Source organism: Rattus norvegicus, chromosome 4 (assembly GCF_036323735.1).
Source record: "Rattus norvegicus strain BN/NHsdMcwi chromosome 4, GRCr8, whole genome shotgun sequence".
Classification (NCBI taxonomy): Eukaryota; Metazoa; Chordata; class Mammalia; order Rodentia; family Muridae; genus Rattus; species Rattus norvegicus.
The window spans coordinates 100,198,028-100,270,116 of record NC_086022.1 but is presented as its reverse complement, the minus strand read 5'-3'; the positions used below and the strand labels follow the sequence as shown (position 1 = coordinate 100,270,116).

Genomic DNA, 72,089 nt, shown 5'->3' with positions numbered 1-72,089 from the left:
AAATCTCCAGACACACCCTAAAAGCAAGAAGGGACTGGGAAGATGTCTTGCAGTTTCTAAGAGTCCTAAGATGTTAGCCCATGCTACTCTATTCAGCAAAACCTTTAATAACCATAGATGGAGAAAATAAGATATTCATGGCAATACCAAACAAAAGTATTCCAGGAACCCAGCCCTACAGAAGAGAAGGAAATCTCCAAATTAAACAGGTTAACTACATGCTTGAAAACCAAGACACAAATAATACCCCATCAGCAAAATCAAAAGAAGAGAAAAAGACACAGACACACACACAGACACAGACACAGACACAGACACACACACACACAGAGACACAGACACAGACACAGACACAGACACACACACACACAGAGACACAGACACAGACACACACACACATACACACACACACACACACACACACACACACACTACCAATATGAACAGGTGTCTGGTATATGAAGCTGAAGATATTTCCAAGGTGCATTTAAGCTGATTAGTTTCATATGCATTAAGTATGTATAACATTTCATGTAGAAATTATGTCCACTGAAATGACATTTTTACACTTACTTATTTGCCTTTTATTTATATACATGTGTTGGTATATTCATTCCATGGCACAAACATTCAGGGCAGAGAACAACTCTTAGGTGTCAGTTCTTACCTACCGTGTTTGTAAAGAAAAATGTTAAGTTACTTTGCTTAATGTCAGGCATTTTTATTTGTTATTTCATCAGTACACTCTGTGAAGTGATTTTAGGAACATATTTTAACAGGAGAAAAATATCTCTGGGATGTGATAAGTGCTTCAAGTATTAAGAGTGTTTGCTGTAGCAAACACCTGAACTGAGAATAGGACCCCCGTTGAAGGAATCAGAGAAAGAACTGGAAGAGCTTGAAGGGGCTCGAGACCCCTTATGAACCACAATGCCAAGCAACCAGAGCTTCCAGGGACTAAGCCACTACCTAAAGACTATACATGGACTGACCTTGGACTCTGACCTCATAGGTAGCAATGAATATCCTAGTAAGATCACCAGTGTAAGGGGAAGCCCTTGGTCCTGCTAAGACTGAACCCCCAGTGAACGTGATTGTAGTGGGGTGGGCGGCAATGGTGGGAGGATGGGGAGGGGAACACCCATAAAGAAAGGGAGGGGGAGGGATTAGGGGGATGTTTGCCCAGAAACCGGGAAAGGGAATAACATTGGAAATGTAAATAAGAAATACTCAAGTTAATAATAATAATAATAATAATAATAATAATAATAATAATAATAATAATAATAAAAAGAGTGTTTGCTGTTCGTCCAGAAGATCCATTCTCTATATTTATAATTCCAGCACCAGGGGACGTTATGCATACTTTCATTTTCATTTTAAGCTTAGATATAGAGACAGCAACATATAAGTTAAACAGAAAGTAATAAAAATTTCTTTCCTACATAGAAATCCAATAACTATGTTCAAACACAAACAAAAGGCAATATGTTATGCCTCTGAAATAGAATATGCATCACAAGGTAACCTGTTAATTATAATCTGATGAAAGCCCTTATCCTTGCTCATGTTTTATAAACTTGATACTGGTTAGAAACATATGGGAAGAAGGAATTCTAAGATGAAATGATTCTACATGATTGACACAGGCTTTCATGTCTGTGGATTAATGTTTTGAGGGGTGATAAATGGAGGAAAAATGAGGCTATGTGAACAGTGAACACTTTGATCTCAAAATACAATTAATTATGGAAAAGGGAGTAACGAACAGTTTAAACATCGCAGGGTTCCTGTTTACACATTTATGTTTAATAACTTGATTTCTAATTTCTAATGTAAATCATGGGTATATTTAGAACTCAGAGCCTTGAATCCATCAATGTGTACTCCTTGGCTATTTTAGTCTCTGGGAGCTCTGAGTGGTCAGGTTAATTGATATTGTTGTTATTCCTATTGGGGTTGCTATCCCCTTCACCTCCTTCAATACTTTCCCCTAACTCTTCCGTTGGGGTCCATGGGTTCAGTCCAGTGATTGACTGTGAGCATCTGCATCCATATTGGTCAGTTGCTGGCAGAGCCTCTCAGGGGACAGCTGTATGAGTCTCCTGTCAATAAGCGTTTCCCTGGCATGAGCAATAGTTTCAGCATTTTGTGTCTGCAGGTGAGATGGATTCCTAAGAACGGCCTACTTTGAATTGTCTTTCCTTCAGTCTCTGCTCTGTTTTTAGTCCCTACATTTCCTTTACACAGGAACAATTCTGGGTTTTAATTTCTGAGATGGGGGGGGGTGGCCCATTCATTAATTTAGGGCTGTGCCTATCTCCTGGAAATGGTCTCCACAGGTTTTTTCTCCTTTGTTGGGTATTTTGGTTAATGTTATCCCCATTGAATCCTGGAGACTCTTGCTTCCCTAGCATCAGGGACTTTCTAGTGGTTACCCCCAGTTCTTCTACATGCCAACTGCCTCTGGAACCCGCACCATTTATTGAATATGCTGTCTTTTAACCCCCTGGATGATTTTGGCTTCTTTGTCAAAAGTCAGGTTACCAGACATGTGGGGGTTTATTTCTGGGTCTTCAATTCTATTCCATTAATCTACCTGTCTGTATCTGGACCAATACCATTAGGTTTTTAGCACTATTGCTCTGTAATACAGCTTTAGGTCTGGGATGGTGATTCCCCTAGAAATTTTCTTATTGTTGAGAATAGTTTTTGCTATCCTTGGTTTTTTATTATTCCAAATCAATTTGGGAATTGCTCTTTCTAACTCTATGAAAAATAGAGTTAAAACTTTGATGGGGATTGTATTGAATATGCAGATTGCTTTTGGTAAGATGGCCATTTTTACTCTGTTTATCCTGCTAATAATATGGGAGAAATTTCCATCTTCTGAAGTTGTCTTAGATTTCATTCTTCAGAAACTTGAACTTCTTTTCATACATATCTTTTACTTGCTTGGATAGAGTTATATGAAAATATTCTATGTTTTTGTTCTATTGCGAAGGGTGTTGCTTTCCCCAGTTTCTTTCTCAGTACATTTATCCTTTGAGTAGAGGAAAGCTAGTGTTTTTTGAAATAATTTTATAATCAACCACTTTGCTGAAGTGGTATTCTGAAGTAGGAATTCTCTGTTAGAATTTTTGGGGTCACTATCATATGATATAATAGTGTACATAAGTTCTATTATAACCAGGCTTGCGGATGAGACAACACCACCTCTCCCCAACCCAATGCCTGACGTGACTGGGATCCTCACAGGGCCCTGCAAAGATGCAACCTATCTGTCCTGCTGGAGACATGTCATCCTCCTGGTCATCAACTGTGTCTGGAGCAGTGCCAGGGCTCCTGACCCCTTACCACATGCAGAGAAATCTTGACTCCCAAGATCTGTCATAATGAGGCTTACAGCTGAGAAAACTGTCACCCCAATACCTGGTCTGACTGGGACACCCATTGGACCCAGGAGAGGCAGAACCTATCTGCCCTGCCAGAGACACTTCATCCTTCAGATCACAACTGTATCTTGGGAGTAGATCAGGTGCTCCAGTAACCACACTCTTGACCACACCTATAGACTGACTCCCAGGAGGTCCATTATAACCAGGCTCACAGATCAGGAACTCCAGACACCCTCCCACACCCATATACAGCCTGACTCAAGGAAGTCCATTTTAACCAGGTGCACAGGTGTCAGAGACAGTGAAGCCAGTTAACACCAGAGATAACCAGATGGCAAGAGGCAAGTGCAAGAACATAAGCTACAGAAACCAATGCCACTTGGCAACATCAGAATCCAATTCTCCCAACATAGCAAGCCCTGAATACCCTAAAACACCTAAAAAGCAAGATTCTGACCTAAAAATCTATCTAATGAAGACTATAGAGTATCTTAAGGATGACATAAATTACTCCCTTAAAGAAATACAGGAGAACACAGTCAAGCAGGTGAAGGAATTGACAAAAGCATCAAGGATCTAAAGATGGAAATAAAATCAATAAAATGATGACAAAATGAGGCAACCCTGGGCATGGATTACCTAGGAAGGACATTAGTCGTTGCATATGCAAGTATCACCACCAGAATATAAGACATAGAAGAGAGAATATCAGTCACAGAAGAAACCATGGAAGATATTGACACTAAACTTAAAGAAAACATAAAGTGAAAAAATTTCCCAACCCAAAACATCCAGGAAATTCAGGACACAAGGGAAAGACGAACCTAAAAAAGGAAAGGAATAGAAGAGAGTGAAGATTCCCAATTCAAAAGGTCCGAAAATATCTTCAAAAAATCATAAAATACTGCATTAGTCCCCCATACCTGGTATAACTGACACCCCCACAGGACCCAGTAGTGGCAGGACCTATCTGCCCAGCTGGAGACATATCATCTTTCTGGCCTACATATCTGCCTGGAGAGGAGCCAGGGCTATGCTTGAAATATTGCTAGTAGTATTGCAATGACTACTTGGTGTGGTAAAAGGCCTCAGGTTCTTTTTGTCTATCAATACCAGAACCTCCCTGGGACATTTCATAGGATAACCTGTTCTTGTCCCATGTCATGGAGATCATGTAGTTTTGAATTTGAAGGACTAGCTCTTCATGCACTCCAGAAGTTTATCAATTGGGTAGATTTTGGGGTGGGCCAATTTAAATCTCTGAATCTTGGCCTGAGAGTTATCTGAGTTGGTCGCAGTGCCCACTCTCCTACTCTCATGCTCATCAGGCTGTTTCATTGGCAACTGCCACAATCACGGACCAGGCAAGGTGTATGACCAGCTCTCTTGAGTGTTGCAGCTACTGAGGGATATGGATAATTATCACACGCTCATGACCAAGGGGCCAGATCTCCTGCCTGCCATAGGTGCAATGGGTTGAAAGAGAGTGTCTTTCCCTCCTCTTTTCCACCATATAGTAGACAAGAGGCATGTGAGCATATGATACAAAAATGATTCTCATGGTAATAGAGGCCAGCACATCTAGTTGCAGATTTTGTCAAACTATTCCCAGTAGCGCATATACTGCCCCAGCTGACATTTAATTTTCACAGATCTAAACATCACCCTTTCATTCTGGAAGACAAGACCTGCATTTCACACGTGGGTAGAAAATGCTTGGACTACAGATACTTGAAAGCTCATCTTCTGGCTCCATCCTTATTCTCAATCTCCCTTATGCCCTTACCAGAAATCCAGAGTGCTAGCAGCTCCTGGAACTGAACAGGAATTGCACATCATTGTGAGAAGATGAACTTATGAAACTGGAAATCAAGATAAGGTTGTTGCTGAACATTTTATCTCAGACTACTGTCCCCTTTTCCCTTTCATTGTAGGAAAAACTTGAGGTTTGTTGTCCACCTAGCTACAATGGAAGAAGGGAAGCTTAGCCAATCAGGTTCAAGTGAATGCAATGCAGGATCTCAGTAAGGGGTGTGCAGAGAGCACACTATGGAACAACTTCAGAAAACTGATTTGGTTCACTGGTGGGAGGGGTATTTGTGGCTCTGTGGAGGTGATGTGGCCCTGAGTCATTGACAATGGCAGAAGTGTTTGAAGATGCTTCATCTACTTATGCCTAGGATGCTGGTTCCAGGATAAAAAACAAACAAACAAACAAAAAAACAAACAAATAAAAAAAATTGAGGTTATACTTGTAGTGAAGCCTTATAACTGTCAGGGTTATAAATTCTTGTTAGGGTGATTGTGAGTGTGTGTGTGTGGGGGGGGTTGGCTCTCTGTTTCCAGTGAGAAAAGATGGCCAACTAGTGCTGGCCTCATGTTGAGATATTAAAGTTGAAGCTCCCTTGATACTTTCTTGATTTCCCTGGGCCATATCCAGTCCTTCAAATTCCCTATACATATAAATGATCAATATCATCATAGTCATCAACCTCTATGTTAGGAATGGTTTGGTATTGGACCACAAACTGATTGACCATGATTTTTGCTATCCTAATTATCTGCCATTTTAGAAATTGGATGAGGCAAGAAGCTAGGAGTAGGAAGGTCCCAAGGGCCAATGCAACACCAAAGAAGTGGAAGACACAGGATATCAGGGGATTTTAGTACCATGGGTTAGGGCCTCATTGGGCATAATATGACTGGAGATCTTGCTGGAGATCTTTGAGCATTTGTATGTTTTATTCTACTAGTCCAGATTCATTGGCATAGAACCAGCACCCGATCCTCAACATAATCCACATCTCTTCCTGTTCAGTCAGTAAGTCCAGAGTTCTCTAGATTTGTAAAATAGCTCTCTCTAAGCAGAAGAACTGTTACTGGGATAGACACAGACTGTCTGCTGTGTAAGCCATTTTGTGTTAAATCTTATCCGGAAAGTTTCCAGCCAGATGGTGTGCTGGGATAAGGGCTGCTCCAATGGATACCATGGCACCCAGTAAGACCTTGAGACCCAGTACAATGAGCAGAGGGACGAAGTACTCCCTTTACTTTTGGTCCTGTACTAGATGTAAAGTGAGTTCTTTGGTCATGTAGAGAGAAACCGAGGCAACAATCATTACAGGCATTCAGAAAATTTGAAAGGGTCAGGGATAAACACAAAAACTGATTATGTTATTTTACCAGAGAAAAAATAGGAGAGTTAACACAGATTGGCTTGGTAATATTTGATGTTATGAGAACACATGCAGGAGAATCTGAAAGAGGACCCTATAAGTCCAAGATGGAGGGATACAACAAAACAAGGAATTTTTTTTTTACTCTCTGTTTTAATAAGAGTCTGAGGAGTTTAAGAATGGATGGAACTGGAAAATATCATCCTGAGTGAGGTAAGCCAATCACAGAAAAACACATATGGTATGCACTAATGATAAGTGGCTATTAGCCCAAATGCTAGAATTACCCTAGATGCACGGAACACATGAAACTCAAGAAGGATGACCAAAATGCGAATGCTTCACTCCTTCTTTTAAAGGGGAACAAGAATACCTTTGGCAGGGAATAGTGTGGCAAAGATTAAAACAGAGGCAGAAGGAACACCCATTCAGAGCCTGCCCCACATGTGGCTCATACGTATACAGCCACCCAATTAGATAAGATGGATGAAGCAAAGAAGCACAGGCTGACAGGAACCAGATGTAGAACTCTCCTGAGAGACACAGCCAGAATACATCAAATACATAGGCGTATGCCGTCATTAAACCACTGAACTGAAAACAGGACCCCTGTTGAAGGAATCTTAGAAAGTACTGACCCCATATGAACAACAATGCCAACCAACCAGAGCTTCTAGGGCCTAAGTCACTACCTGAAGACTATACATGGACTGACACTGGGCTTCAACATCATAGGTAGCAATGAATAGCCTAGTAAGAGCACCAGTGGAAGGGGAAGCCCTTGGTCCTGCCAAGACTGAACCCCCAGTGAACGTTATTGTTGGGAGGAGGGTGGTAATGGGGGGAGGATGGGGAGGGGAACACCCATAGAGAAGGGGAGTAGGAGTGATTAGGGGGATGTTGACCTGGAAACCGGGAAAGGTAATAACAATCGAAATGTAAATAAGAAATACCCAATTTAATAAAGATGAAAAAAATAAGTGACTTGTTAATGAGAAGAGATATCATTAGTGTCTAGGAGATGGAAGTGAAGAAAAAGCAGTCCTTAGGATGTGGAGAGCCGCCCTCACATTCTCCATTGTAAGATGGCGCCGATATCTGGCAGGATGTACCTAGTAAAAAGGGCAATACACAAGCGCCTGGCAAATTCCTCACTCAAGGGGACATGTATGCTGTGGTACGTCATCTGGCACGTTTGGCAGCGACCAGCCAGAGAGTGACACATCCTAGGTGAGGATAATTTCGTATATAAGGGAGGGTTTTTCCTCACTCGGGGTCTCTGTATTGTAAGTTTATGCTCTCACTCTCAAGATGCATTAAAGCTTTTCTGCAGAAGGATCCTTTGTGTCCCGCATCGTTCTTGCTGGCAAGACGTAGCACAGGGCAATTCGTGCCGGAAACCCGCGAAAAAGACCTCGCCATCGTCAGCACCTTCGGAGACCCCTTGGTTCTGCTCCTTGATCATTAATCTGTCAGTGAGATTAGGTCATTTTCTTCTTCATTGGAGTGATGTCAGACATTTCTGACTGAGAACCATCTAGGACCCGGTTGGTCATGTGGGAAAACAGACACACACACACACACACACACACACACACACACACACACACCAAAAAAGTAAAAATTCACATCTTGAGGAGGTTCTGGTCCCTTCCAAATACCATCTAAGTGATAGCATTATTGTACCAATATGAAAGAAGTTACCATTAGTGAGTGAAATGGAGAGACATAGAGAATGTTTGGAGCTTTTATAAATACTCAATATATTTAGAGTAGTGAGAACCAACATCAATTGTATATTGAGGGAGAGATATGTGTTTGTTCTTTACTTTTTAAGTTAGGCTTTAAGTTAGTTTGTTGTTTTCCTTCTATGATTGCTTGATTCTGACAGCTGTAAAGAATCTCTACCTGGTGGGTGATTTCCCACTGTGAGCAGAAGGTTTTGAACTTCGAACTAGTAGATGTAGAGCTTTTTATCAGTTTTTATCTTTGAGGAATGCCCATTATGGGAAAGATAGAGATCATATGGTGAATTGACTTATTTGAGTTTTCTCCCATTGGGGCAGTAAAAGATTAGAAATTAGAATGTGTCAACAGTAATGAAAACAATTTTATTGACCAAATTGGGGAATGTGGTTAAATAGACTTGCCAGAAGGCATTAGGTTTGAGCCCCTGGTATTAGGAATCCATGGTTTGAAATGCAGGGGTTGTCATAAAAGATTTAAAAAGGAACAGTGTTTTAGTGTCTTCTTACATTATCGGTGAGTGCATCAGCCAGAATACTAGGTATGACCCCATTGGGCTATGCAACCATTCTAGTACTTCCTCAGGCTGATATAGGACTCTCACAAATATAAGGGAAAAAGTGATGTCAAGGCACTGCACAGAAATTGCTGGGTGATATCTAGCAACTACAATGTCTTTCAGGTCCATATTGACAGAATTTAGACCTTGAATTGCCTCAGAGGAGAGTATTAGTGGGGAGGAATGTCTTTTATATCTTTTTAAGAGATCAAAGACAGGCTGGAGAGTTCTTGTGGGAATATGGATGGAAACCAGTTAAGATTATTGAAAAATCTCTGGAGGGAGGTGAGAATTAAGTATTGAGTGAAGGAGAAGGTAGCTTTAGAGGGTGTATTGAGCTTAGGGAGATATCTGTCACCAAGAATTCAATAGAAGGAATAAGCTGTATTATGTGAAGAGCTACTTTAAATCCTAGGGAATAGTGAAAGCATGAATTGATCCTTAAGTTGTTAGGGAGAGGTACAAGCATCTCCCCATGCAAAGATATCATCCATACAGTGATAAATGTGAAGACCTTTGTCTAAGTAGGCATAGTACTGTGCAAACAGTGTCCTGGCAGCTGATGGGACTCTTTGCCATGTTTTGGCAGTGAATTTTTCAGTCTCAAGGATGCAGAGGGATAAAAAAGAAAAAAAAACAGTTTTTCATATCTAATGCCAAGAGAGGGACATTGGCAGGAATAGCTGAGATGTGGTTCAGTTGCTATGGAAACAATCCCAAACTTGCATGGCTTTATTAAGCACCCTTAAATCTTGTAGCAGTTACCATCTCCCCAAGTTCTTTATTATGGCAAATGCAGAGCTGGTCCACAAACTTCAGGAACAGTAAATATGAAAGAGAAGAAGCTGTTATTAACTACTTGTATGAGGGATTACATTTTTCCCTTCATAGAGGTCATTGATCAACCCAGAAGGGCTTGTCAGAAATGCAATGAAAGCAGGAAGTATTAAATCTAACAGTGGTCTTTAATATTGGCGGTGATTTGAAGAAGGTTTTTTAAAGACTTTTCAGGTATAAGTTTGTTGATGGGTATCATCATCTATCCTGAATCAATTCCTTTCTGGCTGGCTACCAAGAACTACTTCTAGGGCTTCTAAAATATCTCTCAGAAAATTAGTGGCAATGCTGGGTATGAGAGCACATATCAGGCCAGAAGGCCCATTATGATCTTCCCAACTGTAGGCTTGCTTAGTTATAAAGGCATGAGAACAATTCCCTGCACACAATAATGGAGGCTAGGAGATTAGTGGCCAATTTTTCAGGACCTACTATTCTCTCAAAATTACCTTGTCTACCCAAGTATCAATAAGAAATTTGAATGGATACCACCTAATTTTCTGATGATTCTGGGAGTGATCCTTCTAAAATGTTTGAGATATATATTTAGGGTGGATTTATGTCTTACTCTGGAACTGAAGCTCATCCCTTCGACAGTTTAAAGACTCTAGTTGTTTTCCTTCTTTATTATAACTGGAGAGACAATTCTTTTTCTACTGTAAACTTTTGCAGCATTGGTTGTAGACTGCCTTAGGGGCATTGGGGTCTCTCACGGGTAGGGCTTTTTATTGCGTTCACTTTTCCAGTGCCCATTTTGTATATTCTCTCTACCCCCTTTTAAAATTTCTGCTACAAAGTGTGAAGTCATGGGAGCAGTGTTATGTAAAGCTTTCCCAATATCTCAAATGGTCCCAGTCCACGTGTGATTTGTGTTCATCTTTGATGTTTCAGCAAGCGAATCTGCATTTAGAAGTCATGTCCCCAAAAATGATGGTTTTTTTGTTTTTTTTTTTTTGTTTGTTTGTTTTTGTTTGTTTTTTTGGGGGGTTTAAATGGAGGACTCTGACTTCAGGATCAGTTCTTTTCTCTAGGCTAATCTTAGTTCTGAGAATGTAATCACAGTCTTTCTTCTGTCTTTGGTGGAGGAAGAGCAAGGAAGAAGTACTGGTCTGTAAGTCAAGAATAGAGGGGAATTTGCTCCCAGTCTTGGAGCTCACAGAGGATCACTTTGTCATAATATTTCTCAAGCAATACTGACTGTTGAGACTCAGTAGGGAAAGCTCCTTGGCCAAAAATTTTCATCTTACCCTCATGCAAAGTTTGGCTACTTTTGATTTCACCAGACCAGCTGAAGACATCCACCACTGTATAGCACCTCCCATTGTAAAAATTTCATTCTGGCACAGAAGAGTACCAGATATCCTGTCAATCCTGGAGTGTGGCAATTGACTTTGGAAAAAAGAGTTAGTCCCTATTCCTTGCCAGACTTGAGTGAATTTTTTTAAGTATGTTTTCTGATCAAAATAAGCCAATTATGTGGCTTAGCCTGTAATGGTATGAACAATGACTGGAAATGTCTGAAATTCTGGACTCATAGCCTAGTCAGAGGGCATGGGGAGATGGTCATAAGGTTGATGAGGCGGGGGGAGAGAAAGAGAGAGAGAGAGAGAGAGAGAGAGAGAGAGGCCGAGATAGCCTAAAGCTTAAAGCTTAAACAACATTTTCTGTCTGTGTAATAGGATCATAGAGATTACAAAGTTGATGCATTCAGAATGTTTTTAGCAGAAGGAATAGAAGCAGAGGAAGCTGTGAGCTTATGCAGTGGTCGCTCTGCTTTTGTACCAGAGTCATTGGAATTGGAATTGTAGGGTTGTTTTGTATTAGGGAAGGAAGATCAGATGGGGGTTTATTTGGCCCTTCTTCGAAGTAGTCCTATGATAGTATGGAGGGATATAAACTGGATTGAACCCAGCAAGAACATGCTGTGAAAGCTGTTCTTTACATCTGTAAGGATAACTTTATTATGTCTTTAATTTTCTGTTAAAGGGTTGTGAGATCTAGAACAGGAGAGTGTTTAGGGCATCATCTTCAGATTTGTCTGACTAGGGGGCTTTGCAGCTATGATCGGCAGAAAATGAGAAGAGGGAGTTTTCCTTTCTTATGTGTCTACACATCTGGGTTCAGAGAGATGGAGACTTTGTACCCATGCCAAAAAGTTACCTTAGCCAGAAGTTATCAATTGATGCTTTGCCGTGTCCGATCACTCTGTTGTGGAACTGATTTATTGCTTATATTAAGTGGGTCCCCAAATGACATGGGATTTCATGTGTCTGAATATAATAAGCTGAATGTCCTTGCCCTGAATTGTCTCTAATTGGTAAATAAAGTTGCCAGTGACCAATGGCTGGACAGGAAGATAAAGGAGGAACTTGAGGTTCCCAGGAAAGGAAAGGGGAAGAGAGAGGAAGGGGAAGGACCGCTATGCCAGGGAAACAGAAAGATCAGGCTTAAGAGCTAGAGAAGTGAGAGTTTACAGCCATGTAAGAGCCAGGAAGAGTAACCCCAAAAACCCTATTTGGGCTACAGTAAGGAAGATGGAATTTAGATTTTAGTAATAATTCAGGAGTTCCAGAGGGGAGCATTAGCAACATGGAAGTTTGCGAAGAGTCCAGTCACTGCTGTTTAAGGCATATTATAATAGAAGTCTCTCTCTCTCTCTCTCTCTCTCTCTCTCTCTCTCTCTCTCTCTCTCTCTCTCTTTCTCTCTCTCTCTCTCCCTCCCTCTCTCTCTCTCTCTCTCTCTCTCTCTCTGAGTGTGTGTGTGTGTATGTGTGTGTGTGTTATGTATGTGTGTTTTTTGTGTGTGTTTCATTTTAAGATCCAGAATATTTTAGTAGGTGCCATGCAATGCCTGCTGCCAATGGTGCGGCGATTTGAGTAACAATAGTTAATTAATTAATACAACATCATTCCACAAGACTTAAGCTGGAAGTAAGAGAAAGAGAGAGAGAGAGAACAATAACACCAATCTTTTAGCTTGGGGTGGCTTAGGCCTTTGATCTAAGACCACAAAAGGCCAGGAGCACTTATCACACTCTAACACCAGAAGACCTGCTACATCCACATTGGGGAACATTTGCTGCCTTCTGTCCACTTCCCTCTCATAGTAGCCAGGTTTGTTATGCAGTGAGCTGGACTAGATAGAGGCAAGTTTTGTCAAGTGCAGATGAGTACAATGCAGGATCTAGGTCAGTGGTGACAATAAAGGAAACTGACACACCATCAATAGCTTCATAGAATTCATTGAGTTTATTATGGGGGGAAGAGATATTTATGCCCTGGTGGAGGTGACCAGGGTCCTGCATTCACACAAGGGTAGGTCCTTACTATGGAGCAATATGCCAACATTTTTATGAATGCAGGATTATAGGTGGATTTGTATGTTATAAATGATGCAAAGAATAGCTTTAATGTTAGGGGCCAAACTGTACAAAAAGGTGTTGGTAGATGGCTGCAAAATAATAAAATGCTGAAAAACAATTGATATGTAATTGCATTATCAAGACCCTGACACTGTTAGTAAATATCATGATACTCGTTGATTGAAGGGAATAGGGATGAAGACACATATGATTAAGTACTTCACTGGAAGATTAACACTCATGCTCTTTCCTGCTTTCTAGTTAATGATTCATAATAAGAGCTAACACATAGTAATCCTGATCTGAGGAGTCAGAATAAGAGAGAGGTATTTGGGAAGATTGGGTTCCTATCTGGTAACTTGGTAAACATTTAAAAATGTTAAATGCAGGAATTAGAGATTGTCATTTTCAAAATGAAATAATTGACTCTCCAATAAACATAAAACTAAACAAGAACACTTAGAATTTATTTCTTAAATATTTATCACAGAAATATAAAAACAAAATAAATATAAAACTAACAACAGAACTAAACGGCTCTGTGATAACTCTTTGGTAATATTTTCACAGATTTTTCGGGAACACTCTTTTTCATGTGCATTAATGATACAAAGAATCTACATGCTGATAATAGCCCAAAAAAGTGATTTTAATACTATAGTTTAATATAAGACAGAAACCCTTTGTATTACATATATAATCAACTAAAAATAGTGTGATAAATCTCTAAAATCTATGCTACTATTTCACCAGAAAACATGCTTTGATCAGTATTATAACAGTAGAGAAACATGGACAGTTTGTATAGCAATTCCTGGTACTATAAAATCTTTTTGGATAGAGTTATGAGCCATGATGTTCCCATTTGAATTCTCCATATGGTTTGAATAAGGGTCTTAAACAATAATAAATTGCCATCTAGTTGTGGTGTGTAACCAAAAAGATAAAATAGTCTGTATCATATAAGGGTCACGAGGATCTCCTGGATAATTACTCAAAGCATGGTAACACTTACACATAGTATTGGGATTTTCATTCATTAAATGCATTAGATAATTTTCTCAGTGTTGAGAGTTTAGAACTGTTACAACCCCATTTTTCTGAAGACCTTGAGAATCTCTGCAGCTAATGAGTAAGGTTAGACACAGAGCCATTATTAAATCCAAAATGGGAAGACGAAGAGTGATAACTTAGGACACACTGGCAAGTTGGTGGTCAGAGAAGCAGGATTCTCAGAAATAACACCCTGGCCAGGCAGGCATTATGTTCATCACTAAAAGTAAATGAGACAATGCTCTGCCTCCCCAAGCCTGCTTAGAGGACCACAAATACTCTTACTAGACCTTCAGTGTACAGGGACACTGTGTCCTGGATATTAAGAAATCCACTGGAGAGAGCATGCAAACCATAGGCACAATGGTCATGTAAGGTGCTGGGAACCTCCCAGCCTGGAAAGGTTTTGGATAGGATACAGGATAGGACTCTGGTGCAGGTTTAAAGTCTGGGGTCCTCTCAATGTTCTAGCTCCCTAACTATCCTGAAATGCTAATAACTTCTTATTACTATTGTTGTTGTGTTTTTTGTTTTCTTTTTATTGGCCATTTTTATTTACATTTCAAATGTTATCACTGCTCCTAGTTTCCTGAACATAAGCCCTCTATTCCATTCCCCTCCCCTTCTTCTATAAGGTGTTCCTCCTCCCCAATCACCTAAAATGCCCACCTCCTCCCTTAGACTCCCCTGCACTGGAGGGCCAGCCTTGGCATGACCAAGGGCTTCTCTGCCCATTGGCGCCCAACAAGGCCATCCTCTGCTACATATGCAGCTGGAGTCATGAGTCTGTGCATGAGTAGACTTTGGGTAATGGTTTAGTCCCTGGGAGCTCTGATTGATTGGTATTGACATTCTTATGGGGCTGTAAGACCCTTAAGCTCCTTCTGTCCTTCCTCTAATTCCTCCAAAGGGGATCCCATTCTCAGTAGAATGGTTTGCTGCTAGCATTCATCTCTGTATTTGCCATGCTCTGGCTGAGCCTCTCAGAAGACAGCTCTATCAGGCTCCTCTCATCATGTATTAATTGGCTGCACAGATATTATCTATTTAGTTTTGTTGGCTGTATATACATACATACATACACACAAACACACACACACACACACACACACACACACACACACACACACACACACACACACACACATATATATATATATATATAAATGCGCCATATCCCCAGGTGAGGCAGGCTCTGCTGAATGGCCATTCTGTCAGTCTCTGTTCCACAATTTGTCTCCAAATTCACCCCCTCCTTTAAAGAAGGACTGAAGTATTTGCATTTGTCTGCCCTTCTTCTTGAGCTTCATATGGTCTGTGAATTGTATCTTGGGTAATTTGAGCATTTGGGCTAATATCTACTTATCAGTGTTGGGCTAATATCCTCTTATCAGTGCATACCATGGTGGGGTTTTTCGTTGTTCTTGTTCTTGTTGTTTTGCTTTGTTTTGTTTTTGTAATTGGGTTACCTCACTCAGGATGATATGTATTAGTTCCATCCATTTGCCTATGAATTTCATGAAGTCATTGTTTTTGATAGCTAAGTGGTAATCTATTATGTAGATGTTCCATATTTTCTGTATCCACTCCTCTGTGGAAGGACATCTGGGTTCTTTCCAGCTTCTGGCTATTACAAATAATATTAAAATACTAACATAGTGGAGCATGTGTCTTTGTTGGATGTTGGAACATCATTTGAGTATATGTCTAGGAAAGGTATAGCTGGGTTTTCAGGTAGTACAATGTCCAGTTTTCTGAGGAACCAACAAACTGATTTACCGTGTGGTTTTACCAGCTTGCATCCAATAACAATACTGGAATGTTCCCCTTTGCTCACATTCTTTCCAGCATCTACTGTCACCTGAGTTTTTGATCTTAGCCATTATGTCTGGTATGAGGTGGAATCTCAGGGCTGTTTTGATTTGCATTTCCCTGATAAATAAGGATGTTGTACATTTCTTTAGGTATTTCTCAGCCATTTGAAATTCCTCAGCAGAGAATACTATGTCTAGCTCTATACCCCATTTTTAATACAGTTATTTGTTTCTCTGGAGTCTAACTTCTTGATTTATTTGTATATATTGGATATTACTCTTCTATCGGATGTAGGATTGGTAAAGATCTTTTCCGAATCTATTGACTGCCATTTTGTCTGGATGACAGTGTCCTTTGCCTTGGAGAAGCTTTGCAGTTTTATGAGGTCCCATTTGTTGATTCTTGATCTTAGAGCATAAGCTAGAGTTTTGTTCAGGAAATTTTCCTCCATGCCCATGTGTTCAAGGCTCCTCCCCACTTTTTCTTCTGTGAGTTTGAGTGTATCTGGTTTTATGTGAAGATCCTTAATCCACTTGGGCTTAAGGTTTGTACAGTGTGGTGTGATAAGAATGGGTCAATTTGCATCCTTCTACATGCTGACCTCCAGTTGAACCAGTATCATTTGTTGAAAATGTTATCTTGTTTCCACTGGATGGCTTCATTTCTGGGTCTTCACTTTTATTCCACTGACCTACCTGCCTGTATCTGTACCAATTCCCTACAGATTTTATCACTATTGCTCTGTAATACTTCTTGAGGTCAGGGATGGTGATTCCCTCAGAACTTCTTTTATTGTTGAGGATAGTTTTCACTAACCTGGGTTATTTTTTTGTTATTCCAAATTAATTTACTCTTTCTATATCTATGAAGAATTGAGATGAAATTTTGATGGGGATTACATTGAATCTATAGATTGCTTTTGGCAAAATGGCCATTTTTACTCTATTAATCCTGCCAATCGATGAGCATGGGAGATTTTTCCATCTTCTGAGATCTTCAGTTTCTTTCTTCAGAGACTTCAACTTCTTGTTGTACAGTTATTTCACTTGCTTGGTTAAATCATACTGAGGTACTTTATATTATTTGAGACTTTTATAAAGGATGTCATTTCCCTAATTTCTTTCTCAGCTTGTTTATCCTTTGAGTAGAGGAAGGCTACTGATTTCTTTGAGTTAATTTTATACCCAGCCATTTTTTTAAGTTGTTTATCAGGATTACTAGTTCTCTTCTGGAACTTTTGGGATCACTTAAATATACTATCATATCATCTGCAAATAGTGATATTTTGACTTCTTCCTTTCCAATTTGTAACCCTTAGGTCTCCTTTTGTTGTTTGATTGCTCTAGCTAGGATTTTGAGTACTATACTGAATAAATATGGAGAGAGTGGACAGCCTTGTCTAGTCCCGGACTTTAGTGGAACTACTTCAAGCTTCTCTCCATTTAACTTATTGTTGACTACTGGTTTCCCACATATTCCTTTTACTGTGTTTAAATTTTGGCCTTGAATTCTGATCTTTCCAAGAATTTTGTCATGATATTGTGTTGACTCAGCATCTAATGAAATGCTCTTGTGGATTTTTTCTATGAGTTTGTTCACACTGGAATACGTTGATGGATTTCAGTATTGTGAACCATCCCTGCATCCCTGGGATGAAGCCTACTTGATCATGATGGATGATCATTTTGATATGTTCTTGGATTTGGTTTGTGAGAATTTTATTGAGCATGTTTGTGTTGATATTCATAAGGGAAATTGGCCTGCATTTCTCTCTTTGTTGGTTTTTTGGTGGTTTAGGTGTAAGCATAATTCTGGCTTCATAGAACGAATTTGTTTGTGCTTCTTCTGTTTTTATTTTGTGGAATGGTTTGGACAGTATTGGTATGAGGTCTTTTATAAAGGTCTAATAGAATTCTGCACCAAACCCATCTGGTCCTGGGCTTTTTTTGGTTGGGAAACTTTTAATAACTGCTTCTATTTCTTTAGGAGTTATTGGACTGTTTAAATTGTGTATGTGATCCTGATTTAACTTTGGTACCAGGTATCTGTCTAGAAAATTGTCCATTTCATCTAGATTTTCCAGTTTTGTTGAATATAGTCTTTTGAAGTTGGTCTGATGATTTTTTTTAAATTTTCTCAGATTCTATTATTATGTCTCCCTTTTCATTTCTGACTTTGTTAATTTGGATACACTCTCTATGCCCCGTGGTTAGTGTGGCTTATCTATATTGTTGATTTTCTCAAACAATCAGATACTGGTTTTGTTTATAGTTCTATTTGTTTCCTTTTAGTTGATTTCAACCCTGGGTTTGATTATTTCCTGCTTTATACTCCTCTTGGGTGTATTTGCTTTTTCTTTGTTCTAGAGCTTTTAATTGTGCTATCAAGCTGCTAATCTATGTTCTCTCCAGATTCTTTTTGGAGACACTCAGAAGTATGAGTTTTCCTCTTAGCTCTTTCCACAGTCATCTCAAAAACCTTGGGGTCTCCAAGGTAACTTCAAATTTACAGCTTCTTTCTTCAATGAATGGGATCCATATATGATCTTCTGGATCCTCCAAAGGGCTAACATCACTTGTCCAACTTTTTCCTCCCTATCACTCTAAGCTTAGGTTCACCCACTTCACTCCTGCTGCTACTAATCATCCAATAATACTGGTATCTTCAAAATACTGGAGTCTTCCTGAACAGCTAGGATTACCAATATCATCTCATAGCATCTCTTTATGAAGCCAAGGCTAAAATCCTTTGCATGACCCTTTATGTGCTGTACATCAACTGTAGCTGTGGCTGCACTTTCACTAATGGCCTTCTATAGCGTCTCAAAGTGCCAATGCTTGGTTCCTCTTCATGGCCCCATCATGGCTTTAAAACCAGAACCACCAGGGTGACTCTTACACATTACCAAGTACAGCTGCAGCACAAAGTACAATCTTGGCTATCTCTGGAACACAGCTTCTTTGTGCTCTTAGAAAACACATCCCATAAGATTTCACTTCAGTGATGCTGGTCTCTTCTTAATCACCACAAATTTCTTACCTCCAGCTAACCAACACCACTGTCTGCTTTGTACTTTTTATTCTGGACCCTAAAGTCAGAGCCACATGGCTGAAGCTACCATGCTCTGCTGCTTGCTGGAGCTAGAACATGACCCTTCCCCCTCCACCCCACACACACACCTTTTTCTATTACCAGCTTTCTGCTTCCCAATTCCCTCACTGCTTAAGCTTGGCTGTTCTGGAACTTGTTCTATAGGTTCTGTAGATTAACCTTGAACTCACAAGTTCTACATGGCTCTGTCTTCTGGCATTAAAGGCATGTATCACCTTGTGTGGATTTAAGCTTTTCTTTACCTAGAACTTGCTCTTTCCAAAACTGGACTTAAAAACAGAGATCTGTTTCCTCTCTCTCCTGGAATTAAAGGTGGGAACCATGCTTGGACCAAATTCAGCTAGTTGGGATCTTACCCCAATGTCACCACTCCCTAAATTCAATTTAATACCCTTGAACACAGAATTCAGCTCCATTTTACTTCCTGGTGCCCCTTTAATGGTCAAACCAAACATTTTATATTTTCCCTTTCTAAGCTTGCTATGCTTGTTTAAAATGCTCTTCATGAAACTAAACCAGAGAACAAGACTGTGATGGGCATTTCTGAGACTTTCTTTGGCAGTGCAATTAATATGAGTCTTCTTACCTTAGTCTCCACAGACTCTTCAGGTGAGGGCAAAAAGCAGCCACATCCTTCACCAAAATGCTACAAAAACAGTCTCTAGGCCACAGGCTGAAGTTCTTTTCCACAGAAACATCAAGGACAGGACTGCACAGTTTAAATCACTCACAACAACAAAATCTTCCTTATTTCTACAGGATAGCTCAGTAAGCCCCACTCAAACCATTTCATGTCTTTCCAAATCCAAAGTCCAAAAATCCACATTTTTCCAAACAAAAGCTTGGTCAGGCCTATCTCAGCAATAACCGCATCTCTGGTACCAACTTCTATCTTAGGTTTACTGCTGTAACCAAACATGAAGACCAAGGAAAGTCTTATAGAGGATAACATTTAATTTGGGATGACATACAGATTTAGAGCTTCAGTCCATTATACTCAAGGTGGGAGCATGGCAGCATCTAGGCAGGTGGTAAAATGGGGCTGAATGAAGCCTGTGCAGGCAGACCTTGGAGTTCTACGTCTTCATTTGAAGGCTGCTAGCTTCAAATGACTTCCAGGTAGCTAGGGTGAGGGTCTTAAGCCCAATTTCCTAGTGACACACCTATTCCAACAAGGACAACTTCTAATCCTGTAATTCCCTGGGCAATGCATATATAAATCACCACTCATGGGAAATATGGTCTTTGTCCTAATTATATAATAGGCTAGCTTCTTTCTCAATACCTATTTTCCTTAATTCATTTACATAATGAGACAATAATTCTCCTAAGTTCTCTATGAGTAATTGTGAAATTAATTGAAATTTATTTCAATTAAAACTTAGGAGACATTGACCCACTCCATTGCTATTAAATAGTTGGTTGTAAGAGCTCTATGGCTTATTCGGCTCCTCTATATTCTTTCCATCATGCTTGAGGAATGTTTTGGAATGTGGCTTCAAAGACTGCAGTATGGCAACCTCATTTTATTCACAAAGCCGAAAAGTATAGTACATTATAATGGTAACTGATAATGATGTGTTCTTTGATCCTTCTTCATTATTATGTTCAATCTTATGATATCTGATTGGTATTAAAATTGACTACTTAGTGCAGTGATTCTCAAACTGCTAATTCTGTGACTCTTTAATACAATTCCTTATGTTGCCGTGGCCACAGCCAAAAAATTATTTTTTTTTTGCTACTCCATTACCATAACTATAAATGTGAGCTCATAGGCACCACTCATATTAAATGATCATACTTCACTTTGAGAAGATTGCTGTGACAAGCAAGTTATTTGAATGAATTTGCTAGATAGCATTCATGAATTAATTTTTGAACCAAGAGGGTCCATGTCTTTCACCATTAGCTCATTTTTTTTGTGATTTTAATGCCTCAGTTAAGCACTCACTGCTTAAATTAGTTATTCCAGTTGGGTAAATAATAGAATTCTAAAAGAACCTATAGTGTTGTATGCATTAGCAGAAGAAAAAAGAGATTTCCTATTGCTCTTTGGATAGGGGCCTTGCAATTTTATGTGCAATACAAGTACAATGCTCACCATTAAAGGAAGGATTTGATGAGATAAGAAAAAGCAAAGTTATTTTTGATGGCAAATACAGCTGTGTACATCAACTTCCAAGATTAACCTCTTTATGTTAAATCAAATTCTATGATATGTTTAGGAAATCTTGACGCTTTTTTTTCTTTTAGTTGGCAAGAACATTCTTAGGACCATTTTTTTCTTTCAAGGAGTTAAAATATCAAAGTTCTACATGAAAATGGCTGGCTAATTACAACTAGAAAACATTGTTTTGATTTCAATAAAGGCTTTTAGAATCATGCTTATTATGTATGTAAGACTCTCAAAGATAGTTTAGTACAACATATCTAGGTTTGACATGGCTGAGTTAAAATACATGCACATCAAGTCTGAAAGATGCCTCAATGGGTTAAAGCACTTGACAGCCAAACATATCAACTGACCGGAGATTTATTCTTTTGATCCATGGAACACATTTGATAAGCTGAATACAGGGGTGCTTAACTGGGTATCTCTAAGGTGAAATAGGAAGCAGAAAGGGGAGAATCACTTCAAACTTTTCAAGACAACTAACTTAGAACAAGAAGACCCTGCAGATCAGTAGGAGGAATTAGGTCCATGCCATAATACCATATGGAAAGAGAACCTTTGACCTTCATATATGCACATGCCCATAGATCTCTCTCCTCTCTCCCTCTCCCCCCCCCCCTCTCTCTCTCTCTCTCTCTCTCTGTCTTTACACACACATACACATATACTCACACACAAACACATACACATACACACACGCGCACACACACACACACACACACACACACACACACACACACACACCACATAGCACATTTTAATCATACTTTCATTCTTTTCCAGCATTCTTTTTCTATTCTCTCTCCTCTCAGTGGGAATCACTTTTTTTCAGGCACGTCTTCCTATTTTCATTTCTTTATTCAGAGTCCAGTATCTTTAATTATGATTGCCTATAAGAACACATCAGTGTCAAATTTACTTAAAAAGTAATTTACCAGCAGCATCACCACAGAGGAATATGACCTCCATTACCTCTATCAATCATTAAATGCCTCTAGAATCTCAGAAACAGGTAGAGCATTATGATTCTCTTCTCTGTAGTGTTGTAATAATGTGAGTGAATAATTATTTGGCAGAGCATTCTGTATAGTGTAAAATGAATGGCAGTTGTAAGCTAGGTTTTATTGTGACAAGGTAGTACAAAACTGTGCAGATCTTGCTTCCTAGACAGGACAAAGTTCGTTTGTTAAAAATCATTTATTTTTCTATACAGATGTATACACATATGCATGTGTGAGTGAGTGTGTGTGTGTGTGTGTGTGTGTGTGTGTGTGTATACATGAATGTATGGCTAATTTACTCAAAGCTGAGAAAATGGCATCAGAAGCATTAGTGCAGCACTATAAACTTTACCTGCCTCCACACACATGGTGATAACTGAATTTATGTCCTCAACAAAAAAGCCAGGGCTCTTCCTTTATGAATTCAGCCTTAAACCTGGATTTTTGGACTCTGAGCCAGAATAAATTTTTATGCTGCTTTGATGAGGGTATTTTATCAGAGAAACAGGAAAAAATAATGATGCTAAGAGATAGCAGTGTAAATAACTAGAAAGAGGGGCTTTTTTGCTTTTTCATTTGAAGATGCACCTTTCTTTGGACCTCTGTGAAGGAGAGTCATATCCCCATGTTAAATTTCTTAAGAAGATCACCAATCCTAAGCACTCAATATTATAATCCTTCTATGGGCATATCTTAGTGATTGATTCTATTCTGGCTTCAGCTCCCATATGTGCATCTTTCATGTTCATTCATTTTTTTCCCTTCTACATCCTTGACCTCTACTGACATAAATAGAACCTTTGAAAATTATATTCTCCTTGGAGCTGAAGCAGACCTGGTGATGGTAGAATACGGTATAGAACAGAGGACTTGAAAGTCAATTATGTATTTCTTAGGGAATAAATCTCCAGTTTTGAAAATTATATATTATGTGATGAAAGAGCACAAAGATATAAATAGTATCTTGAAGCACACAAAGAATATTATGAAATACATACAATACACAGTGACGAGTGAAGGGATCTCAGGGAACTCAGAGGATTCCTGATACTGTCAGGCTTTGATTAAAGTACCTTGGTAGAGCACAGACCTCCGAGGTGAAGATAAGAAACTCGTCCTTCCAGAGACTCCTGACACCACAGTGATTTTAAGTGTTCTCCATGTTTACTTCAAGAGCATTTCAGGATCAGACTAAGAGTAAAAATTTTTGTAATAAATAACATGAAAAGCCAAAAGTGAAATGAGTATAATAGAGACAACACATAAAAGGGATACAAAGCTAATTTTTTTTGTAACACTGTGATGGACTTTTTGGATTTGGAAAAGGATATGTACACAGAATCCATTTGTAAGTATAAAATCTAATACAAAGACCTGCTTACTTTCATTCTATCTTGGTAGAAGTTCATTGAGTTTTATAAGGTTTTCCATAGAGTCTGATTCTGAAGAATTTTCGCGTGTAATGTAATTTATTTGTAAATTTTTATGATACAGTTTAGAATTTTATTTTTCAAGTGTATATGAATGAATAATACATCTTTAAATTTCTGAGATTATTTAAGGAGTCCAGTCACCATTCTTAATAGGAATGTATTCCAAAAAGAGATATAAATAAAATAGTGAGTAATAGAAAAAACATAACATTTTTATAATACCACTGAATCAATTCTTTGCCCGATAAAAAGCATCAAGTTGTCTGAAGGCAGATATGTTATATTCTTTTCTCTCTTGGCTACCTGAGTGCTCTATGACTTATGTTGAGTTCATTTGATGAACTGAAATAATACTGTAGTTAGCTCCAGCCTTGCATACCTGTTCTGATTTGCATGTAGCTAAAGCATAGCCCATCTCTGTGAAGATTTCATGAGAGGATGTTTACACTATGTGAAGAAGCCATACTCAGTGAGGATACCGCATCAACATGAGTGTCCTCCCTGAACTCCTAGCGCTGCTGCTGCTCTGGTTTTCAGGTAAGTCAGACAGAAGTGGAAAACAGTGTGATGAATGTTGCTTTGCTTTTTATGGAAATTATCTTACGACATGGTTAACACTGTCTGTCTGTTGTACCTCAGGTATGAGATGTGATGCCCAGATGAACCAGTCTCCATCTACTCTATCTGTACATATTGGAGAATGAGTGATTATCAATTGCCATACCAGTGAGTATATTAATACTTGGTTATCCTGGCACCAGGAGAAACCAGGGAATGCTCAACAACTACTAATCTATAAGGCATCCAACTTGCACACTGGAGTTTCATCAAGGTTCAGTGGCAGTGGATCTGGCACAAATTACTCTCTCTTCATCAGCAGCCTTGAACCTGAAGACATTGCTACTTAATACTGTGTACAGACTAAGAGTCTTCCCCCCACAGTGATACAAGTGATAACATGAACCTCCTAATGGGTCATCAGTGTAAGTTTGTGCTGCCTCAGCTGTTGCATGTAGTGTCAGTACCTATTAATGTTTATAAACCTGGGTTTAAAAACCATTTTGACGGTTATGGGAAACTGCCAGTGTGGTCTGTCTCTTTTCAAGCCCAAGATCACAGGGGTGACAAAATGTTTCACAATTTACTTAAGAGTAATTTATTTTCTGGTTGGATAATCCTAACTGTGTACTTTATTTTCTGGTTGGCTAATCCTAGCTGTGCTGGTTTTTGCTATTCATACAGTTAAAAAAAAAACAAAACACTTCTAAGTGTACTTCAAGATAGGCTATTTTTAATTCAGGGAACTCATATCTGCAGAATAGGAACATCGTGGCTTGTGGATTCCTATTGTATTCTGTGATATCTCTTGAAACTTACATTTCATATAGCTGACATTAGCTTGGGATAATGTTATGGTAGGTTCGAGAAATCTCAGTTCTGTGTATGTGCAAAGTGGAAGAGAGAGTTCATGAGCACAGAACTTGGGTATATGTTATCTTTGGCTATTTCAAACCTATTTCTTTCAGATCCACATGGTTTAAATGGAGTTACTCAAAGTGCCTTCCCTCTCAATAAGGCCCCAAAACTGAAAAGATTGTTCAAATTATATCTGTGCTGCTTAAGTCATGTCTGCGAAGTATTTTCATCATGGCAAAGCAAAGGTTATGAACAGCAGGGAATTAATATTTTTGATTATTTAAAGAAAGTTAATTTTATAAGTTCAGTATTCTTAATGCTCATTCACAGTATATCTGACCAAACCATGATTTCTGTTGACAAATAAGTTGATGGATGAGTCTTAATATTCTTTGTTCCATAAAACACTATACTGTAATTTTTCAGCTCCTAAAATATCACCCTATGGAGCTTTATACAAATGATTAACATCTCCATTAAATATAACATGGTAGAAAATGAGGACATTATACAAAAACACAATGTGGGAAATATTATATTGGAAGTACTGGTAGTCAAAGAGTTGGCAAGTAGATAATCTCTTTATAAGTAAGTATCCATATGGAGTAGTACAGTGAGTAGAAAAGGAAGAATGACATTACTATGTAACAGTATTATTTATAGTTTCATTTCTTAATATGCAAATAAGTCAAAACTCAATCAAGAAGACAAAGTGCTAATTCTCTTTCTAAATAGCTGCCTTGTTACAGAGATTAAAATCCGTTCATTGATTGACAATTTTGAACAACAATTTGTTTTTCTAATATAATTTCCCATAGGGTTGTTTAATTCAGGGATTTTAATGAGAATTGAGAATCAAATTAGGAGAGAATATTAACGACCTGCAACAATAAGCAGGTTATGTGAATAGATATAAAGAGTGTATTACCACCTTGGTCGTTCCATTATGCTATAGGAACAAGTTTCTGGAGCACATGTTCAGTTATTTTGTGTTTTAATTGTGCAATGAGCCCTGGCTTCTAGATAATATGCAGACTTACCTTACTTATAGCACTCTATTTTCTAACTATTAGATACTATGTTATAATAACCAGTTAAAGGATATAATGCAGATGCCACATTTCTTTGTTACAGTGTCTTTTCATGTATAACATACCTTCATTTTTCATGGTAGACCAAGTGGATTGTGCAATGCAGATGCCTAATACACAATGACCTATATGCTGATGAGCAGAATATAACTTTCTGTGCTATGGAAGCAAAAGACAATGACACAGTCTTAGGCTCTTGACTCTACTGAAACTTGAGAGTGTCTTGTTATGCCAGGTTTCATTTGAAAATATTCCCAGGCAATAGAGGCTACAGAAGTTCAGGCACACTAACAGAAATCCAGTTTCACACTTCTGTTACTACAAGTGACTTATGTTCTGACTTGCCCAATTATGGGACACTTACTCCAATAGTGGCCAGAGGAGACAGGTAAAACACCTTCAGAGCCCAGGTTCATGATGATGAAGGTGCAATCTGGCCACTGTCTCTGAACCTCAATGAGACTTAATCTTACAAGTCAGATAAACCATAGATCAATGTTTTTGGAGATTTTCCTGAAGACTGTTTACTATGCTGATCAGCAAGCAACTGTACATTTTGTTCCTTCAAAGGCTTGGATAAGATAATGGAGTCTGGAATATCTGGATGTCACATTTTTAAAAAGAAAATTAAGATACAAATCGAATAATCCCTGATATGAAGTGTGTTAAGTGAGATGTTGCTTAAATTATAAGATATCTCTTACAGTAACAGATAAGCAAATTCATATTGCTGTCAATCTTTAATTGAGGAAGAATAGCAGGAATCCAAGAAAAAGAGTGTGGACCTCATGTCCATTCTGTGTTCTGACAGCAACTGATTCTTCTGAGGGTGTGACCCACCTGTGAAGAAATACTCATGGTTCAGGACTAGGCTAGGGCACACACAAATCAGGAGCACGTTGTCAAGATTGAAAACAGCTACATATTGGATAATCTGAACAACTAATCCTAAATAAGCATCTTCAGTTGTCTCAGAAAATAAATTTGGTGCATAATTTTCTAAAGAGGAAAAAATTAATCTTGAGCCCTGCAAGTAGCATGGGATTTTGAATAACTCTGGATAATGCTTTCCTTGCTACTATCTCATTAAGACCTAGTCATCTACAACAGCACAGTCTCAAAAGTACAAGAACTTCACAGGCTCTTTTCATTGCTGAATCATTTTTTCTTTGCTCCATTCCCATTAATACACAGAATGGTGTACAAGTGCAATAAAAACAAACAAAGTCATAGTAGAATTTTTTAGATCAGTGAAAACTGTGCTAATATTTCTAAATTGTATCTCACCATACCCACTTTGCCTCCTTGTGACAAACACACTGTCCTGCTATCACTTCTCCTTATATAGATAACCTTCCCTATTCTGGTGTGCTTCTTCCCTATTGAGCCAGAGTGAGTTGATGGATACTGTGTTTGGCTCAAGGATATATTTACCTAATGTTTCCTACCATCAGTTCACTAGTCCCTCCTTTCACTGCCTCATGTTTGTTAACCCCTTTTTCCTTTTTGGAACATGGGAAATGAATTGACTTTTGTGAAAGGATATGCTGAGTCTTGCGGAAGAAAATTCTAAGAGCACAGAGAGTATCTGCCCCTAGTGTACCCTCAATCTGCATATTGTCTTCTGCCTTGTTTTCATGCTTCCCTAAGATATAATCTGTAAATATATGCCAGATAATGGTCTTTAAATTAATTCACCCTGAGTAAGTTTTCAAGGAGCTGCTATGTCAACATTTAGTATTTGCTCACAAACATTTATTTATTCAAGTTTTGTCTAATCTTGTGTTTCTAATCATGATTTTCTGAATTCAAACTGCCTGGTTTGGATCGCCTCCTCCGTAATTGAATCTGTGAATACAATATATACCAGAATCTAATGTAAACTGTGTGCAGCATAGCAGTTAGTTGGTCTGATGCTACTTTATTTCAATGATAATATTGAATCTAAATCTGGTTACCCCAATGAGAAGAGAGTTTGGAGAAAGATGCTAAATGACTCTGTCCCAAATTATTTCTGAGAGTTAAATGAAGATGCCAATACTCAATACCTGTGCAGAAGAGACATAGGTGGGCTTAAGGTGTTCTGTGGTGAAAATTGGAGAGAAGTACCAGTAAGAAGAAGAAGAAGCCCCATGGTTTAGAAATAAAGAAAATGTGACCCTGTGGATGGCCAGTTAAGAGCAGCCCATAGGAAACACAGAATGTAATACCTCAGGTTTATAGGTAGGAAAATAAATTCTAACAGCATAGAGGGTAGGCAGCTGCCAAGCTTTTGTACTGTTTAATGCTTTTTTGTAAATATAAAAGCTTTGTGTGCTTTTTATTTTGGAACTAAAAGTTTAGAAGCTTTGTAGAAAACACAGGTTGGGATATAGTAATAAGTACAACACAGCGTTAGGTACACTGTGGTCTACCTCATTCCTTTTAGAGCCATTCATTCCCAGGTAATCTCCTGCTTTGACAGGAGAAAATTCACAAGTGCCATGTGAAAAGCGACCTGAAGACCCTCCAATGAAAGATTATAGAAACCCTGGCCAAAGATGTAAGCAGGAAAAATTAGGCAAAAATTGGGTATGACAATATTATATGCTGACTTTTGCATAATTAAAACAATGTAGAGCTATATTTAAAGCACAACTGCTAGATTGTTTAAATACTGTCAGGGACTATAATTCTTGGTTCCTGATGAAAGGACACTCATTGTTGGGATTTGGAGATGAAGCAGAATATCCAACCTCATCAGCTACATGAACAAAATTCTATTATAATTTAGGTGAGTGTGAGCGCTAGAACTCAAAGGATTAGAAGACTTTTTTTTTAACATGAGTGTGAATTAGATGGTGAAGCATTAAAACCTATTTATCAAAAAGTATGGTTTGTGGAATATTGACAAACCGTAAATATAGAAGCTGACATTTTACACATGGAGCCTAAAGCTTCCACCAAATTCAGGGTCTTATTTTGTCATAATTCAAACAGATTGGGAAGACTTATCATACATTTAAAAATGAATTATTTGTATCTCATGGAGGTTCATTCTGTGTTTAGATGAAGACAATGCACACACACACGTTTGTGTGTGTGTGTGTGTGTTTGTGTGTGTGTGTGTGTGCGTGTGCGTGTGCTTTAAAAGCATTTAAAGGCAAAAATTGTGTGGAATTGTCTTTTTGTTGAAAAATCTGTACATAAATTTGTTCCATTTTTGTTTGTTTTTTTGTTTGTTCACTTTACATCCAGATCACTGTTCCCTGTCCTGGTCATTCGGACACACAGCCCCCCTCTCATTCTCTTCTATTCCACTCCTTCCACTTATCACCCTATTCTCATACATTAAGTCTCTGCAGCAGTAGGCATATCCTCTTCTATTGAGACCAGACAAAGTAGCACAATTATGGAAACAGAATACACAAGTTGACACCAATTTAGGGAATGTTCCCAATCCAGTTGTTGGGGAAACTGCGTGTAGACTAAGCTGAACATCTGCTGCATGTGAGCAGGGGCCCTAGGTTCTAGCCATTCAGGTTCTTTGGTTACTGGTTCAGTTTATGAGAGTTCACAAGTTGGATTATTTTACTCTGTTGGTCTTCTTTTGGAGTTCATATGACTTCCCTGAAGGTCAGTCAATCCCTCCCCAAACTCTTTCAAAAGTCTCCCTGTGCTATGTTCAGTGTTTTGCTGAGACTCTCTGCATCTGCTTTTGTCTGCTGCTGCTGGGTGGAGCCTCTTAAAATGCAGTAATGCTAGGCTCCGTCATGCATGTCCTTTTGATCCTGGTTTACCTCACTCAGGAAAACATTTTCTAGTTCCATTCATTTGCCTTCAAAATTCATGATGTCCTTGTATTTAATAGCTGGTTAGAATTCTGTTTCATAAATGAACCACAGTTTCTGTATCCATTCTTTGGTTGCGGGCCATCTTTACTGTTTCCAGTTTCGTTCTAATACAATTAAAGCTTCTATGAACATAGTGCGGCACATGTCCCTGTGGTATGGTGGAGCATATATTGGGTGCATGCCCTGGAATTGTACAGCTGGATCTTCTAGCAGAACTGTTTCTGATTTTATGCAAAATAATCATATTGATTACCAGAGTGGTTGGACAAGTTTGCACTAAATCAAAATTCATTCAATTGAAAAGCTTCTGAAAAGCAAAGAACACTATCAGTAGAACAAAACAGCAATCTACAGGTTGGGAAAATATCTTCACAAACCTGACATCCAACACAGAATGTCCAAAAAATATAAAGAACTAAAGATGTTGACACCAATAAACCAAGCTACCCAATTTAAATCTTGGGTACAGAGCTAAACAGAATTCTCAACAGAGGAATCCTGAATACTTGAAAAGCACTTAATGAAATGATCAGGGTTCTTAGTCATCAAGGAAATGCAAATGAAAGTAACCCTGATATTTCATCTTGCATTGGTCAGAATGCCTAAGATCAAAAACTTAAGTGACAGTTCATGCTGGTGAGGATGGCAAGCAAGAGGAGTACTTGGTTACTACACTTGTTTAGTAAAAGCTTAAAAAAAAAGAATTGGTGCTAAAATAAAAATTTACGGGTAAAAATTATTTTACCAAACATATAAACATTTCTAATGGATCTACTCAAATGGAAGGGCAATTATTAGTTGTAAAATATATTGCCAGTCTTATATTATAGAAGACAAATAAGGTTGTAAAATCCACTAGTCCCTTTAGGCAGGTTCTTGGTTAGAGTAAAATTTACATAAAGACAAGAATTCCTAAAGGCCACTGAAAGCATCAAACCGTAATACTGATGTTTGAAAACAGGTCTTGAGACCACATACACTTCAAATCTTTGATATGCAACTAAGATCCGATTTCAAAATGAACACCAGAGTTCTGTCTGTCTTAAGCTTCAACATTGCATACCTCTATTTTGTATCTCCCAGAAGCCATTCAATAGCTTTTCTGAAAATATCACTTAGATTCCTCAGGTACAATGAAGGCAACAGTTCATGAAGTCTGCAGAGATTAAGTAATGTTTGTACTGCTGAAGCATACAGGGTACAGAGGAATCTCATGGGACTCTGATGCCCAAACCATTCAAATTGTTCAAAGCCTGGCTACATCTGAGACATTATGTCAGTAATGGAACCAGAAGAACAGCTGTGAAAACCCAACCCCACACATCTGCATCTCTAGGTGGTTTATGTTATGGTTTGTATCACCGTGCGGCCTACTACTATGCTGCAAGCAGAAATATGTGGCAACATCTTCAGGCTGCAGGCTGCTGATGGTGAGTGTGTAATCTGTACCAGATCCACTGCCACTGAACCTTGATGGGATGCCCGTTTGCAAATTGTTTGTATTATATATCAGGAGTTTGGGAGCTTCTCCAAGCTTTTGCTGATACCAGTTTAAGTACTTGTTAATATTCTGACTTGCTTTGCAGTTGATAGTGACTCTGTCTCCCACAGATGCAGACAGGAATGAAGGAGACTGGGTCATCTGGATGTCACATCTCATGGCTGATATTGGAAATACACATCAAACACATACTGTTAATAACATGAAAAACATAGCTTTTCAAAGTACCAGGCACACTTCTGAAAGTGTTTTTGATATTGTCCATCTTACCTGGGAGCCAGAGCAGCAGCAGCCCTAAGAGTTGAAGTGCAGCCATCATGACTGGCCTGTGTCCTGTCTGGGACTGAATACCAAAGCGTGCAGATTGTCTAATAAGAAGGCCTACTTAAGTGGACTGTGTTCCTCAGATATGCAAATCATGTGGCTGTTTGGCTGACTTGCCTCTGTAATTTAAAAAAGACATGATGTCTCTGCCATACTCAGAAGGAAAGTTGGGATGCATAGATTTTTCTGACAGGAAATGTGATTACTTCTCTTGAGAAAGAGAAGAACAGTGTCAGCCCAGGCTCCTGTAAAGAGTGTATTATGTTCATTAAAATTTTCTGCCATGCTTTCCTCAAGAGAGCTCCAACTCATACAGTAACTGTTCACTATGACACAGTCCTATACCTGAAAAGATCTAGAAAACAGTACTTAGGTCCCTTTTATATGTGCCTGGCAAAGCTATTGGAAACACAGTGTCTTCCCTTTCGTTCCCCTTCCCTGATCCTCTTAATATGAAGTAGAAAACATACAGAAAAAGCAAAAACTCAATACTTGATGTACAGGAAAACAAAAGAATGTGATTCTTAAGTATCAGGTCCTGCATTTACTATATTCTCATCTATATAAAGCTGATATGACTGTCTGCATTCCTGACTGTTCTGAATTATGCATTACTGCTTCTCATCTTATGGGTGATCTTTCTCTAATGATGTCTCAGATCATTACGCCTATCATCTCTCACAGTTTTTGACCCTAAATATTATCACAAGCAGCAGCCCTTACTCTGCTATGTGTTCATTCAGACTTTAAACGATTCATGGTCCTTAAAAATCATTAACATATTTTCACTTCCCTCTGCTATTATATATATTATATATATTATATTATATATTATATATATAAACAAACTTTATTTGATTCATATCAAAATAGTTTACATATTACATAAAACATAATAGGGATTAGAGATAATTTTAAAGACAAAAACTTGGTAGAATTTCTGATTAGAGACGTATACACTAACACCCCCTCCATGTTTTCTAAGTGAGTCAGTGAAACTAATTTTTTTCCAGTGACTGATGATGTCTAATACCTCAAAGGAGTAATAGAAAATAAATGCATATGGAAGGGATATACAGTAGTTGATACATCCATACACACACATTTAAATTCACATACCAAAATATTATATTTCAGTCCTAAGCATAGTATACAGTTATTTCCAAACTTTGAGATGTGAAAAGATAAAATAGCAGTAGTCCTTAGAGCAATTCATCTTGCCCTTTGGGTTCTATAGACTTCAATTTGCTTCGGACTCCATGACCATAGAGCAAATGATACAGGAAAGACTGAGTGGCTTGAAGATTGAATGTTTGATGAAAGTCCCATTTTGTCTGTCATACCCATTAAACTCACAGAAGAGAGGAAATAGCTCCCTGAAAATATAAAAAGTGATCAGTGACTGACCTATGTTCACATAGAGGGTAGACTAATCCTCAGAGTGTACTTTCTTCACCATAAGCGATATCTTTATTTCTACATAATCAAGGAAGCTGGGCCATACAAGTACCTTCAGAGAAGCCAGGTAGAGTATGTGGCTCCAGGCAAACAGAACACTGATGTGCACATATGGAAACCTCTGCTTGGAGTCCTCAATAGGACTTGTAGAATTTGTTCTTTCTCTGATATGAAGATGAAGATCCTTGATCCTTTTTCTCTTGCAGCTCTCAGTGACTGAGCTTCTAGTATAGATTTAAAAGATAGGAAGGATCTCGATAGGAAGAATCTGTAGCACTGGATATATTTATACTATCATCAGGTATGTGGTAAATACAGATTCTTTTTGATTAACATATGTAAAATTAAATACATCTGTATAGAATGTATAGAATAAACTATATAAATTTGTTGAATAGAAAAACTTTTTTGTCAAAGATATGGTTCACTGAATAAAGGCACTTATTGCTTTAGAGAGGATCTATTTTTGTTTTCCAGTGTCCTAACTTGACTGAAAACATGATAATTCAAGATCTACAATATTTGATGGCCACTTCTAACTACCAGTAGCAACAGATATGTACTTGTCTCACCAGCATACATGCATTCAGGACACACATACACATAAACAGAAAATAAAGTAGAGCCAACCAGAGTAGAATACCAGAGGAAAGAGAGACAGGTCAGAATGTGGTGTGATAAGATCACTATTGATTATTGATTATTACTGGTTAGAAAACAGGTTGTTCTTTCACCAAAATTGTTTTTTAACATTAGAATGAAGGGACGTTGGTATAATATGCAGGAGGGGATGAAGGAAGAGGTGAATAGTGCCATGGGTTGATCCTCCACCCATTGCTCATATGGGAAGAAATAGAATGCAAGACAGTGTTTGGCAAGTGAAGAATGTAAAATGGAAAAGAATATATCTTTAGTTCCACAGTGAAAGTACAGAAAGCCTGATGATACCCACCAGAGGAAGTTTAGACCTTTTGAACAGAGAAACATTCCAGGATCTAATGCAGAAAAGCAGGAAGTTAAGAGTCTGAGTAATAAACCTGGAACCTGGCAAATAAATAGATATATAGTGTCAAGCTAGATCATTCCAATGGGAAGAGGCAGCTAAACTGTTCAAAAGAACACACAAGCCACACCCTCTAATGCTTCACTGAAACATCTACTTGCTTAATACTGGACAACCATTCTTATTAAAAATTCTTTCAGTGATGCATAAAGTCCTGTACAAGGTTGAGCAGGCTGCAGAAAAGGTTGCCACCTCCTGGCCATGGATCTTTTTTACAGGAGTCTTCAGTCATGCTCTTCTATTTAAAGATAGTGTGTAACTCATTCTTTCACAATTTCAAATTACACAAGACCATGGACTTCACACATTTAAGGGAGAACCATAGTTTAATAGAAGGAGTTGCTGAGGCAAAGACCCCCTGACGCATTACGTGAGAAAGAGCTTTTTGTTCCAATGGAGAGCACTATGAACAGGTTAGTAAATGTGCTGTGTAATAGTATTAACAATAGTAACGTGAAAAGTCTTAAGGTTTTTTACTGTAGGAATAAAGAGCTATCCCATATTCTCCACCTCTGAAGTAGTCAAGAACCCAAGATGTCAAGGAGCATCCATTCTCAGTAGGTAAAAGGATTAGAAACTGATCAATACATCTGCTGGCACTAAAAAGGGAAGTTCTCCTGGTTTAATCTCCTTAAAAAGTTTTAGCTGAATTGACAGGTGGTTTTTTGCATGAATTTGCTTGATCGCAAAAGTGAACAAAGATTTGAACCACAAGAGCCTAAGAGATTCAACATTGGCACATATATTGTGTACAATGCCTCAATTAATAGCTTACAGCTTAAATTATTATATTTGGACAGATAATCGTAGTTAAAGAACCTATTATGTTGTATGCTTCAACATTAGCATATATATTGTTCGATGGATTTAGGGAAACTTCACTTTATTTTTCATTCAGTGGATAAGGTACATTCCTAGGACATTCTTTAAAATTTTTAAGAGGTAGATTATCATAGTTCTAGCAGATAATGCTGGCTCATTGTATATACTGGATATTTGTCTTCTATCAGATGTAGGATTGGTAAAGATCTTTCCAAATCTGATGCATGGTGTTTTGTCTTAATGACAGTGTCTTTTGCCTTACAGAAACTTTGCAATTTTATGAGGTCCCATTTGTTTACTGTTGATCTTAGAGCATAAACCATTAATGCTCTGTTCAGGAAATTTTCTCCAGTGCCCATGTGTTCGAGACTCTTCCAAATTTCTGTTGTATTACATTCAGTAAATGTGGTTTTATGTGGAGGTCCTTGATACACTTGTACTTCAGCTTTGTACAAAACAATCAGAATGGATTGATTTGCATGCTGACCACAACTTGAACCATCATCATGTGTTGAAAATGCTATCATTTTTCAATCGGATGGTTTTAGTTCCTTTATCAGTGGCCATAGATGTGTAGCTCCTTTCTGGATCTTCAATTCTATCTCTTTGATCTACCTGCCTGCATCTGTAGCAATAACATGCAATTTTCATCATGATTGCTCTGTTATACAGCTTGAGGTCAGCAATGGTGTTTCCCCCAGAAGTTCTTTTATTGTTGAGGGTAGTTTTCACTATCCTAGGTTTTTGTTATCCCAAGTGAATTTGCAACTTGCTCTTTCTAAGTGTATGAAGATTTGATTTGGCATTTTGATGGCGATTGCATTGAATCTGTAGATTAAATCTAGCTTTCAGCAAGATGGCTATTTTTACTCTATTAATCCTGCCAGTCCATGAACATGGGAGTTCTTTCCATCTTCTGAGATCCTCTTCAATTTCATTCTTCAGATACTTGAAAATCTTGTCATACAGTACGTCACTTGCTTGGTTAGAGACACACCAAGATATTTTATGTTATTTGTGACTAATGTGAAAGGTGTTATTTCCCTAATTTCTTTCTCAGCCTGTTTATACTTTGGTAGAGGAAGGCTACTGATATTTTGAGTTAATTTTATATCCAGCCACGTTGCTGAAGTTGTCTATCAGGAGTCTTAGTCAGGGTTTCTATTCCGCACAAACATCATGACCAAAATTCAAGTTGGAGAGTAAAGAGTTTATTCAGTTTACTCTTCCAAATTGCTGTTTATCATCCCAAGATCATAGGACTGGAACTCAAGCAGGCCAGGAAGTGAGAGTTGTTGCAGAGGCATGAAGGGATGCAACTTACTGGTTTGCTTCTCCTGGCATGTTCAGCTTGCTTTCTTATAGAACCTAAGAGTACCAGCCTAGGGATGGTACTATGAAAAGTCAGCTGGCAGTCAGTCCTGACAAATCGCACCAAAACAACATGGTTCCACGAGGATATAATTTAATGGGAGGACGAGACAAGGGAGAGAGGGACGAGTGAGAAAAGAGAAATAGAGAGAGGGCAGAAAATATCTGCCTTTTATTTGGAATATGATGCAACTACTCCTAAGTGAAGGTGGGAACTAAGTCAAGGGTACACTGGGAATGTGTGGCTATTGCCATGGCAACACTAACCAGGTAGTGTTGCTACTGGAGGCAAAAACAATTCCTGATACCAACATACCTCTCTTTTTCTTATCATAAAAAAAGGTAAAAAAAAAAAAAAAAAGCGGGGGGGGGGGAGCTGATGGTGAATGGGGAATAAGGGTGTAGTGTCTCTTAGGTTACTTCCTGCTTTCTTGGGGAATTTCAATTTTCGAGAATAGCTGACTTTCACCATCTGGGCCCACTTAGTTAACTTTTGCATCAGGTTCCTCAGTGGATTTGGCTGGCAAACCTGTTACAGGAACTGATTGATAGTTTGATTAGAAATTTTCTGTATCTGTCATTGAAATAATGTAAGACAAGATTAATGAAGAAGGGACTGAAATGTAACACCAGAAAAATGACTAGGAAAGGTGTTATGAAAGGAGTATCCACTTCATTATAGGGTTTTCGAAAGTCCAGGCACTGGTGGCCTCGCAGTCCCTAAAATTCAGTATGTGTTATTGAAGCTTCTGAATTTTATTTTTCACTATCCCAGAATGGTGGATGAAGAAACAGCATTCTTCTTGGAGGAACTGGCAAAGACCACCGTCCTAAGCTGTCAGAACGTCTAGCCCCCATCGGGTTTTGAAGTACCACAGCTGCCAAAGCATCAATCTGTTTCTGGACAGTAAGCATGGTTTCAGACATTTTTTGAAAACTGTTGTCAAACTCGTAAGTGAGCTTATTATATTGGGCCATAGAAGTAGTTATCTCTGCAATTCCAGTGCTACCACCTTGGCTATTCCAGCAGTGACCAGCTTAGGCACGATCTGAACTGCATTCTTATGATGGGCAGCTCTGATATCTACCACATGATTGGCAGGAACTCAGTTCCCCGACTACCACTATTTCATGGAAAAGGAGTAACAACATACAAACTCCTGACCAACTGGCAGGCAAACAATGATATACCTGGGTTTCACAGGGGATTGTCCTAATTTGGATTACTGGGCATTGTGGCAGAGATGGGGTATCAGGGGTTGTGATTCTATTCTAGGGAGCCTAACATTCCTACTGAATATGTCCCAGAGGTTTTAAAACAGTTTGCCTCACCAAAAAGCAGAAATGTATGGAATCATGAAGACATCAGAGTTAGGGCAGCTTACAAAGGGCGAGGTAAAGCTATTGCTTTGGATCACTGGAGAAGCCATAACTGGCACCTTACAGGTAATGGCAAGGAGTTGGTATGCTGAGGACAAGGTCTGGAGCAAAAGGAGGAATGACAAGTTCGTGCCATTTATGAGGAGGGGTGTCAAAGACTTGGAGGAATGTTTAATTACCTCCCCTACCTTTTCGATATCTAGAGGTTGGGAAATTGAGACATATTTTATATGAATGTAGATATTACTTATTAAAGACCCTGCTTGATTTTTTTTTGGTAGCACTTACCAAGAACTCCTATCTCTCATCTGGGATCTTCGATGTAGTGAAAGAGACTCTTGTTTTGTTGATAGAAGAAGTGATTGGTCTGTGATCCTAGCATATGTATCTGACAAGACCAATATTGGCAGATCCCATACTTATCTGGTCATTTTTTAGAATCATTTTTTTGTCTGGTCAAAGAGAAAGCAAGTAAAGAGTTCATGATACATAAATCTGAGAAGTGATACTGGAAACAGAGATTTGGATTGGTTCCTGGCACCTGGTCATGGAGCAGCTTCCGGACCCTATTTGGAAAGACTGTTAGGCAACAGAGTGCTTTTGGACCTCCCAGACTCAAGGGTCTATACGAGAAGCTGGTAGAGGAAACGGCATGTCTCTGTTTGTAGGTTGGCTAACTAGAAGGAGCAGAAGGACTCCTGGGAAGTTTGAGTTTAGGCAAATGGGGTCGTGGCAAAGGAAGTAAGACAAAGAACTTAGTTAGAAAATCCCTTCCTAACAAGGGGACAGGGCATGTTGGCACTACCGAAAAGGAATGTATGAGAGGCACACTCCTAAAACTGCAGCTAAACAGTGGGGTTTGTTGAGAAGGTAAGGTTTTCCCTCTACCTCAACAGTAGGGAAACATGAGAGAGAAATGGGTCCCCAGAGCTCTGTTAGGAACGAGTAAGTGTCCACAGTGTCCAAGACTAAAGAGATGGGCTGCCCACAACCCATGAGGGTTACCCAGGGCTCCATGTTGGTGACGGCAGTGGTCGGGTTTGGGAACTCTTGCCCCTTCATTTATCCATAGCCAAGCCTAGGAGATCAGCTGAGGGTTACCTGGACATGATGTCACCCTGTCCTGCACAACATAAGGGTGATTGACTGCCCAGTGTTTCTCTTGATGTCACTAGGACCTGACCCTCTTGGCTTTCAGGGATTAGGGAAAGACCTTGCTCAATGACTTTGTTTACAATATTTGTAGCAGGAGCCTGGTGGTCTTAGCCATAGAAGAACAGGAATTCTGGTCAGTGGCTGAGGCCGGTCAGACAGCTTTTGCCAGCATATGGTTCTTTAGTCTGTAATACTTCTCTCCCATGATACACTTTAAAGGCCAGCGCCAAAACTTCTGCCTGTGGAGTTAGGGACCCACTTTCTACCTTTTTAAATTCATTTTTTTATGTCAGGGTAGCTCTGGGAAAAGAAATAGGTCATCAGAAATTGCTTACCTTCTAGGATTTTAGGGTCCAAATTAGTGTATCGTAATAAAGCCCTTGTAAGGCATTCTAAAAATTGCATGGGTTTTCCTCTTTTTCCTAGATTACTTCTTGCAGTTTTTCAAAATTCAGTGGTTTTAAGACTGCCCTTTTGCTAAATTCGCTGGCATTCCTCAGGAAGTAAATTATTAGTAAGGATCATATGTCAAGAGAGGTTAGGCATGAAAAATCTTAAATAACTTCGATACGTTTTATAAATAGAGAAAAGGAATGAGAAAACCGTGCCATGTGTGAAACTGTGCCAGGACAGATTTAATCCTCTAACACTGAGCACAGCAATCTTTGGGAATGGCTAATCTGCAGAGCAAGGGGGAGACTTGAGGATGTGCACACAGGCGTGCACAGCTGAGGCACTGTCAGGCAGAGCTAGGACGGATAACATTCTTTCACCCATACAAAGTAATTTGTAGTCTGAAGGGTGATATGTTCTGCTCTTCTCTCTCTTGGATACCTAACACTATAGGTAGCTCAAGCCTTGTACTCCTTTAATAATTTGCATGTGGCCAGGGCACAGCACAAGCCTGAGTATTTCACTTGAGGATGTTTACACCATGTGCAAAAGTCACATTCAGTGAGGATACAGAATCAACCTGAGTGTCCTTCCTGAACTCTTAGCACTGATGATGCTCTGGTGTTTTCAGGTGAGACATAAGTGTGGCTACCTTTATTTTTATGGAAATTATCTTGCTATGTGGTTAACACTGTATGCCCGTTGTGCCTCTTCTACCTCAGGTATGAGATGTGATGCTTAGATTAACCAGTCTTTATCCACTCTATTTGTATCTCTTGGAGACTGATTAATTATCAATTGCCAAACCAATGAGAACGTTGATACTTGGTTATTCTGGCACCAGCAGGAATCAGGGAATTCACCTCAATTACTGATCTATAAGCCATGAATATTTAAATACTGGGGTCCCATTGATGCTTTGTGGCAGTGGATCTAGGACAAATTACTCTCTAATCATCAGCAACATGAAGCTTAATGAGATTGTGACTTACTACAATGCACAGGCTAACAGTCTTCCTCTCACAGTGATACAAGTCATAGCAAAATGTCCTAAGGTGTCAACGGAGTAGTCTGAGCTGCCTCATCTACTTTTTGATGTGCATGGACTTGCTAACATTCATAATACCCACTCAGGCTTCAAAACTATTTTGAAAATTGGCGAAATGTATCAATGTGACCTGTCTGCTTTTAATTCTCTTCCTCTCAAGTCAAAGAGAAGAGGTAAAAAAAAGTCTCATAATTTACTCAAGAACATTTTAATTTATGTTTACGTAATTCTAGCTGTGGTGGTTTTTGTAATTTACACAGTAAAAAGGACCTTCTAATTGTACCTCAAATAGGCTATTTTTATTAAGGCAACTGATGACTGGTTAACAGCATCTTGATGGTCTGTTGTTTTCTACTGTATTCTGCGTTATCTCCTGAAGCTTGCATTTTATATAGTGACTTCAGCTTTGGATAATTTTATGGCAGTTTTGAGAAATCGCAGTGAAGAGTTTGTTAAAGTTGGAGGAGGCAATTAGTATGTTCAGGCCCTTTTGTATATACTATCTTTGGATATTTCAAACATATCTATTTCTTTCAGACATTCCATGGTATACTTGGTTTTACTCCATATCCCTTTCCAATCCTTAGGGCTCAGAAACTGAAAAGATTAGTCTAATCGCATCAGATCTTTTAACATTATTTCTTTCAAGTATTTTTATTATGGCAATGCAATGGCCTCTAACACAATAATTTACTGTTTCCTATTATTTGAAGAAGGTTAATACTAGAAATTGAGGATTCATAATTTTCATTCATGGAAAAAGTATTCAAGTCATGCTTTATCTCTACACTTATGGAGATGATTGTGTCTTCATAATCATTGCTCGATGAAACAACACTGGTGATTTTCCAGGTGCTAAAATATCAACTAATGGAGCTTTATACTAAAGAACAAGATCTGTATTTAGTATATCAGGCCTAAAAGTGATAAAATTGTGAAAACAGAGTGTGAGAAATAAAATATTGGAAGTATCAATTGTGAGAGGGTTGAGAATTGATCATTTTTAATGAGTAAGGGTTCTTATTGAGTCACATAGTGAGTAAGAAAAAGAAGAATGATGTTGATTAAATTATAGTCTTGTTAATATTTCCATTTCTTTAATATGCAAAAAGCTGATATTCAAGGAGACAAAGTGATAATTTCACTTTTAATTGGATGCTTGATTATATATATAAGGCTGCCAGTTTATCAACTATTTTGAATAATAATTTGTTTTTCTAGTATGATTTTTCAATAGGACTCTTTAATTAGGAGATTTATTTTAATGAGAATTGAGAATCAAATTAAGAGAGAGCAATATCAACCTGCAACTAAAAGCAGATTTGTGAATAGATGTAAAGATTATAGAAACATAGTGATCATCCTATTTGGCTTTGGGAACAAATTTTTGAAGCACATAGTCAGACACTCTGGGTTTTTATTGCTCAGAGATCCCTGGACTATAGAGAATATACAGAATCTACCTTACATATAGTAGTGCCACAGACAACCCCAGCTGGGTGTTGGGTTCCCTGGGACTTTGGTCCTTGAAGACTTGGTGAGTAAGGATTCAGGTGTGACAAACAGAAACAAACACAGATGCAGTGTGAATCTGAGTGTAGTTTGTGACTTTCGAACAGGGGCTTTTATACAGGAGAAACAGATATTACAATTCTAAAAGATGTGTTCACTGAAGCAGCTACAAAGCATAATTATCACACTCACCTGGCACAAGAAAAAAAAACATTCAGGTATTACACTATCTAAAGAGTAGGTTAAAAGAATCAATTATGAATGAAATAGATAATATCATTATCAGTTAATAGAACAAAAAATCACTTATAGAGAATATCAAACTTCCATTAGTGGGTATAAAAGATCTTCATGGGAACTTGGATTATGACCCCTAGGTCGTGAACAAGTAAATAAAATCCCATGGGTAATTTTTATCTAACATCGACCTTCTGCCTTATTAAAAATCCTCAAAGTTCAGTTTAAAACTGTATTTTAAAACAATGCTTTCTATACCAAAATATCAGAACCCACCTCAATTACACATGCATAGCCATACAAGATCATATATTGTTGGGAAGGTTTTCATCAAAGTACTATTTTGTAATTATATAAATGATTATTAGGCAAATCACTAGATCTCTTGGAGAAAAAGTCATGGCAAGTGATGCCATCTCAAGGGGTGGCTTCTTATCCAATTTTCTCACTTAAAATCTCAGTCTATATCAGAAACACATCATAAATACAGAAAAGGAATAGAAGAAGATAAAGCAGACAAACTGCCATGAGAACTATGGCTCAATATTTTTCTCTGACTAGAGAACTCCACACACTATTCCAGGAGACCTTTTCCCTTAGAGTCTAATGCCACAGTCTGTGGAACTTGTCACACAGAATCTACTGGGGTAAGTGTGGCATAGCTGCAAAATTTCTGACCAGCAGATAAGACCTTATAAAAGCCAGTTAATAGATATAATGCAGATTCTACATTTCTGTTTCAGAGTGCATTTACATGTAGAAAGTAACTTCATTTTGTTTCTAGTAGACAAAGCTGATTGTGCAATGCAGATGTTTAGTACTGATGAGCAGAATATAAGTTTCTGTGCTACGAAAGCAGAAAATAATGACACAGAGTTAGCCTTTTGCTTCTAGAAAAAACTTGAGAGTATCCCATTAAGCCAGGTTTCATCTGAAAATATTTTCAGGCAATAGAGGATACAGGAGTTCAGGCACAATGACAGACATCCAGCTTCACACTCCCGTTACTCCAAGTGGATTATGTTCTGACATGACCCACTATGGAAGGGTTACTCCAATAGTACCAAGAGGAACAACGTTAAACACATCCAGACTCTAGGCTCCTGATGATGAAGGTGAAATCTGGCCACTGCCTCTAAACCTCAATTAGACTTAATCTTACAAGTCAGCTGAATCGTAGATCAAGAATTTTGGAGACTTTCCTGATGTCTGTTGGTTCCATCCTGACCAGCAAGCAACTATACATTTTGTTCCCTCAAAGGTTTGGATAAAATGAGGGAGTGTGGCATATCTGGATGTCATTTAAAAAGACAGTTAAGATACAAATTGAATAATCCCTCATATGAAGTGTGTTAAATGAGAGGTTACTTAAATTACCAGACATCCCTTACAGGAAAGCTTAGCAAATTCATATTGATGTTATTCTTTAATTAAGGAAGAAGTGCAGGAACCCAAGAAAAAGAGTGTGGGCCTCGTGTCCATTCTGTATTCTGGAAGCAACTGGTTCTTCTCAGGGCGTGACCCACCTGTGAAGAAATCCTCATGGCTCAGGATTGGACTAGGGCACATGCAAATCAGGACCACTTTGTCAAGTCTGAGAACAGCTACATTCAATAACTCATTCTGAATGAGCATTTGCAGGGGTCTTGGAAGAGAATTGTAATGCATATTTTTCTACAAAAGGACAAATGTTCTTATTGAATCCTGCAGGTAGCATGGGAATCTGAATTGCTCTGGTTCTTGCTTTCCATGCTACTATCTCCTTAGGACCTAGACATCTACAATAGCACAGTGTGAAAAGTGCAAGGAAGTTCACAGGCTCTTTTCACTGTTGAATAATTATCTTCTTTGATACATTCCCTGTAATACACAGTTTTATTGCATGTGTAATAAAAACAAATCCAACCATGATAGAATTTTTTGTCAGATCAGTGAAAAAGTGGGCTGATGTTTCTAAATTGTATCTGCCCCCCGCATAAACACTTTGCCTCCTTGTGACAAGTACACTGTCTGCTATCACTTTTCCTGATATAGGTGACCTTTCCTCTTCTGGTGTTCTTCTTCCCTATTCAGTCAGAGTGAATTGATGGAACTGTGTTTACCAGGCATGGCTCAAGTGTATACCCACCTATTGCTTCCAAACATCAGTTCGCTATTCCCTCCTTTCACTGCCTTATGTTAGTTATTATCCCTTTTTTTCCTTTTTGCAGCATAGGAAAAGACTCCAGTCTTTGGAAAGGATATGCCGAGCCTTGGGGAGGAAACTTCCAAGAGCACAGAAAGTATTTGCCCTAATGTACCCTCAATCTGCATATGTTCTTCTGCTTTGTTTCTTGCTTCTCTAAGATATGATCTAATAATGTGCAAGAAAATTGCCTTTAAAATAAATTGCCCTGAATAAATTTTCATGAAACTACTACATTAACATTGAGTATTTGCTCACAAATATTTATTAAAATGTTGTCTGATCTTTTGTTTCTATTCTTTTTTTTTTTCATCTTTATTAACTTGAGTATTTCTTGTTTACATTTCTATAGTTATTCCCCTTCCCGGTTTCCTGGCCAACATCCACTAACCTCTCCCCCCACTCTTCTCTGTGAGTGTTCCCCTCCCCATCCTTCCCCAATTACTGCACTCCCCCAACAATCACATTCACTGGGGGTTCAGTCTTGGCAGGACCAAGGGCTTCCCCTTCCACTGGTGTTCTTACTAGGCTATACATTGCTACCTATGAGGTTGGAGCCCAAGGCCAGTCCATATATAGTCTTTGGGTAGTGGCTTAGTCCCTGGAAGCTCTGGTTGGTTGGCATTGTTGTTCATATGGGGTCTCAAGCCCCTTCAAGCTCTTTCAGTACTTTCTAAGATTCCTTCAACGGGGTCCCGTTCTCATTTCAGTCGTTTGCTTCTGGCATTTGCCTATGTATTTGCTGTATTCTGGCTGTGTCTCTCAAGAGAGATCTACATCCGGTTCCTGTCGGCCTGCAATTCTTTGCATCATCCATCTTATCTAGTTTGGTGGCTGTAGATGTATGGGCCGCATGTGGGGCCGGCTCTGAATGGGTGTTCCTTCTGCCTGTGTACCAAACTTTGCCTCCCAATGGCCTCCTAATGTATTCTTGTTCCCCTTTTAAAGAAGGAGTGAAACATTCAGATTTTGGTCATCCTTATTGAGATTCATGTGTTCTGGGCATCTAGGGTAATTCAAGCATTTGGGCTAATATCCACTTATCAAAGAGTGCATACCATGTGTGTTTTTCTGTGATTGGGTTACCTCACTCAGGATGATATTTTCCAGTTCCGACCATTTGCCTACGAATTTCATAAAGTCATTGATTTTGACACCTGTATAATATTCTATGATGTAGATGTACCACATTTTCTGTTTCTACTCCTCTGTTGAAGGGCATCTGGGTTATTTCCTGCTTCTGGCTATTATAAATAAGACTGCTATGAACGTAATGTACATGTGTCTTTGTTTTATATGTTGGGGTATCATTGGGGTATATTCCCAAGTGCAGTATAGCTGGGTCCTCAGGTAGTTCAATGTTCAATTTTTTGAGGAAACTCCCGACTGATTTCCAGAATGGTTGTACCAGTCTGCAATTCCACCAACAATGGAGGAGTATTCCTCTCCTCCACATCCTCGCCAGCATCTGCTGTCACCTGAGTTTTTGATCTTAGCCATTCTCACTGGTGTGAGGTGAAATCTCAGGGTTGTTTTGATTTGCTTTTCCCTTATGACTTAAGATGTTGAACATTTCTTTAGGTGTTTCTCAGCCATTCAGCATTCTTCAGCTGTGAATTCTTTGTTTAGATCTAAACCCCATTTTTAATAGGGTTATTTGTCTCCCTGCGGTCTAACTTCTTGATTTCTTTGTATACTTTGGATATAAGCCCTCTATCAGTTTTACGATTGGTAAAGATCTTTTCTCAATCTGTTCATTGTCTTTTTGTCCTAACAACAGTGTCTTTTGCCTTACATAAGCTTTGCAGTTTTATTACATCCCATTTGTCAATTCTTGATCTTAGAGCATAAGCCATTGGTGCCTCCCTGCTTCTATAGTATGTGTCAGACAATTTTCTTTAAATTAATTTGCCATCAGTAAGTTTTCATGGAGCTGCTATTTTAACATTTGGTATTTGCTCACAACATTTAATCAAGCGTTATCTAATCTTTTGTTTCTAATCATGATTTTCTGAACTCAAACAGCCTGGCTTGCTCACCTCCTTCTTTATTGAATCTGTGTATAAAATGTATACCAGAATACAAAGTAAACTGTGTGCATCATTGCAGTTAGTTGGTCTGATGCTACTTGTATTTCAGTGGTAATAATGAACCCAAAATCTGGTTACCCCAAGGAGGAGAGAGTCTGCAGGTAGATGCTAAGTGACCCTGACCCCAAATTATTTCTGATAGTTAATTGAGTTAATCACTCAATACCTGGGCAGAGAAGACATAGGTGAGCTTGAGATGTCCAGGGCTGGAAGTTGGAGAGAGTTACCAGGGAGAAGAGGAAGAAGTCCCCTGGCTTAGAAATAAAGACAATGTGACCCTGAGGGATGGCCAATTAAGAGTAGCCCATAAGAAGCAGAGTATGTAATAACTCAGATTTATTGATAGGAAAGTAGTTTCTAAAAACATAGAGGGTAGGCATCTGTCAAGCTTATGTACTGTTTAATGCTTTTTCTAAATACAAAGGCTGTGTGTGCTTTTTATTCCAAAGGTACAGAAGCTGGGTAGAAACCACAGGGATTTAATACTTTCTCCATACAGCATTAGGCTGTGGTCTACCTCATTCCTTTTGGCTCCTTTCATTCCCAGGTAATCTCCTGCTTTCACAAGAGAAAATTCACAAGTGGCATGTGAAAAAAGACTTTAAGACCCTCAAATGAAAGATTAGGGACACCCCTGCAGAAGGAGGTAAGCAGGAACAATGAGGCAAAAATTGGGTAAGGCAGTACTGCTTCCTGACTTGTGCATCATTAAAAAAATGTAGAACTCCTGTATTTAAAGCACATCTGCTAGATTGCTGCAATATAATATTAACAGTGACTATAGTCCTTGGATCCTGATGAAGGGACAGTCATTGTTGGTTTTGGGGAGAAAATGAAGCAGAATATCCAAACTCATCAGCCACGTGCAAAAAATTGTAATATAATTTGGGTCACATGGGCATGGTATCAGTTGTTATCAATATGATATAGGATGAGTGTGAGCGCCAGAATTCTGAGGACTAAGAGACAGCTTCTTTACACGAGTACAAATTAGACAATGAAGCATTAAAAGAAGTAAAATTAGCAAAAGATGGGGTTTGTGGAGTATGGACAACATGTAAACAGAAGCTGAAATTTTACACATGGAACCAAAGGCTCCTCCTCTTCCACCAAATTCAGCGTCTTATTCTCTCACAGTTCACCCAGATTGGGAAGATTACCATAAATTCAAAGATGAATTCTCTACCTCATGGAGGTTTAATCTCCTGTTTAGATGAAGATGACACACACCCTTTTGAGTGTGTGTGTGTGTATGTGTGTGTGTGTGTTTGTTTGTGTGCACATGTGCATGTGTATGTGTTCGTGTGTGTGTTTTAAAAACCTTTAAAGATAAAAAATATGTGGAATTATATTTTGTTGAAAAATCTGTACATAAAGTTGTTCCATTATTTGTTGGCATCAGTTTAGGGATAGCCCCCAGTCCAGTTGTTGGGGATACTGCTTGTAGATTAAGCTAGACATCTGCTGCATGTGAGCAGGGACCTTGGGTTCCACCCATGGAGCCTCTTTGGTTAGTGGTTCAGTCTCTGAGAGCCCCCAAGAGTCTAGATTATTTTACACTGTCAGTCTTCTTGTGGAATTCCTATGACTTCCCTGCAAGTCACTCAATCTTTCCCCAAACTCTTTCAAAAGTCTCCCTCTGCTATGATCAATGTTTGGCTGAGACTCTCTGCATCGGCTTTTGTCTGCTGCTGCTGGGTGGAGCCTCTCAAAAAGCAGTAATGCTATTCTCTTGTCATGCCTGTTCTTTTGAGCCTGGTTTACCTCACTCAGGAAAATATTTTCTAGTTCCATTCCTTTGCCTTCACAATTCCTGATATCCTTGCGTTTAATACCTGGTTAGTATTCCGTTGCATAAATTAACAGTAGTTTCTGTATCCATTCTTTGGTTGAGTGACATCTTGATTGTTTCCAGATTCTGTCTATTACAAATAAAGCTTCTATGAACATAGTGCAGCACATGTCCCAGTAGTATGGTGGATCATAGTTTGGGTGCATGCCCAGGAAAAGTGTAACTGGATCTTCAGGTAGAACTGTTCACAATTTTATGGGAAACATCCATATTGATTACCAGCGTGGTTGGACAAGTTTGCACTAATTCGAAATTCATTCGACTTAAAAGCTTCTGTAAAGCAAAGAACTCTGTCAATAGGACAGAACAGCAGCCTACAGGTTAGGAAAGAATCTTCACCAACCTGACAGCCATCACAGAATTGCCAAAAGATATAAAGAACTCAAGAAGTTGACATCAATAGACCAAATAACCTATTTAAATCTGTGACACAGAGATAAGCAGAATTCTCAACAGAGGAATCCTGAATAGCTGAAAAGCATTTAAAGAAATGGTCAAGGGGTTGGGGATTTAGCTCAGTGGTAGAGCGCTTGCCTAGGAAGCGCAAGGCCCTGGGTTCGGTCCCAAGCTCCAAAAAAAAAAAAAAAAAAAAAAAAGAACCAAAAAAAATAAATAAAGAAGAAATGGTCAGAGTCCTTAGTCATCAGGGAAATGCAAATGAAAGCAATGTTGATGTTTCATCTTGCACTCACCAGAGTAGCTAAGATCAAAGGCTTAAGTGGCATCTCATGCTGGTTAGGATGTAAAGCAAGAGGAGTATTCTTCTAGTACACGTGTTTATTCAAAGCTTTAAACAAAAAATTAGTGCCAAAATAAATTTTACAGGTAAAAATTATTTCACCAAACTCATAAATATTTCTAATATATCTACTAAAATGAAAGAGCAATTATTAATTATAAAATATGGAACCAGTCTTATATTACAGAGGACAAATATGGTTGTAAAATTCTCTAGTGACAACAGGTGGGTACCTGGATAGAGTAAAATTTACATAAAGGCAAGAATTCATAAAGACCACTGGGAGCATCAATACCATAATACTGGTCTTTGGAAAGAGTTCTTGAGACCACATACTTACACTTCAAATCTTTGTCATGCAACCGAAATCTGATTTCAAAATGAACAGCACGTTTCTGTCTGTCTTAAGCTTCAATATTGCATACCTCTACTTTGCACCATCCAAAAGCCATTCAATAGCTTTTCGGTAGACTCCACTTGTGTTTATAACACCAGACAGTGTTTGCTTCATCTACATTGTCATTTGTTTTGCTATATAACAATTCCATCTGAGAATATCACTTAGATTCCTCAGGTATAATGACCGCAACAGTTCATGAAGTCTACAGACAATCAGTATTGTTTGTACTGCTGAAGCATACCCAGTACAGAGCAATATCATGGGTCTCTGATGCCCAAATCATTCAAAATCTTCAAAGCCTGGCTACATCTGATACATTATGTCAATAATAAAAAGAACCAAAAAAAAAAAAAAAACAGCTGTGAAAACCCAACCTCACACATCTGCATCTCTGGGTGGTTTATGTTATGGCTTGTATCACCGTGGGGCCCACTGTTATACTGATAGCAGTAATATGTGGCAACATCTTCAGGCTGCAGGCTGCTGATGGTGAGTGTGTAATCTGTACCAGATCCACTGCCACTGAACCTTGATGGGATGCCCGTTTGCAAATTGTTTGTATAATATATCAGGAGTTTTGGAGCTTCTCCATGCTTTTGCTGATACCAGTCTAAGTTCTTATTAATATTCTGACTTGCTTTGCAGCTGAGAGTGACTCTGTCTCCCACAGATGCAGACAGGACTGGAGGAGACTGGGTCATCTGGATGTCACATCTCATGGCTGATATTGGAAATACACATCAAATACAAACTGTTAACAACATGAAAAATGAAAAACATAACTTTTCACACCACCAGACACAATTCTGAAAGGGTTTTTTTGTTTGTTTGTTTGTTTGTTTGTTTGTTATGGTCCATCTTACCTGGGAGGCAGAGCAGCAAAAGCCCTAAAAGTTGAACTGGAGCCATCTTGACTGTCCTGTGTCCTGTCTGGGACTGAATACAAAAGTGTCCAGATTGTCTAATAAGAAGGCATAGTTCAGTGGGCTGTGTTCTAATATGCAAATTATCTGCAGTCTGGCACAGCTGCATGGCTGTTTCGGTTCTTTAATTTAATGAGGACAGGATGTCTCTGCCACACTCAGGACTCAGATTGGGATGCATAGATTTTTCTGACAGGAAGTGTGTTCATTTCTCTTCAGAAAGAGAAAAACAATGTCAGGCCAGGCTCCTATAAAGAGTGTATTATGTTCATTAAAATTTTCTGCCATGCGTTCCTCAAGAGAGCTCCAACTCATACAGGAATTTTTCACGATGACACAGACCTGACCTGAAAAGACCTGGAAAACAATACAGAGGCCCCTTTTATAGGTGCCTGGAAATACTATTGGAAACAGTGTCTTCCTTTTCGTTCCCCATCCCTGGTCCTCTTAATATGAAGTTTTGCAAAAGCAAAAACTCAATACACAGTGAACAAGACAACACAAAAATGTGACTCCTAAATGGCAGGACCTACATTCACTTAATTGTCAACTACATAAAGCTGATGTGACTGAATGCATTGATGCTTCCCATCTTGTGTCTGATCTTTTTCTGAGGTCATGAACACTCAGATAATTACTCCTATTCTCTCTCATAGGTTTTGACCCTAAGCGTTACCCCACGCAGAGGCCCCTTCTCTACTATGTGGTCATTCAGATCCTTAAAAAATTAAACATTCTTTTCTCTTCTTTCTGTTCTTATATCTTTAGAAACGAAACTTTATTTTATTCATATCAACATACTTTGCATATTACAGGGATTAAAGATAGTTTTATCCAAAAAAATAACTTGGTAGAAATTCTCATTAGAGATATTATCTACAGTAACACCCGCTCCAAGTTTTCTAAGTGGATCAGTGAAACAAATGTTTGTTTGCTTCTTTTCCAGTCAGTGATGAGATCTAATATCTCAAAGAAGTAATAGACATTGAATGCCTATGGAAGGGATGTACAGTAGTTATTATATCAATACGTACACATATACATTCATGTAACAAAATACTTTATTCCAGTTCTAAGCATATTATATATTTATTTGTGAATCTTTCAAATGTGAAAACATAAAACAACAGTTCTCCCTATACCAATTTATATTGCCCTTTTGTTTGTATAGAGTTCATTTTGCTTCAGACTCCATGACCACAGAACAAATGACAGAGGGAAGACTTAGTTTGTTGAAGATTGAAGAGTTGATGAAAGCCCCATGTCGTCTATTATACCCATTTCACACACAGAAGAGAAAAAACAGCTCCCTGAAAATATAAAAAGAGATCAGTGAGTGATCTCCGTTCACACAGGGGATAGACTCTTCCCCAGAGTTTGCTTTGTTTACTCTAAGCCACATCCTTATTTCTGCATGAGCAGGGAAGTTGGGCCACACAAATACCTTCAGTGAAGCCAGGTAGAGCATGTGACTGCAGGCAAACAGAACACTGATCTGGACACCCAGAAGCCTCTTCTTGGAGTCCTCAAGAGGACATGTAGAATTTGCTTTTTCTCTGCTATGAAGGTAAAGATCCTTGATCTTTTTTCTCCTGCTGCTCTCAGTAACTGAGCCTCTGTTATAGGTTTAAAAGTAACAAGACTGAATAGGAAGAATCTTTAGCACTAGATATATTTTTATTATCATCAGTTGTGTGGTAAATACAAATTCTTTTGATTTACATATATAAAATTAAATATAACTTTATGGAATGTGATAATAAAGTATATAAATTTTTTAAATAGCAAATATATTTTATCAAAAGAGATGGTTCAGTAAATAAAAACACTTCTTACCTTGGAGAGGACCATTGCCCAAATGGGGTTAACAACCATTTACCATTCTAGTTCCAGAGGATTTGATGGCCTCTTATGATTACCAGTAGCACCAGATATATACTTGGTTCAACAGCATATATTCATTCAGAACATGGAAACAAGGAAACAGAAAATAAAGTAAAACAAATCATGGTAGAATAACAGAGGTAAGAGGGACAGGTGAGAATGTGGCATTTACTGAGTATTTACAGCTATTTACTTAGTATTACTGGTTAGAGAGCAGGTTGATCTTTCACCAAAACTATTTTTTAACAGTAGCATGAGAGAGTAGGCATAATATACAGGAGAGGATGAAGGAAGAGACAAATAGTGCCATGGGTTGATCCTCCACACATTGCCTATGTGGGAAGGAATAGATTGTAAGACAGTCTTAGGCAGGTGAAGAATGTCAAAAAGAATATATGTTTAAAAGAAAATAGAACAGTGAACGTGCAGAAAGCCTGAATAGGAGACACTGACTACCAGAGGATCTTTAAACTCTTTGAACAGAAAAAAAGTTCAGCATGTAATGGAGAAAAACTGGAAATTAAGGGTCTGAATAACACACCTTGCACCTGGAAAAATAATAGATATATACGGTCAAGGTAATTCAACCCAAAGGGAAGAGGCAGCTAAGCTGTTCAGAATACAAGAGCCACTTGCTTCACTAAAGCATCTACTTGCCCAATATTATATAATCATTCTTATCAAAAACCCTTTCAGTGAGGCATAAAGTCCTGTACAAGATAGAGCATGGCATACAAAACAAATGGTTGCCTCCTACTGGCCATGGTTCTTTTGTACAGGAGTCCTACTGCATGCTCTTCTTTTTAATTGTGAAACTCTTTCATAATTTCATATCATGAAGGACCATGAGCTTCACACAACTAAGGGAGAATCATGCTTGAGCAGAAGGAGTTACTGAAGCTAAGACTCTCTGACCCATCATATACGAAAGAGCTATTTCTTCCAGTGGAGAGCATTGTGAACAGAAGGGAAATGTGCTGCTTGATTTCCAGTCTTGTTCATGAATAAGAAGCAAGTTTGAGAAAAATGAGTTTATTCAGGTTACACTTCCATATTGCTGTTCATCACCAAAAAAAGTCAGGACTGGAAGTCAAGCAGGTATTGAAAAAGGAGCTGATGCTGAGGCCATTGAGGATTGTTACTGCCTTGCTTCTCCTGCCTTGCTCAGCTTGTTTTCTTATTGAACTGAACACTACTAGTCCAAGAATGGTACCACCCACAAGGGGTCCTCTGCCCTTGATCACTAATTGAGAAAATGCCTTACATCTGAATGTCATGGAGGAATTTATTTAAGGGAGGCTCAATTCTCTGTAATAACTCCAGTTTTTGTCAAGATGATATACACAACTGGTTGGGACATCAGGTTTAGAAGTTCTCTGGTGGACTTTTTAGGGTCACTTAAGTATACTGTCTTATCATCTGGAAATAGTGATATTTTTACTTCTTCCTTTCCAATTTGTATCCCTTTGACTTCTTTTTGTTGTCTAATTCCTCTGACTAGTATATCAAGTACTATATTGAATAGGTAGGGAGAGAGTTTACAGCCTTGGCTAATCTGTGATTTTAGTGGGATTGCTTCAAGTTTCTCTCCATTTAGTTTGATGATGGCTACTAAGTTTGCTATATATTGCTTTTATTATGCTTAACTTTGGGTATTGAATATTTGATCTTCCCAAGACGTTTAACATGAAGGGATGTTGAGTTTTGTCAAAAGCTTTATCAGCATGTTATGAGAAGATCCTGAGGTTACTTTCTTTTTCTATTGGATATTTTTTTTATTTATATCTCAGTTTCCCATCCATAAATCCCCTATCTCATCTAACCTCCTACTTTTTTATGAGGGTGTTCCCCCTCACCAACCACCCACCTCTTCCTGCCTCCCTGCCCTGACATTCCCCTACACTGGGGTATATAGCCTTTGCAGGACCAAAGGCCTCTCCTCCCATAGGTGTACAATAAGTACATCCTCTGGTACATATGCAGCTGGAGCCATAGGTCTGTCCATGTGTACTTTTGGGTGGTAGTTTAGTCTGTGTGAGCTCTGGTTGGATGGTATTGTTGTTCATATGGGGTTGCAAGCCCCTTTAGCTCCTTCAATTTTTTCTCTACCTCCTTCAGTGGGGATCTCATTCTCAGTTCAATGGTTGGCTGCTAGCTTTCACTTCTATATTTGTCATACTCTGGTAGAGCCTCTCAGGAGACATACATATCAGGCTCCTGTCAGCATGTACTTCTTGGAATCAGCAATACTGTCTGTGATTTTAGCCTGTATGTATAAAGGCTGGATCCCGAGATAGGGCAGGCTCTGAATGGCCATCCCTTCAGTCTTCACTGCAAACTTTGTCTCCATATATCCTTGTATGAATATTTTTGCTCCCCCTTTTAAGAAGGACTGAAGCATCTAAACTTTGGTCATCCATCTTCTTGAGTTTCATGTGGTCTGTGGATTGTACCTTCGGTAATTCGAGCTTTTCCACTAATATCTACTTATCAGTGAATGCATACCATGTGCCTTCTTTTGTAACTGGGTTCCCTCACTCAGATGATAATTGCTAGTGCCATCCATTTGCCTATGAATTTCATGAAGTCATTGGTGTTGATAGCAGAATAGTACTCTGTTGTGTACATGTACCGCACTTTCTGTATCCATTCTTCTGTTGAAAGACATCTGGGTTCTTTCCAGCTTCAGGCTATTATAAATAAGGATACTATGAATGTATTGGAACATGTATCCTTGTTATATGTCTGAGCATCATTTGGGTATATGCCCAGGAGTGGTATAGCTTGGTCCTTGGGTAGTAGAATGTCCAATTTTCTGAGGAACCTCAAGACTGATTTCCAGATTGTTTTTACAAGCTTGCAATTCCACCAACAATGGTGGAGTATTCCTCTTTTTACACATCCTTGCCAGTATCTGCTGTCACCTGAGCTTTTATCATAGCCATTCTGAATGGTGTGGTGAAATGTCAGGATTGTTTTGATTTGTATTTCCCTGATGAATTAGTATGTTGAACATTTCTTTAGGTACTTCTCAGCCATTCAATATTCCTCAATTGAGAATTCTTTGTTTAGCTCAGTACACCTATTTTAGTAGGGTTATTTGACTCTCTGGACTCTAATTTCTTGAGTTCTCTGTATATATTGAATATTACCCCTCTATTAGATGTAGAATTGGTAAAGATCTTTGTCTAATCCCTTGTTTGCCATTTTTTGTTAATGACAGTGTCCTTTGCCTTACAGAAGCTTTGCAGTTTTATGAGGTTATTGATTTTTGATCTCCAAGCATAAGCCATTTTTGTTCTGTTCCAGAAATTTTCCCCAGTGCCATATGATTGAGGCTCTTCCCATCTTTTCTTCTATTTGTTTGAGTGTATCTGGTTTTATGTGGAGGTCCTTGATCCACTTGGACTTGAGCTTTGTACATGGCAATAAGAATGGATCAATTTACATTCTTCTACATGCTGACCACTAGTTGAACCAGCACCATTTGTTGAATATGCTATCTTTTCCCCCTGGAAGCGTTTGCCTTCTTTTCAAAGGTCGGATGACCAGATGTGTGTGGGTTCATTTCTGGGTCTTCAGTTCGTGATCCTCAAAAATCTTAAACATCTACATTCTTTTTTACTTCTGCTTTTTATCTTTATTTAAACAAAACATTATTTCATTCATGTCAAAATACTTTACATCTTAAATAGTACACAATAGTAATTGTACATATTTTTAAACAGGAAAAAATTTGGAAAATAATAAGTTAGAGATATTATCCACTAACTCCCTCCAGCCCAAAATATATTCTAAGTGAGTCTGTGCACTGAATGTAATGTATTCAATGATTAATGATGTTTGATATTTCACAGAAGAAATAGATAGTGGATACTTTTGGAAAGTAAGTATAGGTACTTCAACACATATATTAGAATTCATTTATTCAAGATATTGTATTCTAAATCCAAGAATAATTTATAGTTATTTTTGAATTATTCAAATGAGAAAAGATAAGTACCAATCCATATTACTGTGTCTGTTTCTATGTAGTTCATTTTGCTTTGGATTCCATGAGCATTGGACACATTTCAAAGAGAAGACTCAGTGACATGAAGATCAAACACGTGGTGGAAAAAAAAACAAAAAAACAAAAACAATGTCTTATATCATACACAATCCACACATACATTTTGGGAACAGCTCCCTGAAAATATAAAGGAAATATCTGTGATACAGTCAATTTGTTCACATAGATGTTGAGACTAGATCCCTGGTGTGTGCTTTTTTCAATGCAAGGCACAGTATAGCACATGCATAGTGATTCATAAGTGAAGAAGCTAGACCACACAAGTCCTTTCACAGAAGCCAGGTAGATAATTTGGATGTGAGTAAATAGAATCCTGTTCTGCACATCTGAAAGCCTCTTTTGGAAGACCTTAAGAGAACTTGAAGAATTTGTTGTTTCTTTGACCTGAAGGGGAAGATCCTTGACCTTTTTTTTTTTCTCTTTTCCTGCTCTCAATGACTGAGCCTCTGTTACAGGTTTAAAAGTAGCAAGACTGGCTATGAAGATTCTGAAGTAGCAGATATATTTTTATCATCAGATATATGGTAAATACAAATAGTTTATGCTTTGTATATTTAAAATTAAAAAAATATGTTTATGGAATGTGATGAATGAACCACATAAAGTTGTTGACTAGCAAAAGATTTTGTCAAAAGACATGGATCAGGGAATAAAACTAGTTGTTGCTTTGGAGAGGATCTGCTTTTGTTTTCCAGAGCCCAAATGTGGTTAACAACCATTTATAATTCTAGTTCCAGAAGATTTGATCCCCTCTTCTGACTAACACTAGCCCTGGGCATGCAATTGGTTCACCAGCATACATATAGACAAAACACTCATCCATGTAAACAGAAAAAAAAAGTAATACAAACAATGGCGGATTACCAGAGGTAAGAAAGACATGTCAGAATGTGGCATAGTGATATGCCTGCTGTTTAGTGGTTATTACTGGTCAGACAGTAGATTGTTCTTTCATCAAAATTGTTTTTTACCATTAGCATGAATGAGAAGTAAAGTGAATAACATTATGGATATACACAAAAACAACCATCAAAACACCATTAGCAAGAAAAGCAACAATAAATTATCACAGAAACTAATGCTCATGAGAGGACTCAAAATCAATTACCAGGGAGAATGATGAGGAAATAGCTCATTATATAGTCACATTAGGGCTCCCTAAAATGGTCTCGCTCTCTTCTCTGTTTTTTATTTTTACCTATTATATATCTTTTAATAATATTCATTATTTTTGGACTTCAGAATCATAAATACCATGAGGAATATAGGTATTACTCTTGTGAAGATGATTTAAGTTTCCCTAAAATTGAGGTGGGTAACTTGGATTTTAACTTTGCATGTATTCCTTTGCTGTCTGAAGTATTAGTGAGCATAAGGCAAATGAACCCAAGTGTTCTGTGTTAATATTTAAAATTGCTCATTTTGAAAAAATATTTACTGCACAAATATTAAGGGCATGTGGTCAGTAGGAATGTGGGCACAGGAACGATGAGGATGGAATTATGAGTATGGGATTAAGCTTTAAGTGACATTGACCACAGTGGATTAGGCATAGCAAACAGGAGTGTCTGGGGAAGAGGCAAATAGTGCCATGGGTTGTTCCTCTGCACATTGCCTAGGTGGAAAGAAATAGAATGTAAAGCAGGGTTTGACCAATGAAAAATGGGAAATTAGAAGAAATATATCTATTTAAAAAAAAGTCTCATAGTTAAAATGCAGAAAGCCAGAGTAGGAGATGCTGACCAACAGAGGCAGTTTGGACAGTGGACAATTTGAGAAATAATTTGAGATCTAATGGAGAAGAGCTAGAAAGTAATGGAGTCTGAGTAATTGACCTGACTCTTGGCAGAGTAATAGATATATAGGGTCAAGGTAAATTAACCAACAGGAAAGAAGCAGTTTATCTGTTTAGGAGAACACAAGAGTCACTCCCTCATCTATATCATTGTAATATCTATTTGCTCAATACTGTACAACAGTTCTAAAAAAAAAAAAAAAAAAAAAACCTAAGTGATATAAAGTCCTGTACTAGGTAGAGTGGGACCCACAAAAGCATGCCACCTACTGGCCATGGTTCCTTCATACTGGACAGGCTCTTCTAAGTAACAGTGAAACTCAATTTCACAATTAAGGGAAGAAGATGAACGTCACAAAACTAAAGAAGAACCATGTTTGAGCAAAAGGAAGCAGCTGCTAAGGCAAAGAACCTCTGAGCCATCACAAGAAAAATAGTATTTTCCTCAATTGGAGAGCATGGGGTTGGGGAGTGTGCTGCATCATAATGCTAATAATTTGACACTTCTCAAATACTTTAACTTTGACAATAAAATAATATCCCATATTCAGTATCTCTGAAGAGGCCATAGACCCATGATGTCAGGAGAATTCTCAGTAAACAAAAGGCTTAGAAATTAATCCTTGCTTCTGCTGGCACCAAGACACCGTTGGATCTCTATGAACTTTTTGCTCAACTGATGGGTCTCTCAATTGTTCAGATCCCACCAGGGAGCATAAAGACTGGTCAACATTAGCGCTCTACAGACACCATTAATTGGACATGAACAGGACTTACATACTGCAATATCCACTTAAAAATCTGAAATGAACATTTTCTGATTCATTCAGCATGGCACTGGATGATGTGACTTTACATTATTTGTGTTAAAATTATGCCATTTATAAAGATAATAATTTTTAACCATAAAATTTGCAATGTAGGAGCCAAATCTGAGGATCAAACATCAATGATAATAAAGCACACAGCAATCTATTCACAGGGCTTCAAATATGGAACCTCAAAGAGGGTGGTATATGCCAGAGATAGTAAAAGCTATGCATAGAGCAATAAAATTTGTATGTACCCTGCTATTAAAGAACTTACGTTTCCAAAGGCAACAGCTTGTGTTAGAAGAGATACGGATTTTTTACTGTCTTAAGCTTCCAAGGAGGGGTGTGTGTAACTACAGCTGTTTTTCTTTCATTAAGCGCCACAGCCATGTACTGTCCAGAAGAAAAAATTTCATAGTGCTTATTCCCATTGTGACACTAAATTTTTTTCTGCCTACCATTCTAGGATATATTATCAGCCATCCCGTGCCGGGGACCAGTCCCCACATTAGTCTTCTTTCTCCTGTTGGTTCTTCTTGAAGCAGCGGAGGGGGAAGAGCATCTGTGGAGGGTAAGACTTAGTCTTAGGAGATATTTAGGGTTGCTGTATAATAACAAGTTTACTTATCTAAGTCTAAGTTACTATGTTACTATAACTGATTTACTTATCTATGTCTAAGTCACTATGCTCTGCTACTGGTACTGACTACTTTCTGTGTTCCTCTGAGGCCAGAAACTGCAGGCTCTGGCATTTAGCACCTCATTCTAAAACAGCAGGAGATAAAGTAGAGGCTCAATTGCTAGAGCCTTTTCCCTTTTGTCCCTATGCCTCTTGCCTGTCAGTCTATGGGGAAGTTTGGAGCAATAAAGCAAGAGAAGTGAATAGCTTCTATTGAAGCAAGAGAAGTGAATAGCACTTGCAGAAGGAAAAACTTTTACATAACCAAATATGCATAAATATATATAATTTCACACATGAATTCAATAAATCACATTTATACATTTCCACTTACATCAACTAGGTCCAGCTTACATGCATTCTCACAATTACATTCTTACAGGTACATATGCATACATTCACACAATTACATACTTACACACACATCCATATTTACATATGCAAAAGACCAAAAGCACCATGCAGAAAGAACTCACTTACTCTGGATGAAAGATGAGCTCCAATCTTTATTACATAGAAAAAGAAATAGCTTCTATCCTTTTAATGCTAAATGAATTAAACCCAAGTTTTTAAGAGAAAAGATTTGTTCCTTTTAGTAAGACTAGGCCTGCATTGGTAGTAAAAAAGGACCTGTTCTGGCCCATGGTAAGGAGAAACCTGCCTGCTGTATATATGTATATAATTCAAAGAAGAAACATAATTATCATTTTAAAATTGAAACAGAGAGTACTAGTTGCAGGCATCTAAGGAACAAAAGGAATGGATATGTACTTTTATAGAACTGCTCAGGGGATCTTATCCTACTCTGAAACTAGTTAGAATTTCTTTGACCTTTGTTTAGTTAATTGGGCAAAACATTGATATATACAGAAATAAAGACAACTTAGCTAGAGTTGACGAACCTGCTCCTAATATATAAATGAAACCTACTGTTTTACCTATCCAATGCACACCAGCCATATCTGGAAAAAATGCGAATATTTATTCACTCAATATGGACAGCAATGCCTGAAAAATAGCTTAATATTCCATAAGATTGTTTTATAAGAACAGATACTGACCTTCCTTTAAATATAGCATCAATAAAGCACCTCTAAGAAAGGGGGATTATAAAAATACCACTGGTCACTGGATCCTATGCTGATGTGCACTTACCCATATACATGAACATGCTCCTATAGGCAAACTTTTGCAAAACTGTTTTTTCTTGGACACTTGGACATCCATGGAGCCTGGACTGAATTGTTAAGACAAAGCCAGACAATTTTGGAGCCCTGTCAAGCCATGTCCACACTTACTACCTTGCTATATTGAATATGCACAGGGCACAACCTCCTATCCCAAGAACTTCTTTATAGGCCACAACATAGACATGAGTACCCCTGCTCATCTCCTGAGTAAGTTTCTGTGGCTCTGGTTTACATGAAGCCTGATGACCCTGCATTCTTTTAGCTCATCCTGATCAAAGCTGAATGAATTTTCAAAAAAGCTATTTCGCAAAAAGATTCTACAATGTTTATTTGTTGTAGGTTCCCAGTCTAATATTAAGTGACTGTAGAGTTTGAGCATCCAGTCTTGTTAGAGATCATGACCATTGCTATAATTTTAAACTATGTTTTTTGAAATAAAGTTTTTTGGAGGATTTATATATTTTTATTAGTTATTTTATTTACATTTTTAATACTATCCTATTTCCAAGTTCCCCCTACCTGTGAATCCCCTATCCCATCCTCCCTTCCCCTTATTCTATAAGAGTGCTTACCCATGCACCCATCCAGACCTCCCTTATCACCCTAGATTCCCTTAACCTGGTGCATTATCCTTCACAGGACAAAGGGCCTTCCCTCCCACTGTTGCCAGATAAGGCAATCCTCTGCTACATATGCAGCTGAAGCCATGGGTACCTCCATGTCTACTCTTTGGTTAGTGGTAGTTCCTGAGAGCTGGGGGTTGGGGGAGGGGCTGGGTTCTGGTTGGTTGATAATGTTGTTCTACCTGTGGGGTTGCAAACCCTTCAGTCCCTTCAGTCCTTCCCCTAACTCTTTTTTTGTGGTCCCTGTGCTCAGTCTAACAGTTGCCCGTGAGCATTCCCATCTGTATTGGTCAGGATATGGCAGAACCTCTTAGGAGGCTACAACTCTTTGAAACTAAAATAATTGGTCAGAAAGAATTACTGAAAAAAAACCCAGGCTCTGATTATTTTTACTGTCATCATACACCTTCCAAGTGCCTTACACAATGCATTATAGAAAATCTGTATACTAAAATAAAAGCACTGATGTGTACACTGTTTACTGTGAGAGAAAGGATCTTTCAGAGTAGATCCCATAAACTCTCAATAGAAAATGACATCTGAAGCCTGTAAAATACCTCAACAAGTAAATCTGCCTGCTGTACAAGGTTGATGGTTTGAGTTTGGTACCCAATCACACTCTACAGGTACAGAGAAAGATTACTGTAAATAGCTGAGACTAGGGCCATACAGTGCCCCAGGATTCCTCTCTCTTATACCATGGGCATTTCCCTTGGATTGTGTGGTCAAAAAGAGGGTCCAGTAGATAGTATCCCTTGGCAGAGCTGAGCATTCATCCTGCCAAGCACATCTCCTAAGAGCTCTGGGGAAACAACTCTGTGCCTATAACATCTACTACCCTTGTCTAGAATGTTTATCCTAGCTTTCAAAATGGAGAGTCCTTCAAAAATGATAAAGTATTGACTAGAGAGATAATTAAGTGGATAGAGTACATAGAAGTTTTTCAGAGGACATGGTTTCAATTCAGAGCATCCACATGTGGTTCATAATCCTCTGAAATTCCAGTCCTAGAGGTCCAATGCCTACTTCTAACCTTGCAGGATAGGTATTGTAAGAAAATGACTAGATTTTAGACACAAGAGACATATATGAATATAAACAGCCAAACACATAAAATATAATGAAAAAGAAACAAATAAAGGCAAGAGAAAAGTATCAACATTATGGGTAGGAGAAGTTTGGTTATAATGGAGCAAACATTTTAAATAAATGCCGTCAAAGTTTAAAAGAAGGAGCATTTTTGTTAAAATTATGCATCATAGTAGAGCTTCTGGCAAAATAGAAAGGATACTCTTTGATATCTTTAGAACTGCTTTTCATGGTAGAGTAAATAAATCATCAAAGCATGAAAGTGGAAGGCCAATGAATCATGCTGAGTCTATGACATGAATTCAGTTCTGCCTGATTTTAAATAAGTTCCTATTACCATAGAAATGAATCATAACATATAAAAGAAAAAGAGGAGGAAACAGAATGATAGTATTAAATCCACAAAGTCGCTCAGCCTCTGAACATAACAGACCTACCTTATTTTAAACCAGTCCAGCCTTTACAAACTCTAATTGATTTTACTTGAGATGAGAGTGAAAGGAAATATGCATTGCTACACTCCCCCATGTATTTTTAATCCTTTCCATTACTCTGCCTTCTTCCTTCATTGCTCACTGTGATACAATAAATTCAATATGTCTTCCTGAAATGGAAGTCAACAAAAATGGCTTTTCCACCCTCCCAGCTTCTATATGGACAGACCCAAGACACTCACTTCATAGATTAAAAATTTTAGCCAGCCTGGTTGCTGCCTCTGCAGAGAGCCCATGGGCAGCACCCCACGAGCGAACTTGAGCCCCGGGACCACAGGTAAGACCAACTTTTCTGCTGCAAGAAAGCTGCCTGGTGAGCTTGGGACACAGGGAAGCAGAATTCCTCTAGGACCGGGCACTTTCTGTGTTTACCGGAAGTCCCACACCCGCGGATCCCGGCCCGCAGCAGCTCGCTGCCCCCAGACCCTGTGAGAGAGAGGCATAACCACCTGGTCAGGTGGGCACTCCTGAGGCTGCAGAGCTGAAGAGACCACCAACACTGCTCACCCCTGCCCACATCCCTGGCCCAAGAGGAAACTGTATAAGGCCTCTGGGCTCCCGTGGGGGAGGGCCCAGGAGCGGCAGGACCCCTGCCTGAGACACCACCAGAATCTGAAAGAAACAGACCAGATAAACAGTTCTCTGCACCCAAATCCCGTGGGAGGGAGAGCTGAACCTTCAGAGAGGCAGACAAGCCTGGGAAACCAGAAGAGACTGCTCTCTGCACACACATCTCGGACGCCAGAGGAAAAAGCCAAAGACCATCTGGAACCCTGGTGCACTGAAGCTCCCGGAAGGGGCGGCACAGGTCTTCCTGGTTGCTGCCGCTGCAGAGAGCCCGAGGGCAGCACCCCACGAGCGAACTTGAGCCCCGGGACCACAGGTAAGACCAACTTTTCTACTGCAAGAAAGCTGCCTGGTGAACTCAAGACACAGGCCCACAGGAACAGCTGAAGACCTGTAGAGAGGAAAAACTACACGCCCGAAAGCAGAACACTCTGTCCCCATAACTGACTGAAAGAGAGGAAAACAGGTCTACAGCACTCCTGACACACAGGCTTATAGGACAGTCTAGTCACTGTCAGAAATAGCAGAACAAAGTAACACTAGAGATAATCTGATGGCGAGAGGCAAGCGCAGGAACCCAAGCAACAGAAACCAAGACTACATGGCACCATCGGAGCCCAATTCTCCCATCAAAACAAACATGGAATATCCAAACACACCAGAAAAGCAAGATCTAGTTTCAAAATCATATTTGATCATGATGCTGGAGGACTTCAAGAAAGACGTGAAGAACTCCCTTAGAGAACAAGTAGAAGCCTACAGAGAGGAATCGCAAAAATGCCTGAAAGAATCGCAAAAATCCCTGAAAGAATTCCAGGAAAACATAAATAAACAAGTAGAAGCCCATAGAGAGGAGACACAAAAATCCCTGAAAGAATTCCAGGAAAACACAATCAAACAGTTGAAGGAATTAAAAATGGAAATAGAAGCAATCAAGAAAGAACACATGGAAACAACCCTGGATATAGAAAACCAAAAGAAGAGACAAGGAGCTGTAGATACAAGCTTCACCAACAGAATACAAGAGATGGAAGAGAGAATCTCAGGAGCAGAAGATTCCATAGAAATCATTGACTCAACTGTCAAAGATAATGTAAAGCGGAAAAAGCTACTGGTCCAAAACATACAGGAAATCCAGGACTCAATGAGAAGATCAAACCTAAGGATAATAGGTATAGAAGAGAGTGAAGACTCCCAGCTCAAAGGACCAGTAAATATCTTCAACAAAATCATAGAAGAAAACTTCCCTAACCTAAAAAAAGAGATACCCATAGACATACAAGAAGCCTACAGAACTCCAAATAGATTGGACCAGAAAAGAAACACCTCCCATCACATAATTGTCAAAACACCAAACACACAAAATAAAGAAAGAATATTAAAAGCAGTAAGGGAAAAAGGTCAAGTAACATATAAAGGCAGACCTATCAGAATCTACAGATTCAATGCAATCCCCATCAAAATACCAATCCAATTCTTCAAAGTGTTAGACAGAACAATTTGCACATTCATCTGGAATAACAAAAAACCCAGGATAGCTAAAGCTATCCTCAACAATAAAAGGACTTCAGGGGGAATCACTATCCCTGAACTCAAGCAGTATTACAGAGCAATAGTGATAAAAACTGCATGGTATTGGTACAGACACAGACAGATAGACCAATGGAACAGAATTGAAGACCCAGAAATGAACCCACACACCTATGGTCACTTGATTTTTGACAAAGGAGCCAAAACCATCCAATGGAAAAAAGATAGCATTTTCAGCAAATGGTGCTGGTTCAACTGGTGGGCAACATGTAGAAGAATGCAGATCGATCCATGCTTATCACCCTGTACAAAGCTTAAGTCCAAGTGGATCAAGGACCTCCACATCAAAGCAGACACACTCAAACTAATAGAAGAAAAACTAGGGAAGCATCTGGAACACATGGGCACTGGAAAAAATTTCCTGAACAAAACACCAATGGCTTATGCTCTAAGATCAAAAATCGACAAATGAGATCTCATAAAACTGCAAAGCTTCTGAAAGGCAAAGGACACGGTGGTTAGGACAAAACGGCAACCAACAGATTGGGAAAAGATCTTTACCAATCCTACAACAGATAGAGGCCTTATATCCAAAATATACAAAGAACTCAAGAAGTTAGACCGCAGGGAAACAAATAACTCTATTAAAAAATGGGGTTCAGAGCTAAACAAAGAATTCACAGCTGAGGAATGCCGAATGGCTGAGAAACACCTAAAGAAATGTTCAATATCTTTAGTCATAAGGGAAATGCAATTCAAAACAACCCTGAGATTTCACCTCACACCAGTGAGAATGGCTAAGATCAAAGACTCAGGAGACAGCAGATGCTGGCTAGGATGTGGAGAAAGAGGAACACTCCTCCATTGTTGGTGGGATTGCAGACTGGTAAAACCATTCTGGAAATCAGTCTGGAGGTTCCTCAGAAAATTGGACATTGAACTGCCTGAGGATCCAGCTATACCTCTCTTGTGCATATACCCAAAAGATGCCTCAACATATAAAAGAGACACGTGCTCCACTATGTTCATCGCAGCCTTATTTATAATAGCCAGAAAATGGAAAGAACCCAGATGCCCTTCAACAGAGGAATGGATACAGAAAATGTGGTACATCTACACAATGGAATATTACTCAGCTATCAAAAACAATGAGTTTATGAAATTCGTAGGCAAATGGTTGGAACTGGAAAATATCATCCTGAGTGAGCTAACCCAATCACAGAAAGACATACATGGTATGCACTCATTGATAAGTGGCTTTTAGCCCAAATGCTTGAATTACCCTAGATCCCTAGAACAAACGAAACTCAAGACGGATGATCAAAATGTGAATGCTTCACTCCTTCTTTAAATGAGGAAAAAGAATACCCTTGGCAGGGAAGGGAGAGGCAAAGATTAAAACAGAGACTGAAGGAACACCCATTCAGAGCCTGCCCCACATGTGGCCCATACATATACAGCCACCCAATTAGACAAGATGGATGAAGCAAAGAAGTGCAGACCGACAGGAGCCGGATGTAGATCGCTCCTGAGAGACACAGCCAGAATACAGCAAATACAGAGGCGAATGCCAGCAGCAAACCACTGAACTGAGAATAAGTCCCCCGTTGAAGGAATCAGAGAAAGAACTGGAAGAGCTTGAAGGGGCTCGAGACCCCAAAAGTACAACAATGTCAAGCAACCAGAGCTTCCAGGGACTAAGCCACTACCTAAAGACTATACATGGACTGACCCTGGACTCTGACCCCATAGGTAGCAATTAATATCCTAGTAAGAGCACCAGTGGAAGGGGAAGCCCTGGGTCCTGCTAAGTCTGAACCCCCAGTGAAGTAGACTATGGGGGGAGGGCGGCAATGGGGGGGGGTTGGGAGGGGAACACCCATAAGGAAGGGGAGGGGGGAGGGGGATGTTTGCCCGGAAACCGGGAAAGGGAATAACACTTGAAATGTATATAAGAAATACTCAAGTTAATATAAAAAAAAAAAAAACAAAAAAAACAAAAAAAACAAACAAGAAGGGGAATTGTAGGAAAAAAAAAAAAAGGCAGACAATAAGTCCCAAGTCACATGATAATTGAAGGGGTGTGTAAGTAAGGGCGGGGAAGCTAGCTGGCACCAGGCAGTCTGATATCCAGTGTTGAAAGGAGATGTGTGTGTGTGTGTGTGTGTGTGTGTGTGTGTGTGTGTGTGTGTGTATTCATGAGAGTAGTGGTAGTGCAATGATAGTGAGCATGTACCTGTGTATAAGTATTTTCAATGTAGCAATGTGAACACCACCTTGTTTTTTATGATATCTAAATGTTAACAGTTCTCTAAATAAAAAAAATGTGTACTTTTACACACATGAAAAAAAAATTTTAGCCAACAAAATCTTAAAGTCTCTGAAATATCTGATCCTAGATACCCTTATAAAATGTTCCATGTATCATGAAAAACCCAATACCTGATAATATGTAAGAGATGTGATTACAGACCCTAAAGGGATTGAATGCCTTCCCTCCCTGCCTTTGTACACAGTTCTTATTTCACCTCCATCAATTCAAGTGGTTCGTTTCCATCCAAACAACACAGCTCTGGATGTCAGAATTCCCATTAAAATGTTATGGGGACTATTAAAATTATTCAGGATGACAGAAAGAATCCAAATTAATAACGTTCTATCTTCAGGAAGTGATATTCTGGTTCATAGATACCAGCATGTTTTGTGAACCTTATGTGCCTACTTCACTGTTCACATGAACCAAATTTGAGACATCTTTTTCTTCTCTCATTGTAATCTGGACATCAAAATCAGATCAAAAGTTTGTGTAAAGCACTTTATCTACCAAGCAATCTCAACAGTCTCAAATCTCCAATTCATAAATTTTCATTTTTTCAGTTCTATTTTTTTAAAGTGAATACGGACTCACCCAAGCCAATTTCCAAGAGTAGTAAGTGATTTTTTTTTTTTTTTTTTTTTTTTTTTTTGTGGAAGCAAGGTCCATTTTAAGAACCTCCCTTAGGCTTTCATGGAGTTTAAATATCATAGTTCTACAGCTGCCACTTAACATTGAGGAAAAGATGAGTTCTGGTTTTACAAGTCTCTCAGAGCTGTGCTCATTGGGTACACAGCACTCTTAATGGTAATTCATTACCAAATATTTAGGATTGTCAGGGCTCAGTTAAAATACTAACATGTCAACCCTGGAGGTTTGACATGTAATCAAACCTGTCAAGTGACCTGAGATTGATTAATTTCATCCATGAAAACCACTTCGAAAGATGACTATAGCAATGCTCATTTGGTTATCTCTAAAGAAAAATAGTAAGGAAATAGGGAAGAATCACTGGAAACTTTCAGAACAACTGACATTGAGTAAGAATACGCAGCAGAGCAGCAAGGGTAGTGAGGTTTTTATCATAACACAAGATGGAAAGTTAAATTCTAACATACATATATGCTCTGAGGAATATATGTGCACACATCTCTCTTTCTCTCTCTCTCTCTCTCTCTCTCTCTCTCTCTCTCTCTCTCTCACACACACACACAGACACACACATACACACACACAACATAACTTCAACAATATTCTCGATTCTTTTCTATTATTTTGCTCTTCTGAGTAATATTCTGCTTTGTTTTCCAGACATTTTTCACACTTTTGTGTCTTTCTCATTTCTTTAATTAGAGCCCAGAATCTATAGTTATGGTTGCCATAACTGTCAGTAGACTATTTACTTAAACATGAATACTTTACTAATAGCAACACTACAGAAGATTATGACTTCTGTCACCCATATCAATCATAACTGCAATAGGTACTCGTGGAGGAGGGGCTTTATGAATACCCTTCTCTCTAGGGATTTACTTATGTTTATGTATATTTCCTAGACACAGTTCTGAACAATGGAGTAAGGCAGCTGAGAATTAAGTTTCCTCATTGGTTTGGTCTCTGTATCTTGGTTGTAGACCAGCTTCTGTATGTTCCTGCAGATGTGGCTTCCTTGCAATGAATTTTCCTTTAAAAAACTGTGTGTAAAGGTGTTTTGTCTATATGTATTTATGTGTATATCATGTGTGGATGATGCACTCAAGGTTGAGAAAAGGACGTCAGATTGATTAGTCGTGCATTATATGATGTGCAAGCCTCCATGTTACTGCAAAGAAATAAATATAGGACCTTTAGAGAAGCAGTCAGGACTCATATCCCTTGAGCTAATTCTTCAGCTTTTGGACTATGTTCTTGGATTGTGAGATAGAATAAACTTTTATGTAGTTTTTATCACAACAACAGGAAAATTATGTAAACTAAGAAGATAGCAGCGTACATACATGCAAGCAGAGGGGATTTGGCTGCTTATTACTCTGAGGAAGATCCTTTCCTAGAACCCCATAGAGGGTAATCATATTCTCATGTCAAATTTTTTACTAACTCATCTGGAACATTCAACATCATTGCTCCTATGTGGGCACACCTTAATAACTCTATTCTGTCTGAAATGCCCAAATGTCTATCTTTCACATTCTTTTCACTGATGCAAATTCAGCTTTGGAAAATGGATATGGCAGTCAACATTGAACATTTGAGACTACAATTAGCATTTCTTAGGTAGTAAATCTCCAGTTTACAACATGTTAAATTATATGAAGAGGACAGAAAGATAGCGATAGTATCCAGAAACATACCCAGAATAACATGAGATATATACAATGAACACTGACCAAAGAAGGGAGTTTGGAAACTGTAAAGACTCCTGATATTAGATGGCTTTAATCAATGCAACTTGGTAGAACACAGATAAATGAAGGTGCACAGATTACTTACGTGAAGATGAAAGACTCATCCTTCCATATAGTCATGACTCAACAGTAATTTTAAGTGTTCTTAATGTTCACTTCAAGAGCAATATGGTAATGGAGCAAAGAATATATATATAGCAATCTATGCTATCAATAGTCAAAAATGAAAAGACTGAAATGGACATAATTCATGAATTAGGGTATAATGCCAATTGTTTTTAAAATTCTGTAATGAACTTTTTCCTTTGGGTGATTGATATTTAAAAAAATTATAAAGTATAAAATCAAATACAAAGCTCTTCTACATTACATTCTAACTCTATAGAAGTTCGTTGTGTTATAAAATATTAGTTCTGGCTGATTTTAATGTTCAATACTTTTTAACTCTAAACTTTTACTATAAAGTTTAGAATTTTCTTTTCAAATGTATATAAAGCATATGGTTTTCCCATAATTTCTGTGATTATTTCAGAAGGCCAGTCACCACACTTAATAATCATGTACCCCAGAAAGAGTATAAAGATCAGAGAGTGATATAAACAACACAAAACTTATATTTTCCAACTGAATCTGTTCTTTGACACTCAAAAGTGTTATCTGAGCTGTGAAATCTTTGTTTAGCTCTGAACCACATTATTAATAGGGTTATTTGTCTCCCTGCAGTCTAACTTTGTGAGTTCTTTGTCTATTTTGGAAATAAGCCCTCTATCAGTTGTACGATTGGTAAAGATTTTTTCCCAATCTGTTGGTTGCCATTTTGCCTTAACAACAGTGTCCTTTGCCTTCCAGAAGATTTACATTTTTATGAGATCACATTTGTCAATTCTAGATCTTAGAGAATTAGTCATTGGTGGTTTGTACAGGAAATTTTCTCCAGTGCCCATGTGTTCAAGGTTCTTCCTGCTTTTTCTTCTATTAGTTTGAGTGTATCTGGTTTGATGTGGAAGTTCTTGATCCACTTGGATTTAAGCTTTCTAGAGGGTGATCTCCATTCTCCTACATGCTGAACTCCAGTTGAACCAGCACTATTTGCTGAAAATGCTATCTTTTTCCCAATGCATGGTTTTGACTCCTTTGTCAAAAATCAAGTGACTATAGGTGTGTGGGTTCATTTCTTACTCTTCAATTCTATTCCACTGGTCTATCTGTCTGTCCCTGTACCAATACCTTACAGTTTTTTATCACTGTTGCTCTGTATATTGCTTGAGTTCAGGAATAGTGATTCCCCCGGAAGTCTTTTAATTGTTGAGGATAGTTATAGCTCTCCTGGGTTTTTTTGTTATTCCAAAAGAATTTGCAAATTGTTCTATCTACCTCTATGAAGAATTGGGTTGGAATTTTGATGGGGATTGCATTGATTCTGTAGATCACTTTTGGTAAAATGGCCATTTATATTATGTTCATCCTGCCAATCCATGAGCATGGGGGATCTGTCCATCTTCTGAGACATTCTTCAATTTCTTTCTACAGAGGCTTGAAGTTCTTATCATACAGAGCTTTCACTTCCTTGGTTAAAGTCACATCAAGGTATTTTATATTATTTGGGACTATTATGAAGGATATAGTTTCCTAATTTCTTTCTTGGCTAGCTTTCTTTTGTGTAGAGGAAGACTACTGATTTATTTGAGTTAATTTTATACCCAGCCATTTTGCTGAAGGTGTTTATCAGGTTTACTATTTTTTTGGTGGAACTTTTCAGGTCACTTAAGTATACAGTCATATCGTCTGGAAATAGTGATATTTTGACTTCTTCCTTTCCAATCTGTACCCCTTTGATCTCCTTTTGTTGTTCCATTGCCCTGGCTAGGACTTTGAGAACTATATAGAATAAGTAGGGAGAGAGTGGGAAGCCTTGTTTGGTCCCTGATTTTAGTGTGATTGCTTCAAGTTTCTCTCCAAATGTTCAACATCTTTAGTCATAAGGGAAATGCAAATCAAAACAACCCTGAGAGTCCACCTCACACCAGTCAGAATAGCTAAAATCAAAAATAGTGGTGACAGCAGATGCTGGCGAGGATGTGGAGAAAGAGGAACACTCCTCCATTGTTGGTGGAATTACAGACTGGTACAACCTTTCTGAAAATCAGGCTGGAGGTTCCTCAGAAAATTGGACAT

The 72,089-nt window shown here is 38.5% G+C and overlaps 2 gene segments (V, D, J or C); both read right to left on the bottom strand.

Annotated features, from left to right (window-relative positions):
• Positions 1-31,283: 31,283 nt before the first annotated feature.
• LOC120102529 (immunoglobulin kappa variable 1D-33-like) lies at positions 31,284-31,892 on the bottom strand. The segment is given in 2 exon segments: positions 31,284-31,669; positions 31,779-31,892. Coding segments are annotated over 2 exon segments (435 nt in total).
• A 5,410-nt stretch (positions 31,893-37,302) lies between these two features.
• LOC120102296 (immunoglobulin kappa variable 1-27-like) lies at positions 37,303-50,485 on the bottom strand. The segment is given in 4 exon segments: positions 37,303-37,446; positions 37,932-38,027; positions 49,912-50,258; positions 50,401-50,485. Coding segments are annotated over 4 exon segments (633 nt in total).
• Between the last annotated feature and the right edge of the window lie 21,604 nt (positions 50,486-72,089).